Source organism: Psammomys obesus, unplaced genomic scaffold (assembly GCF_907164565.1).
Source record: "Psammomys obesus unplaced genomic scaffold, mPsaObe1.curated_primary_1811, whole genome shotgun sequence".
In the NCBI taxonomy this organism is placed as follows: Eukaryota; Metazoa; Chordata; class Mammalia; order Rodentia; family Muridae; genus Psammomys; species Psammomys obesus.
In genome coordinates this window covers 12,265,478-12,337,566 of record NW_026596073.1, presented here as the reverse complement: position 1 = coordinate 12,337,566, position 72,089 = coordinate 12,265,478, and the positions used below count along the sequence as shown (strand labels likewise).

General features: G+C 43.6%; 1 protein-coding gene across 2 annotated transcripts; it reads right to left on the bottom strand.

Annotated features, from left to right (window-relative positions):
• Window positions 1–27,522: 27,522 nt before the first annotated feature.
• Mdm1 (Mdm1 nuclear protein) lies at window positions 27,523–57,405 on the bottom strand. 2 transcript variants are annotated; one of them, XM_055626218.1, is made up of 15 exons: window positions 57,354–57,405; window positions 56,059–56,173; window positions 52,821–53,191; window positions 51,665–51,799; window positions 49,421–49,579; window positions 48,226–48,317; window positions 48,048–48,147; window positions 43,048–43,077; window positions 42,542–42,717; window positions 41,309–41,614; window positions 40,264–40,373; window positions 40,082–40,176; window positions 31,799–32,048; window positions 29,878–29,937; window positions 27,523–28,513 (listed from the first exon to the last, which is right to left on the bottom strand). In XM_055626218.1, the coding sequence occupies exons 1-15, from the start codon at window positions 57,357–57,359 to the stop codon at window positions 28,401–28,403; spliced, it is 2,118 nt and encodes a 705-aa protein (XP_055482193.1). In that variant the 5' UTR covers window positions 57,360–57,405; the 3' UTR covers window positions 27,523–28,400. The 2 variants fall into 2 exon arrangements, with proteins under 2 accessions (XP_055482193.1, XP_055482192.1); XM_055626217.1 differs by lacking the exon at window positions 57,354–57,405 and adding an exon at window positions 57,129–57,246.
• Between the last annotated feature and the right edge of the window lie 14,684 nt (window positions 57,406–72,089).

Here is a 72,089-nt window from a genome sequence, read left to right as displayed (position 1 = left end):
AGAGGACGTTTTTTTTTTTTTTTTCCTCCTTGGTTAAATTTATTCCTTGGTCTTGCTTGAAACTATTGTAAATGGAAATGTTTTTCTCATTTATTCCATATCATATTCATTATTCTTATGCAGATTGATTTCATATTTTATTATTATGAAGAACCATTTATCAGAATGAGTAGTTTACTGATGGAGTCTTTAGGGTTTTTGTTTTTGTTTTTTGTTGTTTTTTTTTTTTAGTGTAGAATTATATCATCTGCAAATGGAAATAATTTAATTTCTTCCTTCTTACTTTTCTTCCTTTTATTTCTTTTATTGTTCTCATGAAACATTTGAGTAGAATGTTGACTAAGAAAGTTAAGGGTGAATGACCTTTTCCAGTTCCTACTTCTATTTATGACATTCACTGCACTATGGCTGACAACCAGTGAACTTTTAACAATGGACTTCTTCTTGAGGGGACAATTGGTATTTATTGAAAATGTAGCTCTGATCCCCTTTATCTTATCATTGCAAATAGTCTGTGTTAAAGACAGATATTTTGTCCCTCTTTATAATGATAGCAAGTTAAATTTGTTTGTAACTTGCCCAGCACTGCAAAGCTGTCATGAAAAAAAGCCTGAATTAAATTTAGATCTTGGAACTATGCATTTTCTAACCACACACTGAACAAAAATAAGTTTACATACCAAGAGCATTTATGACGTATTCACATCAGCTTCATTAATAACTGAAGCCATTAAAATGGATAAAGCATCATGTGATTGCACATTCGAATATTGTACAGCAAGGAAAAGGCATTTATTTCTACATGCAAGTATAGAGATGGGTTTCCTAAATAAATGTTGAACAAAGATGTCAAACAAGAAAATGAAAGCCTTGAAATGAAGTTCAATATAACAGTAAAAAATGCAGGCAAAACTGATTTATCACACTGGGAGTCAAAAGTCATGGCTAACTTTAGGTTAAGTAGAGCCAAGACCAGGAGAAGAGGGGGCTTCTGGGATTTTTCCCCACTGGCTGATTGTATGGGCATGTGTATCTAGTACTCTTGCTATGCTTCATCAGACTGCGAGTTTGGAATTTCCTTACTCTTCTCTGTGCTTCGCGCTTGAATGTCTTCAGGGTGATCCTCAGAATCAGTTGAATGTTTTCAGCTGGCCCCATAGCCCCCTTGTCTTTAAATTAAGCCCACTGCTCCCTTCTGTACCTCCCAGGAAGTAGACTGAGTAGATTGTCCCTGTGTGTTCAAGATTCTCCATTTAGGTCATGGCTATGCCATGGGGCCAGGGGGGTCTAGACGGCCTTCCCCATGTTAGGTTTCATCTTACCAAGCTAATTCTAACTTTTATCATATGCAGTGTGTGGTAGTAACAGGCATCCACCAAGTTCTTACAGCTGTCTTCAGGTTTGCATGGAAAATGACTACATAGTTCTTGGAAGACAAGGGGTAGTGAGGGGAAAACAAAGGAGGAAAGGCAAGTGTGAGAAGCCTAAGCATGGATGGGCCAGGCAGCCACTGGCACCATGACAACAGCTACAGTGTCCTTAATACCCTGAGTCAAGGGAGAGCTTGGCAATGCTCTCTGCCCCACCAAATACCTGAGCCATTGGCATATAAAATTTAGAGGATCACACCTGTAATCCCAGCACTCAGGGAGACAGAGGCAGATGGATATCTGTGAGTTTGAGACCAGCCTCGTTTACAAAGTGAGTCCAGTACAGCCAAGGCTACACAGAGAAATCCTACTGAAAAAACAAAAACAAACAAACAGAAAATTTAGAGGTAACCCTAGCTTATGACCTATGACACAAAATACTATTTCCTTAGCCTTAGTTTGGGCAATTTGGTAGGAGGAAAAAGAAATTTGGCACATGTGGCCCACAGAGATCCCTGAGAAAGGAAAGAACTTAGACAAAGTCTCACGGGATAAAATCTGCTGGCTCTAAGGGGCATTTGGATCAATCTAAACACTGAATCACCAGACTGACCACAGCTACATTAGTCTGGATGATTTGCATGGACTTCTTTCTTCCTGGACTCATTGTGCCCAGGAGGAATAGTATTCTCTGCTTGCCCCTTCTTGCTTCCACTAAGATGACAGGTGGGGAGCTAGCCAAAGCAGAGGAAAGCCTGTACTGTCTTCCCCACAGAACAGGTGGAGGGGCAAAGAATGGAAACAAGAATATGGGTTCTGCATAGGCAGCTCAGTCTCCACGTGGGCTCCCTAGTAAGGGGAACAAGGACTGTCTCTGGCATGAACTTGGTTGCCTGCTCTTTGATCACCTCCCTCTGGTGGAGTGGCCTTATGAGGCCACAGAGGAAGAGGATGCAGCCAACCCTGATGAGACCTGAGAGACTAGGGTCAGATAGTAGGGGAAGAGGATTTCCCTTATCAGTGGACTAGGGGAAGGGGATAAGGGAGAAATAAGGAGGGAGGGTGGGACCGAAGGACATGAGCGAGGGGGCTACAACTGGGATACAAAGTGAATAAATTGTAATCCTACAACACTACTACTAATAATAATAAAGAAAAAGAACATGGGGGCTGCTGAGCCACAGGGTTTGAGGAAGGAAACACAAGGCTTGCCTCTGTGATAGCCCCCGTGGACTTGGGCTGCACGTCTAAGCTGGAGATTATTTTTGTTTGTTTCCAGCAATCTGTCTTGACAACTTCTTGACAGAGCTGAGCAAGATCACACACAGAGTAAAACCAAAATTCCTCTGTTTCTCACCAGGGGCGGACAAGAGACAAGTGAGTCACAGACACTGATTTCTGCCACTTCAGGGCCAGCCTCTCCAGCTGCCCACACTGCCAACAGAAATAAACACATGGGGAGGAGATTTGTAGTCAATTTCACCTTAAGGTAGGACTACTTATCTACCAAGGAAGGCACAAGGGATGTGCTCACTTGAAGACAGCCTTTGGCCTGACATGTTTTTCTGTCTCACGAAAACATCAGAGCCACAGCCCTTGGTCAGGCTCTTCCCCACAGCCAGCCCTCAGGAACAATGAAATGTTTATGTTCAGGTACCCTACGGACTGCTTCAAAGTTCTCTTTGAACTTTGAAGAGAACTTTTGCTGCCATGATTTTGCTTTCTGTGCCTGGTTTCCTCCTCGCTGCTTGGAAATGCTCACGCTGTTCCCTGACACCCATGACCGTGCTCTCCTGGGGAATTGGGAGAGTGTCAGGAACCACACCCATTCTTTGCACCTGAGCCACACGTGTCCGTGTGGTGACTACACGCACTAGGCCGTCGTCTGTTGGAAGGAAAATGGTGTGTCTATAGGCAGGCCGTGACACTGACTAAGCCACACACCTTCTGGTCTTTCTTTCCATTCTCCCGTGAACATTAAAAGTGAGTGTCTGAATTTCTGAATGACTATTATCTTCCATTAGGATTTCTGGAAGCAAAGCCACAGAATAGCCCAGGACTGCTGTGGGGGCGGGAGACTTTGTGTCTCTTCCTCACTCTGTTTCAATCACAAAGGGCTCCTAACTTTGTCACTCGAAGCTCCCGCACTCTCTGTTTCATAGTCAGACTGTCACAAATCACAGAATGTATATGACCCATAATTGTCAAGCAGCCCGCTAGATTTCATCTCATTTGATCTTTATAATAACCTGTCAAGTCATGTACCTCCACTTCTACATGTAAGAAATATGAGGCTCAGAAGAGTGACATGGCTCCCCTACCCTACCCTCCGGACAATGGGAAAAGCGTCACTTTGTGGGTGGTGTTGTTCCTCAGTCAAGGGCAGAGCAGATGGCATTCCTTTGTTTATCCTAGCTTAATGCCTGACTTGGTAGCCAAAGCTATCTTATGCCCAGAACTCATAAAAATAAAATAAAATCCAGGCAGCATGAGGAGGAAGACAGACAGAAACCTGCAGACTGCTGTGCCATCCACGGCCGCCAGGGACCACGTGGATGTCCAGGAGCCATGAATGTGTAAACTGGCCCAGCCCCTCACTGGCTGCTGTACTTTGAATCGCTGGCCTTGTTTCTCACTGCCAGCAGCATATCCCCAGACCCACCCAGGCAGCCCAGTGAAGCTGGTCCTGGTGGCAGGGGTGCTGATGAGCCAGCTCTGAGGGTAGGAGTGTGGGATTGCTGACCATGCCATTCATCTGCCATGGGGTGGTATGGGCAAAGAGGTGATCCCCACTCCCTCACCCCTCACCACCTCCAGCAGTCAGGAAAGCTACGTACAGGTCATGAGCTCAGGAGAGCTATCCCTGCCCTTCTCCCATGGCAGCACTTGGGAGAGCTGGCCCCGCACCCCACCCGGACAGCACAGCAGAGCTGACTTTGGTGGTGGAGGACACAGGTGAACCATTCCCAAAGAGAGAGTTTGGGAAATCTGGCCCCACCACTCATCTGCTGTGAGGTGGTGTGGATGTGGGGTGATATCCTCCAACCCTCCTCCCTCACCACCTGCTGCAGTCGGGTCATGAGAGCAGGAGAGCTGGCCCTGCCCCTCACTGGCTGCAGCACTTGGGAGAGCAGTCCCTGCACCTCACCTGCGTAGCACAGCCCCTCCTCTGCCATAGGTAGCCTGGGCTGAGGGCTGGCGGATGCCCTTTGTCTCCTCACTCCTTGCCACCTGAGGCAGTCAGGAGAGATGAACCCAGGGGTCATGAGAGCAGGTGAGCTGTCTCTGCCCCTTGCCAGCTGTAGGTCAGGAGAGCAGGCAGGCCCTGCACCTCACCTAGGCAGCATAGTAGGACTGGCCCTGATGGCAAAGGCACAGGTGAGCCAACGCCAAGGATGTAAGAAGAGGAGAGCTATCCCAGTCCTTCACAGGCTGCAGCATTTGGGAAGAGTGATCCCAGAACCTTGACTGGGCAGCACAGTGGTGCTGTCTCTGGAGCATGGGGTCAGGTGAACTGACCTGAGAACATGAGAGTAGGAGAACTGACCCTGCCTCCTGCCAATGGTGGCATCAGGATGGCCTAGCCAGAGCAGTATTGGAGAGCATGCCGTAGTGGTGCAGATAAGGAAGAGCTGGTTAGCTGGCCAATTCATCTACCTTCCAAGCTCAGATATAGGGCTCTAAACTGACCCATCCCAAAATCTATGTCATCTGGGAATGTTTGGGATACATGCAAGGGCCACTGTTGTGAATCCTACTATTCCAAAACTGAAGGATCTCCATGACACAGGGCAACAACAGGATAAGCAGGAGGACTACCAATGAGGATCCAATATCGATGGTGTCTCAGAAGCCAGAGACCTTGACCCATACCAATGACTCACTGCAGTGAACATTTGCAGAGGGATAGATACTTTGAGGCACACTGACATACTACAGTTATAACAATGAGATGTTTTCTGTGCTTTCTGTTGTTGATCATGATGATGATGATGATGGTTGGTTGGTTGGTTGGTTGGTTGGTTGGTTGGTTGGTTGGTTGGCTGGTTTATTTGGGGGAGTTGCAAGAGTGAAGAGTGAATGTTGAGAGGGAGATGAACAGGACTGGAGTGCATGATGTGAAACTCACAAAGAATCAGTAAAAAGGTTTTAAAGGAAAAAAATAAGGCAACATGATTTTCTCCAGGTCACATTGCTACACAGTGATGGATCCAGAATCAACGAAGGGCTTTTCCACTCAGAAGTCAGCTCACCATTCTCTCTTCCAGGTTTGGTCAAGGTGCATACTTGTTCTACAAGGGAGACTGGTTGGAATTCATGAAAATATACCACCCCAATGTGCATAGTACCCTGTAGCACAGAACAATGGAATTAAAATACTCTGATTCCTCTGTCTATCAGGGTAGGAGGCATGGACAGGTCAGTCTGTAATTGCTTCTTTCTGTAATTCCAGGAAATTATTATTATTATTATTATTATTATTATATCATTATTATTTTTCCTTCTCCCTCTCTTTTTCTTTTATTTTTTTCTCTCCCACATTTTATGTTTTGCCTGAGATGGCTTGAAAACAAATAAAGAGAACAGAAAATGTCATATGACCACTCTGTCAAACTTCCAATAAATTAAATGACTACTCAAATAATCATGGGTTGGTTTTTCTGTTTTTGTTTTTTGCATAAGAAACAGAGATGAGGAGGATGCCAAGAAAGATAAAAGGGGAATGCCACATGTTACCTAGGACACCAGGAAGAGCCAGCTTCCCACTTCCCCATTTAATGAGGGAGCAACCCTGTAACCACATGAGTGAGACAGCCTCCCTGTACCATATCCATTGGGGTATGGCTGGGGCTGGGAGACCCACTCCTGGCTGAGGAAAGATGAAGCCTCTACCTTAAGAGGCTTTTCCATTTCTTCCTTATGCAAACAGGCATGTTGGCCCCCAAGGACGACCCAAGTTCCCCACTGCTGTCCGTGAATGTCACAGGCCTTCCCCAGGGCACTGTAGTGACAAAGTGACAACCCACAGCTCTCCACTAGGAAACCTCTTCTCCTTCAGTTGTTCTTCCAGCCCTGGGGCCCATCCCTGACCCTCAAGACTATTCCTAGTGTCCCCCAACTGCAGCATACTCACAGAGAGGGCACCCTATGCTATAGAGCCGTGATTCTCAACCTTCCTAAGGCTGCCACCCTTTAATACAGTTCCCCAAGGTGTGGTGACCCCCAATCATAAAATCATTTCTTGCTGCTATTATGAATTGTAATGAAATTCTACTGCTGTTGTGAATTGTAATGAAAACATCTGTGTTTTCCAATGGTCTTAGGTGATCCCTGTGAAAGGGTCTTTTGATCCACACACACAAAATGATCATGACCCACAGGTTAAGAACCACTGCTTTAGAGTAGGCCCTATGTCCTGTCAAAAACTGCACATGACACCAGGCGCCCGAGACTGTAATGGCCAACAAAGCCATGCCTGGTCACAATAGCCTAGAAAAATCAGGTGTGTGTAGTTTTGCAAGATTCATCAGCATCACAGCTCAAAGGAGCAATAGACAGAAATGTGGAGGAAAATGACAAGACTAGGATAAAACTTAGAAAAGTACTTCAGAACTACTTTCTTCATCTCTTATGCTGCGCCTTAGGCTAGGCCCTAATTCTCTAAGCTTCTCATGGCATTTCCATGACCTCTTTGGAAAGAGTTGTGGTTAGTTATACTGATTGACAATGAAAAAAAAAAAAAGTAGATATTTTTGATATCCCAGAAAGGATGCTTATGTTTGACACACCAGACTGATTTTGGAGACATCACTATGAACTTGCTACTAGGTCATCATTAACTCCTCTACAACATCCAGAAAATCTCTTCCAGGGTCAACTCCAAGAATATGAGCTAATGTCATGGTCACCTGCGGGATTCCCCTGTCTCACCCTGGTGGTTTAGTATTCTCGACAATGACTTTAAACTGAGGAGGGCTGAGGGAAAGAACTGGAAACTAGCATCACTTCACCTCAAGAGCCACAACTGCTTCCTTCTTTCATATTTTTGTACCCACAGACAGAACCCAAACTGCCTTGATCTTCGGAGGTAACCCACCTTTCTTAAGGTCTGTATTTGTCATGTGAGCGCTGCCCGAGGTGATTTATTTCATAAATTAATGGAAGAACAGTCAGAACTGACCAAAGAGCATTCATTGTAAGGAATTAGACATTATGCCAGGCTGAATGGCCTTCTGCTCGGAAATCCTGGTCTATCCGAAAAAGACCTTACCATGTGTTTGCCAAAAGCCACACAAGCCAATCTCTCAAGGGCATTTACCGAGTGGCTACTGGGTAGCCAGTCCTAATCTAGTCCCCATCATATAGGAGGGAAAATTAAATTCTGTGTGTGAATGTGTGTGTGTGGTGTATGTGTTCTGTGCACGTGTGTGCAGCATATAGAGGTAGGAAAGGTATGTGCCCATCCTGGGGAGGCTAGAAGCATCTTCTGAAATCCTTTCTCCATCTTCTTTTTTGAGACAAGCTCTCTCAGTAAACCCCGAGCCCAGTGTGCTGGTCCTAGAGCACATGGGCCTCCTTGTCTCCACTTCCTTCATGCTGGGATTATAGTCACACATGATCTGGCTTTTCATGTATGTGCTGGTGACCTACAGTGAGGCTCTCCTGCTTGTGTGGCAAGCAGTTAACCAACCACAACATCTCCCCAGTGCTCCATCTCCCCGGGAATTTTAACTTAAAATTCCTCAAATCGGAATCAGTTTCAATAGTATCTTAATGCTGTCTTGCTAATGTCTAGTTAAGCTTTGGAATAATTTGAATAATAATCTTCCAGGACGGAAAGACTCAGACATGCCCCCCCCCCCACCGCCCAAAAAAGAAGCTCAATCCCAGAGTGTTGAAGCCTTGGACCTCAAATTATTTGAAATGAAAGCTTCCCATTTTGTCAGGAAAAAAAAATGTAAGGATTGCTTTGAGTTATTACCAACAAAAAATTCACAGAAACCTTTCGATAAAAATAACAAGATTGCATGTATTTGAAAAAGAAGAGGAAAAAGCTACTAGTGAAAGGATGCAATTTATGTGAACTTTATCTCATTAGACTTAATGAAAGGAAGGGTTTAACTAGTGTGTCTTACAATATCCATCCAACTGTGATTGAAAAACTAAAATGTGTCCTACTCTCAGAGGGCACTTATCTTTTCAGTTTTGCCAGCTACAAGACAAGAGTTTTCTCTTGAACAGAATTGCTCAAGGATATAAGAGAACAAGCCATCTGACAAGGAAGTGGCCTTCATTGCTTTGACAGAGCTTGCTCTGCAGAGTGATGCACAAAGCCTGTTTGTAGTTTCTCCCCCCATAATCCTCCAGGGGTGGTATTTCCAAGATGAGGAACCAGGACTCAGAAGGTGTACGATAGTGCTATTTGAAGGAGTTTGGTTCAAGCAGAAGCAGAATAGCTTGATGCATTTAGACAAGTTCGCTGAGTCCCTGCCAAGTGTCAGTTGTCTTCTAGAGCTGGCAATTACAGTCTTCACAGGCATGGTCCTGTCCCCACAGAGAGATCCATGCTCAGAACTTTTACAAAGGCCCGCAGTGCACATGGTGTCATGTGTCATGACACGGAGCCTCATGCAAAAACATGTAGGTGTTCTTACCCTGACAGGCAGAGATCAGCTTTCTGTAAGAAGTGTATTAAGCAAGAACCCGAGAGATAAAAGAGGAACCAACGAGGTGGCCACTGTTAGGAGCACAGCATGGTAAGATGAAAAGGTAAGGAGGTGTGAGTTTTGGCCGTAGAAATTATCATGAGGGAAGGCCTGAGCTGAAAAGGAAAATGTCATGTCTTCATAACCAGAGCTGTAATAGGAAAAACAGCAAGGAATCTTCACCTCCTTCGGGCACATCCCAAGGCTCCTTCTCAGATAGACTTTCCGTAACCTCCCTGGCATCTGCCAATATTATCCACCGTATGCATGCCTTGTTTGCTCTCGTACTAATTCTATAGCACAACTTTGGTGCTCCATAACAAAGTGACCCCCAAACCAGCCACTTAAAATAGCAAATGTTTGTCCTCTTCTTACACATCTAAGGTTTTTTTTTTTTTTTCTCAAGGTTGTGATATCATAGTTAAGATGTTGGCCATAGTCACAGTTATGCGAAGGCTTGAATGACAAGAGTTTCACATGTATGACCACTGTTTAGGGCCTAGAATCCTCCTCATATAGCACTCTCTGTAGAGCTGCTTGAAACATGGTGGTTAACCCTTCCCGGAGGGAGAAATGTAAGCGAGAGCAAAGAGCATAACATCTCTTGTGACCTCAGCCCAAAAGTCATACACCATCACTATGATCAGCTTTGAACATCCGAAACGAGTAACCACATCCAGCTCAGGCCAGAGGAAAATCAGCGTCAAGGTTGGCCTCTTAAAGAAAAGACAACCAGAGGGTTTGCATACATTGAAAATCACTCGGTCTTCCCTACTCTGTCTTCCTCCGTGGCATTCACTGCCTCAGCATCCATGATCGCCTAACACAGACAATTTCATTAATTGTTTCCTGCTCTAATGACATCATTGGAACGTAAGAACCGCCAGAATTTAATTGATGTTATTTGCTACTGAACAATCCTGACTCTGAACAGAGTGCCTGGGACATAGTGAAAGCACAGTGTTCAGTGACTGGGGTGTAAAGAATGACTAGGTGGATTCATGAATAAATGAAACCAAACTGGAGAGTCTGGTTCAGCCAAACTGAGGAAGGTCCCTGAACCATGACCAGGAATGTGGACTTGGCCCAAAGGGCATGGGAAGCCATCATGAATTTTAAACAGTCTGGTGGCTTGTCACCATGCTACAAGTGCAGCATGGAGAGTCTTCCACAGATTAGGGTATCTGAGCTACTTTCTGAGCCCCAAGAGTGGCTCATATCACAGTGACAAGAGACCCCATCCATGGCACAACCTCACCCAGGAGCTGAACTAGCCTCACAACTTACAAATCCTTTTTAAGTACTTAACACATTTTAGCTTATTAAAAATAACTTTTATTATTATTAATTACAATTTATTCACTTTGTATCCCCCCCAATAGCTCCCTCCCTCCTCCCTCCCAATCCCTACCTTCCTCCTACTTCTCACCCATGCCCCTCCCCCAGTCCACTGATAGGGGAGGTCTTCCTTCCCTTCCTTCTGATCCTAGTCTATCAGGTCTCATCAGGAGTGACTGCATTGTCTTCCTCTGTGGCCTGGTAAGGCTGCTCCCCCCTCAGGGGGAGGTGATCAAAGAGCAGGCCAATCAGTTCCTGTCAGAGACAGTCCCTGTTCCCATTAATATGGAACCCACTTGGACACTGAACTGCCATGGGCTACATCTGTGCAGGGGTTCTAGGCTATCTCTATGAATGGCCCTTGGTTAGACTATCAGTCTCAGAAAAGACCCCTGTGCCCAGATATTTTGGTTCTATTGCTCTCGTTGTGGAGCTCCTGTCCTGCCCAGGTCTTACTATCTCCCACTTCTTTCATAAGATTCCCTGCACTCTGCCCAAAGGTTGGCCATAAGTCTCAGCATCTGCTTTGATACCCTGCAGGGTAAAGCTTTTCTGAGGCCCTCTGTGGTAGGCTCCTGTCCTGTTCCCTGTTTTCCCCTCTTCTGATGTCCATCCTCTTTGCCTTTCTGAATGGGGATTGAGCATCTTAGCCAAAGTCCTCCTTCTTGATTGGTTTCTTTAGGTGTACAGATTTTAGTATGTTTATCCTATAGTATATGCCTAATATCCACTTATGAGTGAGTATATATCCTGTGTGTCTTTCTGCTTCTGGGCTACCTCACTCAGGATGATCTTTTCCAGATCCGATCATTTACCTTCAAATTCCATCATTTCCTTGTTTTTTATTGCTGAGTAATACTCCATTGTATAGATGTACCACAATTTCTGTAACCATTCCTCGGTTGAGGGGCATCTGGGTTATTCCCAGATTCTGGCTATTACAAATAAAGCTGCTGCAAACATGGTTGAGCAAATGTCCTTGCTGTATACTTGAGCATCTTTTGGATATATGCCTAGGAGTGGTATAGCTGGATCTTGAGGAAGCGCTATTCCTAGTTGTCTGAGAAAGCACCAGATTGATTTCCAGAGTGGTTGCACAAGTTTACATTCCTACCAGCAGTGGAGGAGGGTTCCCCTTTCTCCACATCCTCTCCAGTATGTGTTGTCACTTGAGTTTTTGATCTTAGCCATTCTTCTGGGTGTGAGGTGAAATCTCAGGGTTGTTTTGATTTGCATTTCCCTGATGACTAAGGACGTTGATCATTTCTTTAAGTGTTTTTCAGCCATTCGATATTCCTCTATTGAGAATTCTTTGTTTAGCTGTGTACCTTATTTTTTAATTGGATTACTGGATTTGTTGTTGTTTAACTTCTTGAGTTCTTTATATATTCTAGATATTAGCCCTCTGAAATAAGCCCACACACTGTGGACACCTGATCTTTGACAAAGATGCCAAAACCATACAGTGGAAAAAAGATACCACCTTCAACAAATGGTGCTAGTCTAACTGAATGTATACTTGTAGAAAAATGCAAATAGATCCGTACTTATCACCCTGCATAAAACTAAAATCCATGTGGATCAAAGACCTCAATATAAAACCAGACACACTAAACTTGTTAGAAGGAAAAGTGGGGAAGACCCTAAACTCATTGGTAAAAGAGACAACTTCCTGAACAGAACGCCAACAGCACAGGCTCTAAGAGCAACAATCAATAAATGGGACCTCGAGAAACTGAAAAGCTTCTGTAAAACAAAGGACATTGTCATCAAAACAAAACGACAGCCTACAGACTGGGCTAAAGAATCTTCACCAACCATATATCTGACATTTTAGCTTTTTAAGAAAATCATTACTGATTGAATTTCAAAGAGCTGAAACTGTCATGTTATTATCATATTGTTCATGAATTTCATATTCCCAGATATTTAAGCAAATGTTGAAGTGACACTCTGGGCTCCAGTATGAGGCTGGCCAATGGTCCCTTTTTATGAATAAAAGTCATTCACTTAGTTGTTAATTGGTTGTTTCAGATAACACTTCCACTCAATGGATGAAGACAATTAAAGGAGCCCCCAAGACCTGAGCTATAAATAAAAATTATTCCAAAACTTTCTGAAGATTTTTTTGGGTTTTGGCATCAAAAACCCAGAAATAAGTAATGCGAATTGTGAGGGCTTCCTGTCATCTTACACACCTCCAAAAGTTTTCCAAAGTATGCTGATGAGATTATTCTCATTTAACAAAATTAAATTCATGCTGTGAACATGATTTTACTATTTTCTTATTTGCTTGATTTTTTTAAGTTCTGTTTTGATTAATATATGTGTTTTTGAAAAAAGCTTAAACCTAATCATAACCATTTTTAACACCCCACAGGGAATAAATATTTTTGTTAGTCAAATGACACTGTGTGTCCAAGTCTCCTGACCCTATGCTTAACTTCTCCAGGGAAAGAATCAATAGAAACTAAAACAACATCCAAACAATGAAGCAGGCAGTGAACTCACTGTTTTTCCAGGAAAAACAAAGTGACTTAGAAATATTTTGTATTATTCAAATAATGCAAAAGGCAGTTGATTGCCTGCTTTATGCTGTTTGGAATATCTTTGACGTTAGTGAAACAGAGAGTGAGAGTGTGGCTGAGCTTACAAGTGTGGCCCCAGAGAGGAAGAAGATCTACATTCCAGGAATATGTTTTCCCATAAGCTGCAGGCCCCAGTGTGGTCAGAAGGGCTGGTTACTGGCATGACTTGCCTACTGGTCAGTCAGATATGTACTGCGTCAACAGTATCTATGACCAACACCTTCAAACTCTTCAGCTAATTTCTTCATTCAGCAAATTGCTATACCTTATCTCCACCATGCTGGCCACTAGGCGACACATGGCCCTTCCCTTCAGGTATCTGAAGTACATAATGTGAAATATCAGAGAAGGGGTTTTCTCAAGTTTGATACCCAGGGCTAAAGATCTTAATGTAACCCAGGGTTACATTAAGGCCAAGCCCTAAATTCTCTCAGCCCAGGAAGAAATCAATAGGCACAGATCCAGCTTGGTGAGCCATGAGTAGGTAAGCAAGGCTGAAAGGCCTGTGCTGCAGCAGAGGGTCAAGCAGAGAAAGATGAGGCTTAAGAGAAAAAACACAAGGGATCCAGTCACTCTCAGGGCTTACACTTCATCCTCCAGGGACTAGCCAGACGACAAAGCAGGACAATGAAGTGAACCACGGAAGTCCGTTATGCCTCTTTGAGACAGCACTGTGATGAGATTGAGGATGAGATCTCTGGCAAAAGAAGAGGCAGAAAAACATGTCAACAGACTGGTATGATGATGAGAAGAGAGTGGCCTGGGAAGTATCAATGGGATGGAAAGAATGCAAAAGGTGAAGAGGGTCGGACTGAGCTAAACAGATTGAAAGACAGGTGGGACATGAGGAGAGCGGTAGGGGAAAGTTGACAGATCCGAATCTCCTGGCTTGAACATTAGGCAGATGGGGTTTTCTTCCCTGGGCATCTGGTGGAAGAACAGAGTAAGAAGGAAAGAAATTTACTAAGATGTTTAGATCATTCTGGAAAAAAAAGGGACAAGAACAGGGGTGAGGCAGGGGCCAGGAAGCCACAGCACTGAATCAGGGACTTGTCATACTGATGATCAGAGAGTCATGATTGAGGATGAGCTCATGTTGCGTGTAAACAGAAGGTCTAGAGAAAAAGGCAGATATTCACAGAGCAAACATGGTAAAATAGTGCTTTGATAGACACCTCTAGATGGAATAGAGAGGGCTTCACTTGGACAGTTCTGTAAGTGTTCTTCCAGGAGATGATGTGTAAGCCAATTGTGGTCAGTTGAGTAAGTGCCCACCAGGCAGACAAAGGAAACAAGATCACAAGCAGAGAGAAGAGCAGAGAGTGGCATGAAAGTGAGCAGAAACATAAGATGTTTAGAAATCAAGACATGAAGCTGGCAGGGTAGCCAGGAACCGGATCACAAAGGGTCTGGTGTCCCAGTGTGTAGGAGCTAGGACTTTATTACCCATGAGTCTCCATCTCCTTTGAGTCTCCTTTTTAATGGGTATAACTGTGCATAGTGTGTTACAGAATGTACTGATCTACAACAGAAGATCTGGGCCGTAGAGGAATGAAGTTCATCTTTCCTAATGTGTTACTGAAATGCCTTCTCGGACCTCATTGTAGAAAACAGTAGAGGTGTAAGGATAAGCAAAACCAAAACAAATAAAACAAGCAAATCAAAATATGAAAAACGTCCACAAAACATAATGCAATTTTGAGAAAAAAAGAGAGAGAGAGAGAGAAAACTCGTTTATAGTTTGAGAGTTGAAACAAGAAGCCAGAAGATGAGTATGGTGGTGGGTATTGACAATTTGACAGAATTTAGAATAACTGGGTCATGGACCTCTGGGTATGCCTGTGGGCGCAGCCACTCCCTGGCTGGGTTACTCAATTGTGTAAGAGGAGGATGGACACAGAGCAGCCTGAATGCATTCAATACTCTCAGCTTCCTGACTGTGGACAAGGATAGCTGCTTCAGGCTCCTGCTGCTTTGTCTTTCCTTCCAAGGAGCCTTGAATGGTGAGCCAAAGTAAACCCTTCCTCCTTTAAGTTGCCTCCCTCCAAGTATTTAATGGCAACAGAGAAACAAATACAGCCTCAGCTGCAAACGTCAGTTTTCTGTACTCTACCCACGTCTACAAATAACCCAAAAAGTCCCATCAGTGTTGACTTTAGAGCTACAAATAAATGTTAGCAGAGGTGAGTTCGTATGCAGAATCATAAATAATGAGTTGACTATACGTACGTTCAAAGGAAAGAGTAGGCAATCTCAAGACACATCGATTCCAGGGAGACTCTCAGTAAAAGGACAAAACAAATAGCAACGGTACATTTCACAGAACACTTAAGGAAAATGAGGACTGGGTGGAATCCAGTGGGTGGCACCAACCAAAGGCCTTTGTCAGCATGTTAGCTATCCGTCATGGAAATGGAACAAGAGCTTTGTTGCTATGGTTGGAGACTAATGCAGAGACAGAGAAATGGGGGTAGACAAGATTGCTTGAGGAAGTTCAGCTGTATTCATGGGTAAATACACTCAGCATTGTATGCAGACTCTGAGGAACTTGAAGGGTTCTTCTCTTGTGCTGGTTGCATGGCTGCTAGATCAGTGCCTGGAACATGTCCTAATCGGTACCTGGCCTCAGTCAGCCTGGTAGAACTGGGAGGGACTTTCGCAGTCATGAGCCTGTGCTTTAAATGACAAGGAAAACTTGAGGCCAAGAAGGTTGAGTACTGGGTCTCAATCACAGGGCCAGCTAGTGGCAGGATTATGCCAGAAACTCAGGGCTCTTTGTTCGTACTTCAGTGCCCCTTCTTCTGTATCATGTGGTAAACGCTGATAACTGGAAGTAATGTGGCCCCCAAACATTTTCTACACCATTGCAATGGGGATTTCGGTAAGGAGGGGCTGGGTAGATATCCCAAGTAAAGAAAGCAACATTGAGAGAGAGAGAGAGAGAGCACATAACCCCATTTTTAAAGAATAAAAAGAGTTAACTAGAATTAAAAATATTGAGAGCCACTCTATAGTTAAAGTGTTTTTCTCTACAGGCGATCTTCACTTCACTAGCATGTTTTGTTTCGTTTTATTGTATATATGTATGTATGTATGCATGTATGTATTACCTTTGTGAAGAGGAAAATGAACACTTTTAGGGGAGATTCCATTGCTGTTAAAGGTGGATTTAACAGCATATCTGATGAGGAAATTAAAGGGCCTCCAAACACCGGACACATGTAGGAAGATGAAGAGAGGTTAGCTATGGCTGGGAGAGGGAATGGGGAGACAGTGAGGAAAAGCAGGGAAGCATTCCCACTGTGGGGGCGAGCGGGTGCTACAAACCAACCACAGGTAATCTGGTGATTAATAAGCCAAGTCTCTACTGAGAAAGTGACTCTGAGATTTGTAATATCAAGAACGGAGGGTTTCCTGCCCCTCCACCTCCCGGCCCAGCTCACGCTCCCTCAGGCACGCACCGACTGCGCCGGGCTCCTGCTGCATGCTCAGTTTGGAAATCACTAAGCTTCTCCGTGCTAACTTCACCAGGGCTTCTGAGGAGTCGATGCAGAGAAGAATCGAACACAGCAGCAGGCTCCTGAAGCCACTGCAATCGTCCCTTGTAAAGGCAACCTCGGGCTGCATACACCTTTGGGAAGCTCCCAAATTCATTTTATGCTACTTGTATATTTGGGGTTTTTTTTTTAAGATTTATTCATTTCATTTCATGCATATGAGTGTTTTGCTTGCATGCTTATGGGCACCACCTGTGTGCTTGGTACCCAGTAAAGTCACAAGAGAAGTGGAGTTACAGATGGCTGGGAACCACCATTTGGTTACTGGAAATTGAACCCGGGTCCTCTGCAAGAGCAACCTCTTAACCTCTGAGCCATCTCTCCATCCCACATGTATGTGTCGCTTAGGTAAGCTTCTTCCACAGCCATGTCTAGAAATGGGAATCATTGCTTCCACATGTGTTCTGTCCATGCTGCTGAGGACAGCAAACCCCACACACAGCGGCCGTTTCTAGAGAACTTAGTAGACAAGAAGAAACAATTTGGGGAGCTCCTGAGGCAAATTTCAGGGGCAAAGTTCACTTTTCTTTCCCAGACGTACATTTTGAAGAATCAGTGAGGAGTTTTAGACTGCAAAGTGGCAGCCATGAAGCATGAGACTTCCAGCCTGGACATCGTTTGGCAATAGAGAATCTTAGAGTTACCAATGTCCCCACCCCACCCCGACAAGGCTCCTTTCTAGGAACTGTTCCAAATATCCTCAGAAAGCAAAGACCACCCCTCCTCATATGCGCCCTGCCACTCCTCACTCTGCCTAGCAAGGGAACAAAGGGCTGTCATCCATCACATCCAGCCTTAGACACCTAACAGCCATTGCTATTTCCCTAACTGAGGGCATTGATGATAGTGAAACCCTGGTACAACCGCCTCACCAGGCCGCAGGGGAAGAGGATGCGCTCTGTCCTGATGCGACCTGATGTGCTGGGGTGGGTTGGTGAGGGAGCGGGCTCCCCTTTTCTGAGGAGTAGGGGAGGGGGTTAGAGGGAAGAGGAAGGGAGGGTGGGACTGGGAGGAGAGGAAGAAGGAGCTTATGAAGGGGATGTAAAGTGAATAAACAAATTAATTTTTTTAAAAGGTGTGGGCTTTACAGGTAAGATGATTGACAGAACAAACTTCTTTCTCCCTGGAAGCCCAAAGAGAAGGGCTTCTTTTCTTCCCTATACAAAATACCATACATTTGACAAGCACGATGGCTCACGCCTGTAACTCTAGCACTCGTGAGACTAAGGTACGGCTGTTGTGTGAGTTACAGACCAGCCTGGACAACAGTCAATTCCAGGCCAGTCTCAGATACAATATGAGACACTGTCTCAAAACAAAACCCTCATAAAGCATTAAATAAGGCTGTTTCGATGATTAAAACATTGTGGTACAACTAGATGCACGCACAAGTAGGTCGACGGAAAAGAAAAGAAAGTCAGAATTAGAACTAAATGCCTACGGGGATTTGGTACGTAATAAAGACAGTGTCTAAATCAGTTGGTGTCAAGGTAGACTTTTCAATGAACCTACGTGGGGTTAATTGAGGGATCCATTTCAAAAACGGAAAAATGGAATCCACATCTAAAGCACTTCACACACAAGAATATTCCAAATAAGTAAAAGGCTTCATCATGGAGACGAACTTATAAAAAATGTGGTAGAACATTTCCACACTGATGTGGGGGAGGCCTTTCTAACTATGGCTCAAAGAATAAAGGTCACGAGAGATTATTATGCACCAACCTCATAAAAAAAAAATAAGTTCTCTGGTTGATGACTGCATAGCATGCAGATCAGTCAGTAAGCCAGGCCTTAGTCTTGTCTTAGTCTTCCTTGGTCAACTGATCATAGCACATGAGTCTATACGTGCAAGCTTGGAAGCAGAAGGAACTGTGACAAGAGTAGAAACCATAGGAACTTGGGCAACTTCATGTAATTTTTTTGTGCCTTCAGTATCTGCTTGGGCCCAATCATATATATACCACTTCCATTTGATAATGAATTGCTGCTATGCACATCATTTTATGACTTGGTGGGTCAAATAACACCCAGCTCATGATGGACAGTTCAAGTCACATGGTAATGTGGTGGTCCATTGTCAAATGTTTAGTTTCCACTAAGGCCCAATAGCAAGCCAAGAGCTGTCTTTAAAAGAGAGAACAGTTGTCTGCAGAAGATGGTAGAGCTTTGTTCCAAAATCCCAAAGGTCTCTTCTGGTGATTCACCTATAGGGCCTGCCAAATGCTCCAGACAGGATCACTACCTGCCACTGACAACTCAAGTACCACTGGGTCTGATGGGTCATATGGTCCAAGTGGTAGAGCATCCTTCCCAGCAAGCCTGGCCCTGTTGCAGAGCCTTCTGTTCCATGCCCCACACAAAGCTAGCAGCTTTCCAGACTGTTATATAGTTCAGGGTAACACACTCAAAAGAGGAATGTCCTATATCCAGAATTCAAATAGGCCCACGAAGCAATGTTTCTCTTTTTGGCAGTAGGAGGGGCCAGATCCAATAACATACCCTTCACCTTTGAAGGAATGTCTCAGAGCACTGGACTCCTAAGAATTTCACTGAGGTAGAAGGCCTTTGAGTTTTGATTGAATGTGTTTCCCATCCTCTGATACACTTATGTGTGTTACCAACAAGCCCAAAGTGGTTGCTGCTTCTTGCTCAATTGATCTAGTCAAAATGTCATCAATAGAGTGGGCCAGTATATTTTGTGGAATAGACAAATGATCAAGATCCCTTTGAACTCAGTTCAGGGATGGAGAGCTAGCATACCCTTGAGGTAAAACTGTAAAGGTATACTGCTGCCCTTCCCAACTGAAAGCAAATTTCTTCCAGTGAATCTTGTGGACTAGTATGGAGAAAAGAACATTTGCTAGGTCAATCGCTGTATATGATATGCCAGGAGATGTGTTAATCTGCTCAGGTAAGGGCAAGACATCTGTTAGAGCAGCTGCCACCCGAGTCACTGCTTAAGTTCCCAATGGTCAACTGTCATTCTTCCACAAAATATACTGTCACAGTATCCTGAAATGTTAGAAGCTAGTTAATTTTATCACAGAGCTCATTCTTTTCCATTGTCAGTTTGTCCAGAAATGTTAGAAGTACTCAGCCAGCATTGTTATTTTCCTTAAATTTCCTCAAAAGCTTTATCTACAGAGTCACTAAATTCCCTCTTCTCTGCAGCAAGCCCTTAAATGCTTTCAGCGTTCTTCGACTACCGAAGTAGTAACTGTGTTGGTGAATTGCAAAACCTACTCCAGATCCTTAACCAATTCACCCTTAAAATTTTGGTTCTCTATAACCATTCCTGGAACAACTACTTATATACTAGTCAGAGTTCTCGAAAGGAACAGAACTCCTAAAATGACAACATATAAAGAATATCAAAGGGAATTTATTGACATGGCTTACATACAAGTTGTGGTGTGAGTAGTTCAACATGGCTATCTCCCGACAGAGGATAAGGCCAAGGATGTGGTAATTGTTCAGCCCATGAGGCTGGAGAGCTAACCAATCTCAATCTGATGCTAGAGTCCCAGGGAAGTCCCAGAGAGCTGCTAGCTTTCATTGTACATGAGATTGGAACCCCGAAGAAGTAGGTTCCAATACTAGTGGAAGAATGACTCAGGAACAGGATAAATGAACTTGCCAAGGAGAGTGAAGACAAACACACTCTCACACACAAGTGCAAAGGCTTTCTTCTTCCAGGTCTTTTCATATAGGGTGCCAGCAGAAGGTGTGGCCTAGATTTAGGATGGGTCATGTCACCTCAGATGATCCAATCGAGCAAATCCTTCACAGGTGTGCCACGGGTTTAGTAAGTTCCAGATGTGGTCAAAGTGACAACCAAGATTAGCCGTCATGTTTACTGATCACATTCTCTGAGATAACGTGCAATTACTAAACCTATATTTAGCACACTCAGCTACAAGAGCCCAGAGAAGCCAAGGAACTTGCCAAGGATGATCACACATCTAACAAGCAGCGGAATCAAGATTCACATACGACAGTTGTTTGTTTCCCTCCCCACCCCACCCCGTGCCTCCACTTTCTTGTGCTCTGCTCAGATCGTTGAAGAAAACCTGCTATAGCAATGGTTCTCAAACAACCTGATGATGTGGCCCTTTAACACAGTTCCCCATACTGTGGTGACCCCCAAACATAAAATTATTTTAGTTGTTACTTCATAGCTGTAATTTTGCTACTGTTATGAATCATAATGTAAATATGATATGCAGGATATATGTTATGTGACCCCTCCAAAGGGGTCATGGCCCACAGGCTGAAACACTGTGCTATACAAAGACTGGGGAAACTGGATCATTTGTCCAGAAGAGGGGATGGCAGGTCAATACATTTGTAATGTGTGCCATCGCCATACCTGGCTTTTAGGGTCCTTCAGAAGTCAAGAAAGGGTCCTAAAGAGTTCTAAAGCAACTGATTGGGACCTTGAGACTCAGAAGAAAACATGTCCCTGGATTACCATAGAAAACGGAAGGACAAAGGCCAGACACGTGTTCCTTAAAGCAGGTGCACTGCCAGAGAAAAATGAATGTAAAGTTTATTGTATTTTTATCTGACTTCTGTATGTCTATCTTAGGCAAAGCAATCGCGATTGCGGTGAATGACAAAAGGAAAGTATCGTGAGTCACTGATACACATGAAAATGCATTCTCTCACACATACTCAAACCATGCATGACTATGGCTTAGATGGACTTTTCGTCATCAGCAGGTAGAAAACCATCTAACAAAAGGAATGTGACACATAGAGAAAGTAAGACTTTCTGGTGTTGCTGTCCTTCAGGGACAAGGAGGAAATGGAAACTTCCTGTCACAAAAATCCATGAAGTAAGCCAGGCCTGGTGGCTCTTTCCGGTAATCCCAGCACTCAGGGAGGCAGTGGCAGGCAGATCGCTATGAGTTCAAGGCCAGTCTGGTCTACAAAGCGAGTCCAGGACAGCCAAGGCTACATAGAGAGAGCCTGTCTCAAAAAAAAAAAAAAAAGAAAAAAGAAAAGAAAAAAATCTATGACATATAGGTAGAAAGTGGTCTTTCTTCTTAGACAGAATGGACAAAGAATTAGAACCTGATATCTAATAACTTTTCAACTTGCCACTGTGGTTTAACTGTTGTGCACATTGGAAATGATCTACGGAATTTTTGCATGCAGTTTGAGTGAGTGAATGAATAAAAACTGTCACTAACTCTGCTTAAGAAAAATGAACATGGACAGATTTTTCCCCTTGGTCTCTACACTTGGACTGTGACTAATCATAGAAACTGACATGTTCTTAGAACATGGATTCACAGTTTCCATCAAGTCTCAGCCACAACTCACAGAAGTCAAACTGGATGTTAAGACTGAGCATAGATTCTCTACTGCTAACGCACTTTGGAGGTTCCATCTTTGTAAAATTACACGGCAAACTCTACCATGATGGGCCCTTTCCAGAACCAGACTAAGCATTGTTGCACAACCTATTTTCAAAGTTGTGTTGTTTTTCCCATCGTCTGTTTTGACCCAAATACATTTCTAGTGGGAACATCACACACTAAGGTAAGTCATTGTGGGCAATTTTGCTGAGTGCCGAAAGGCTCTGAACCCAGCCTCTCCCTGAAGTGAGAGAGTCATCTGCATTTTCCCATAATACATGGCATTGAGGTTAGCTTTTATTTTCTTCTTGGAATTACAATGCCTGGTTTTGTTTCATTCATCTTAGAAATAACTTGCAGCACACATAGGAAGCCTTTGATACTGGACACACACTCATTCATGGACTAAGCTTGCCAATCTTTCCTTTCATCAGTAATCACCAGGGCTCCCGTATCTTGCATCTCTTGACTCAGGCCTGATAGCATCTCAACTCATGGTTACGCTAAGCTGGTTTGCATACATCAGGTAACTGGTTCTACCTTTTACAATCGCTGAGTCACAACACTGTAGTCAGAATCTTTTTTTTTTTCTTTACCACATAACGGAAATAGACAAATTATTTCAACGTCTCTAGCCAAAACTGACTCTGTGTGAGCTGAATGTAGGTCATAAAAGATAGATCTGTGCTGAGATGTGCCACAGTTTTGTTTTAGAGCACTGTGCCTCCTGCTTACTAGCCTCATCCTGAGTGCTACGGAAATGAGCCCTTTCCTTCTGCTGTTTTAATAAAAATTTGCCAATAAAGTATTTTGAATATCTGAACATTTGAACAGCATATGTGAATTGCCTTTACATGCATTCCACCATTTAACCTTCAGACTAAATGAGCTCATTGGCAGGATGAACAATGCAGGCTCAAAGCTGAATAGACTTGTTCAAGGAGAAATTGTGATTAGAATACAGGCTATTTTAAACCCAAAGCCAGTGGGTCCCAAAATATCTTAGCCATCTAGAAGGTTATACATACAGAATCTTAGGCCCATCTCTGGGCTGGCCCACAGGTCTAACATGGATGGTCCTTTGGCAGTCTACTGATTTGCCACCTGTGGCTTGTTCTATTTTCTAGCTGGATTTCACCAAAGAAAGAAAACCAAAGCAAGGATTTTTTTTTTTTTACATGCCAAAGGATGTATGGTATAACAAACATTCCGGCTGCTGCTTATCTCCTGGAATGAGTCTTCTCTCCCTCAGGCAAATGGCATGGATAAAACAGCAGTGATCAATAGAATACACTGGGGTTCATATACTACCTCTCTGGGAGATCAGAAATGCTCTGATTTACATGGCTTGCTGATGTGGGCAGTTTCAAACTATGGATAGTTTCTCAACCCACTCAGAGATTTACTAAATACTTAACAAGGGGCCTGTAAGCTTGCCCTAACATACTTTCAGACATAGAATATATGGAGAAATTCCACAGCATAATCTGAATAGTCATGGCTTTGGCTTGATGTAAATCTCCTCAACATCAGAACTTGACTGTCAAAGGTAGTTCAGTGTCCCCCCCAAGTCCTCATTTCTCACTGTTTCCAAGCATATGGTCTGACAGAGTTTGTGATGTCACAAAGCCATGAATTATACTGGTGGATGAGCCATTGGCAGGGAGAAACTGGACGTCAAAGAGCAGCTCCTTGCTTTCACAGGGCTAAGAGGACTAGGGAGCTGCCCCTTGCTTGGGAGCGCCAGAGTGGGAAGAAATGAGACTACTAAGAAAGCTTCGTTCTGAAAGGGTGAGGAGAGGATGGGTCTTTCTGTGCCTATACTCACCATCGGAAATAGGTATTTATAGCTTTAGTCAGGGTCAGCACTACCGTGAAAGCCCAGCAGCATAAAGCTGAAGAGCCCATTGGCCTGCTTTTAATCTGCAAGGTGAGCTGGAGGGGCGAGCTACGATGTGGCATCAGAGGTGTGGCTTGAGATGTACAATAGCTGGGGCCGTGCTGTTTGTGGGAAACAATGATTATTATGGCAGCCTGACAAATACTGAGCCCTAAAAACACCTTTAGACTACAGCCCAGCACACAAGAACCCTAAGCGTGTTCCCAAATCCATTGCGAACCACTCTGTGTTCATCTACCATTTTAGACTATCTGCTCCTGTGTTAAACATACAGAAAGAACAATACTTTTGAAACTATGCCATATCTACCATATGTGTACTCAAGCACTGCAAAGGTGCCCCATGCATCCTTTAGCCTCCTGGGAAGGCTAGCTTTGATACTGTTCTATAGAAGGACAAACTGACTTTGTATATTAACCCACCTTCATTTTGGTTGAGTCCATTTGTATGCTAACCAGTGCCCACATTCTCTTGTTTTCCTGACTCAAAAAAAGATATTTTCTCTTCCAAGAAGCCAGAGAAAAATTAACTCCAAAATGAATCAACTAGAAATACCTGATTCATAGTAGATATTAAATTGGAGCACAAATACTTCAGAGAAGGAAGTGTAGGTGGAATTCAAGTGAGAAGACCTAGATTTAACTCACTAGCCAACGGGGTCTTGAGCCAAGTCATTAAATTTGTTTTATTTATAAAGTGAACATGATTCTGCTTAAATTGCATGATGTTTCCCACCAAAAGACCAAACATATTTATCCTGTTCTTCAAATGTTCTTAACTTGGAATTCAGACTCCCAAAGGGATCCAGAAATGAGACCAAAAATTAACATACAAACTTTGTCAAATACGCATACACACGTATGCATCTGTACTGAGAACACGGAGAATGTCAGCTCCTGGAGTGAATGCAGGGCCAGAGAGAAGAGAGGAGAGGTGTGCTCATTTGGGAAAAACCTTTTATAGTGATTTACATTCAAATATTCACTCCTGAGTCTGGCTTATGAAATGCTAATTTAGACAAAAACACACCACCAGGTTATGATACCCATCTGGCTATGTTGTACCTATATTGTACCTTTAACACATATGCTCAAAAAAAAAAAAAAAAGATACCAAATCAAGACATGGTGGCACATATGTAATCCAAGGCAGAGGCAGGTACATGTCTGAGTTCCAGGCCAGCCAAGACTACACAGAGAGACCCTTGTCTCATAGTGGGGCAAAAAGAAAATTATACTAAAGATAAATAAAGGCAGGAGTGTTTCTGAAAAAGAGCAAAAAACATAGCTCCCCACAAGGACTCACAATGCAAACAGCAAATACATTGTTTACAGCCTCAGACTGTAAGCAATCCAAAAGTTTGCAGCAAGCAAATAACTTAAAAAGGAAATGTGCACACCAAAACATGAATGAATTCAAAAATATAAATGAAACCCAGACAAACATTTTCTAAACTCAGGGTCATGGCTGCTTTGAGGACCAGCAGTGGAAGCAACATGATCACAAAAGGAAATCGGGAAACATGGGACTGAAATACACAGACTTCCTTTTTTGATGCACTCGTTTCAGATGCGTTTATCTGTTCAAACTCGTCAAGATCTAACTGTAATAATATCAGTTAACATATGCCCAGATAAAATTGATTTAAAATGAATTCACATTCACAGCTCTTTCTAAATACTAGGAACTTCATGGCCTGTTCTAACATAACATAACTCATCAGTTCAAACTCACGCCCTTCAAGGAGCTATTTCTATTACTGAAACAATGATGATTCCTAAAACTATTATCTCCCTGGAGCTACTGATTGAGTTTTTAAGGGTAGTTTTTTAGGGGTAGTCTTTAATATACTGAAGATATAAAGCATCACCCAAAGAGAATAGTGTCATGAAAACCATACCTAAAGCAATTGATAGCTGGTAGATCTAGTTCTTATGGCCTGATTCATTGTAATGGGTGTACCCAAACATTATAGTCTGTGCTGTACTACAGATCTACTGTCAGTCACTGAAAATTTTCTGAACCAACAAAATGAGTCAACCTTTGAGGAAGAAAATTAACACCTCAGAACTCCTAGGGACAGTGAGTTTCAAAAAGAAACTCAAGCCTCAGAGAACATCTGTACAGACAGACACTAATCTATGCACTGAAAGCTGGGTGGTGCCCGAATCCAAGCTCTTTTTTTTCTGTATTTAGAGGCTCAGTAAATTTTCATGAGCAAATTCTTTGAAAAGTCACTGGAATTCAGGCAAATATCCATAAGCAAATATCCATTATATTTCTTCACAATTTCATAACAATATAAAGTATTTGACAATATATTGTAAACCAATGATCTACAAAAGTAGTTTTCATCAAATCAAGTGCTTCAGAACTTGTTTCCTAAACCAAGGGCACTGATAGTCTGAATATTTTGTCTTCACTACTCTATTGTCTACTTTGTCACTGCAACAAAATACCTGAAAAAAGAAAAAAAGAAAGAGTAAAAACTGGTTTTGGCTCACAGTCACAGTCCGTGGTAGTCCGTGGTAGTCCGTGGTACTCCTGTGCTTTGGGCCCACGGCAAGGCAGAACATCATGGAGGTGATGGAGGTGCAGGCATGATGAAGAAAGAACTTACCTCATGGCAGCCAGGACACACAGAATATGAAGGCCAGGGCCTGTGTGTCAGAACATGGTCAAAAGAATGACACATGGGGAGCAATGCCTTGGGGAACAGTGAGAGACTCCAGGAAAAAAGGCAGAGGGCCTTCCACCTCAGGTGCATTTTGTTCCCATACTTGTTCTTGGACGTGATTTCATGCCTCCTCTATTACACATTTACAATCAACTTATAAGACATGCTTATGCTTGTTAGACATCAAAACAAAGCTACAGCACCCAATCTGGTGGAGTGAGTGCTGTCCTCAGTGTGCCTTTAATCTGGATACAGCCTTCTGCCTTGCTTTCATGCTTTCCCAGATATAACCTATCATACGAGCCAGACAATTACGTTTTGAATTGGTCTGTCCTGCGAAGGTTCTGGGAAAGGGCCGCTTTGTTAATAGTATGCGCTTACCAGTGTTTACTTACATGTTTCTCCGATCATGTATTTTCTGAACTCAAACCACCTTCCTTGGATCATCACTTTCCTTATTACATTCGCGTGAAAAAGTACCCTGAACCTGAAGCTGTCTGCAGCATCAGACTGTAATTGGCCTCACTCTTTAAGGTCAAGTCCCAGGTCTCACATATCTGCATAGATTGGCAAAGTTCAACACTTGGAGACAAAATATACCCCTCAAAGGCACCCTCCAGCAAGCTGACTCCTCCAACTAGGCCCCGCCTTCGGGAGTCCCCTACATCTCCCCATAGTGCTATCAAATGGGCTTTCGACACACGATATCTGAGGGATGTCACTGACCATCCAAACCTTTTCAGGCAAGATGGCACATGCCTGTAATTCCAATACTCAGGAGGCTAATACAGAAGTATTGTAAGTTTGAGGCCAGCCTTAGAACATACGGAGATTCTCTCTTGACTAAAAAAGAAGAAAAACCCAAACCATAACAAGCAGTTTACATGTAGTATTTTACACTGTATGTAATATGTTTACAAAAGCCCATTCTTAGTAGAAACTTAACTTTATTCTGATCTGTAAGCAACAGTTAACTATGTCCTAGAAATGAAAAAATAGAATCACAAAGTTGATGTGAAATTTTTAATGAATCTACTTTTAAAACCCTATATGTGTACAGAAAAAAATACTGTAGACCCAGTTTCACTGCTTTTGCCAGCTACAAAAGTAGTATGCTTGATTACCAGTTCTAGGCGACGGCTTCTAGAAAGTATTTCTTCCACATGATAACTTTCTGGAGAAGCCAAGAATACTTAATTTTCATTTTTAAATGTCTACAAAATTCTAATTCTCCATTACACAAATAATTTCTCAAAATTAGACATTATTCAAACATACACCAGTCATTATACAAATACATAAAAAGATCAAAAATATACATATTCTCTCAGCAAATTCTGTTACATAAATAAGAAAAATATATACAGCCAGATTTTCAAAGTACAATTATTTTAACACTGCAACTGTGTACAGAAGGTGCTAATAAAAACACTAAAGTAAAAGTCAAAAGAATGACAGATTCATCAGATGAGATAGGGCGTGTTCAGGGTGGTATGGCCGCAGACGACAGATTCCTTTCATAACATCTATGCCTGTTAAAATGCCTAGAACCAACCTGAGAGGGAATATAATTTGGGAGTTCTTAATTTTAACTTCATTTTATCCCTTTAGATTATTCTCTGGACAGATGACATTCAGACTTCTACCCCCAACACCTGATACAAAAGGAATGTGTGAAAAACTACATAATCTACACGTTTGTGTTCAGACAAGTGCAAAGGAATTCCCAAAGAGTTAAATTTAGATACAGCTGTGTTAAAATTTTCTGGGTAAGATGAGCCAACTGAAAAATCAAATAATTTAAGTTGGAAGTGTCAGAAAGAAACCCAAACACTCTGAAAATCTTAACGCAGTAAGAAATGATGATACCAGTCTTTCTCTAGATAAGAAGAGCGGGTTTATGTTTTGCCCCAGAAATTCTCCTTCCTCTTCTGAGCACGTGCTAAAGTCTGGAATGCCCGGAGCCCGGAAGCAGCAGAGCGAGTAGAGATATCAGACAGTCTGTCTACATCTGAAATGAGAGAATTCCAGGATTACATCCTTGTGAAAATATCTACAGAACAATACTATGCTTAATGTACTATTACCAGGAAATTGAAACCATCAAGTCAATAGCAATGTTGGGTCTATCAGGAAAAAGAAAGCTGGTAAATGGAGTTTAACTCATCATAGCTCATGGCTGCTTTTCAAGTTTATCAGAGGCCAAACATGCCCATGTACAGGGAACCTTTTTCACATCACTGAAATCCCATAACGTCATTAAATTCAGCACAGCTTATGATTTCAGCATTTTCAGGGAACACGCCATCCTACTTTCAGAAGTGCAGCTACTTGGAGCAAAAGGTTTTCAATTTAAAGCAAAATGCTGAGGCTGGAGAGGTGTCTCAGAAGCTAAGAGCACATAACTGCTGTTCCAGAGGACATGAGTTCAAGTCCCAGCATCCACAGCAGGGACTCACAACCATTAGCAACTCCGACTCCAGGGCATTCCCAGGCCTCTGGCCCCAAGGGTACCTGCATGCATGTGCACATGCCCACACACATGTTATCAAAAATAATAAAAATAAATCTCTAAAATGCTGTAATTTAACACGGTTTATTATATCACTTTGAAGGTCTCACTAATGTCAGGGGAAAATGTCTGGCAATATGCTACTCTTTCTTGGTAGAGAAGTCCACATTATGAGTGAGCAAATCCATCACCTGCTTATAAAAACTGTTATCCCAGCAAGACAAAAGGCAGAAGTAGATTCAAAGTGGCCAGATTTGTATTTCAAAACACAACTTGCTTTCTAGTTTGAACTAGAGTTAAAAACTTGCTAAAAAAGAAAAATGTTCTAATGTACTTAGTGTCCACTGTAAAGAGCACTAAGTTCAAATTTATTTCCCTACTCAAAGTCAATAAATTCATAAATTAATGCCACTTTACTGATTCCAGCCATGCTTCCCAGGATAGGACAAGTCATTTTGATTATTCAAAACTCCTCTTGCCTTTATTAATATCAAAACATTTGACAGAATGTAGATTATACAGAAGAAAAAAAGGGTCCATTTTCATTAATTACACATTTTTAAAGATAAAAAAGGATAAGATTATTCAGGCATTTGAAAAAACAGAGATGTAACATCAGACCAAATTTCTGAGACAGACAGGTGGAAGCAGGCCGACCTGGCCTCTGCTGACAGAAGGCAAGGTTTGCTGGGGAAAGACTCCTCAGTACACAACTCCAGTGTAAGATGGGAGAAACTGCATCCAGACCTCAGGTCTCGAGGACCTACCATAGGAACCTCTGCGGAACTACTCATATCTGTGAAATGCTAGACAAATGTAAGCAAACTAGAGAGGAGCTGACGCGGATCTTGACCACCACGTACCTTTATTGTTAACGACTTCGTATTGAGGGAACTGCCAACTGCCCATCCGTGGTTTTCTCACTTAAAGAAGAAGACACAAGACATTATCCTTTAGCTAACCACCATCACATATTAATGGAATGGTCTGTCCCCTCCAAAATCCATGGTGAAACTGAATCGCTGTTGAAATTGCATGAGGAGATTAGATCTTAGATATACGGCCTGCCACCCAAGGCCACAGCAGGGAGGCTCCACCAGGGGATGGTGCAGCGAGGGCACCGCCCCTAGGTGCTGCCCCTCTACCGTGCACCTTCCAGCCTTTGAGCCACAAGACCTCATTTCTGTGCGTTATAAGTTGCCCAACTCAGCTGACCGGAGATAGCAAATGAGTAAATCAGTCATGAAACGACTGATCAAAGGGCCACTGGGTGATTTTAATGTGTGAAGTGAGAACATAAACTATGACTAGGCGCCTAGAATTCTTTCCAGTGATAACACTGACATAACTTCATTACTTCAAAGAGACATAGTAGGGTTCCTTTGAGATGAAAACTCAATGTACATATTGAGAGAGCCAGCAGAAGCCCACAGAACAAAGAAAATTAAAGGAAAAAAAAAGTACCTAAGTTTGGGGAATGAAAAGCAAATGGAGAGATAAGCATATAATGTGCTTAAGGGGCCAGGAGTCTAAAGTCGGCAGAGCAGAGAAGAAGCAGTGACCCGAGTCTGTCCCCGCCCCACCCTGAGGAGCGGGTGTTGGGGAGGGTACAAATGCTCAGACTCCCTGCAAGCTGTAGTGAAGGCAAGATGAAGCAGAGGCTCTGAAAACTTTTTTAAGCAACAGCCAGGGAACAAAAATCTTCTTTAAATTTACACAGCTGGATAATTGCCTCTTCTCAGGAATGGGATAAAATTGTGTCTCTAAAGGTTTATAGAGCTACTGTGACCTTATATCCTACACATTGGGACAGGAGCAGCACAAAGAAAACAGAAAAGGAAGAAATTACTATTTAAGAAAACTTCCAGCCAGGTGGAGTGGTGCAACATTCAAGGAGGCAGAAGGAGGCAGTCAGACAGATCTCTGTGAGTTCAAGGCCAGCCTGGTCTGCAAAGCAAGTCTAGACCAGCCAAGGCTACACAGAGAAGCCCTGTCTCGAAAACAAACAAGCAAACAACCTCCCCCCCAAAACAAAACAAAAAACCCACAATGAACCAGGAAGAAGGTCTATGGGGTAACAGTGAAATGAACGGGTAGACACCCAGCTCAAGATGCATCATTGTAAACGTAAGTGTAAATCAGTGGGTATGAACAGACAACCCCAAAACCAGCAGAAAGAAAATAGCACATCCAAAAGCTACAGAATAAAAACTGCAGAATTCCCAGTGTGATGGAGGAAGGGCACAAATAGCACAGCAATGTCTAACAAAAATGAAGGAAACCAGATCTTGAATTCCACATCCGAGCAACAGCAGGCAAATTTCCAGGGGCATTTTTTGTCCTGCCTAAGTAAGAGACACTACTGGCACCTAGTAGGTCTCCTATGAGCCTTGGTAAGATGTAGTAGGTCTCCTGGATATGCCTCGGTAAGGCCCTGAGATACACCTTTTAGTTTATAAGGTGAAATATGGACTGGGATGCAGCAGCACAATTCAGTATCCAAAAGAGAGATCTGTCCCGTTTACAGAAATCCATCACCCTAGACTACCTAATGAGACCCTGTTGAAAGGAAGAAAATTAAACAAGGAAGGAAGGAAGGAGGACAGATAGAGAGGCAGAGAGGAAGAGAGGAAGGGAAAGAGAGGGAAGGAATAGGGAAAGGTGGATCCATTATCAACTAAAAAAAAAAAAAAAGAAGAAGAAAAATGCCTAAATAATAGAACTTCTCAATATACAGTACCTTTTTATAACACTTGTCTATCAGTGTAAAACCAAAACACTTACAATTATGCTGAAATTCAGGATCTCGTAGGCAGCCCTGGATCCTTCTAGAAGGATACCAGTGAGGCAGGGTACACTGAACAGGCTGTCCAGAGGTGTTTGTCTGATGATCTGGAGTTTTCAAAGCTGGAGGAGTAGCCTCAGCAAATCTGAGACCATCAGCTTCACAATCTTCACGCAAAGGCAAGGGGTCAACTGTTTTGATGCCAGCAGCAGGAGAAGTCACGAGACCTACAGCACAGTGGTTTCCTCTCTAGATGACAAAAAAAGATGCACACGTGTGTGCAAAAGGAAAGAACCAACATTCAAATGTAGAAGCCACAAGTCACAGACAATATGGAGGAAAGTGACAAAGTGTCCATGCAGAGAAGGCTATGTGCGTAACAACCAACATAGAAAAACAGACCTGCCGATAGAACAATAAATGTACATTTAAAATGATTTGAAAAGGCAAAATTTGGAAAGACAGGATCAACAATGGACTGTTATTATGCTAATAAATATCCCCTTAGAAGCAATAAAAGGTAAGTTTCATTATGAAGCAGGAAAAGGCCTACAATGATTCAGACAGATAAAAGTGCAGCGAACACCCGACCTCACTAGAATTTTTTTAATCACAAAATGAAAGCACTGAAGTACTAACTGTTCACTTACCAAACTGCAGAAATTAAGTACAATTTACAGAGGTGACAAAGATGTACAAACACAGGAGCCTTCCACAGAATTACCAGGAGCCCAGCAAAACATCAACTTTACAACTGTGTCTGCTTAACTCTAGTAATGCTTAGGGAATATTTACAGAAGATAATACTAATATGAACCAAAATGTAGCCTGCAGATGGCTTTCTTCATAATGTTTTTAAATAAATATGAAATGGTACAAATCTGAAAATTGTATTTGAACAATAGTATCAGGTTAAAAATTTTAAACTAGAGCCAGCATCCATATTGCCATTAAAATAAATGATGTCTAATGATGCAAAAATAAGTTCATAGTAGAGCTAAGTAAGGAAAAAAAAAAACACTAAACAGAGAAAGATGTATGCAATCTGAAAGAAAGCTAGTATATAAAAAAGGAAAAAAAATCAGATGATGAAGCCTTGCCTGGGGGATACCAGTTACTTATACACTGATGTAACTAAGAACGTCAGACTAACAATGACCCTCAGCAGAGTGTGGGCTTGAAGCAGTCCTTTCTTATTCGCCAATATTTTCCGCTTTCCACAGTGACAGCGCAGCTTGACTCTCAGAGTTCCTGATAACTGGTTTTCTTTCTTCTTTCTTTCTTTCTTTCTTTCTTTCTTTCTTTCTTTCTTTCTTTCTTTCTCTCTCTCTCTCTCTCTCTTTCTTTCCCTCCCTCCCTCCCTCCCTCCCTCCCTCCCTCCCTCCCTTCCTTCCTTCCTTCCTTCCTTCTCTCTTGGTATTTCAAAACAGGGTTTCTCTGTGTAGCCCTGGATATACTGGAATGCGCTCTGTAGACCAGGGTGGCCTGGAACTCAGTGATTCACCACCCTATCCAGTGCTGGGATTAAAGGCGTGTGCCACCACCACCCAGCCAATTGTGCTTAATAGATTGCAAAATAGCAAAGCCAGACACAGGCACAACAGACCTTCCATTGTCATCTCATTTGAACCCATGGATATGACATTAACAGCTTGCAACCTAAGGTATCTGTGACTGAAGAGCTGACGGCTATCTCCCAAGAGGATCCAGTAGAAGAACACAAGTCTCCCACTTGCTTCCCCTTGCTCCTACAGTCAGTCAGTTGCAGACCACACTAAGACTTGTCTTCTCTTTTTCTTCCTATATAACTTAGAGGTTTTGTTCTCTCAGTTTTACAACTGCTAAAAGGAGTGAAATGAAACAAAATATTTTAATTGAAGGGATCCTCAGGCTTACTAAAACCAACTGATCTGGTTGTGAGCCTCAAGCCTCTTTACTGGCACTGTGCCAACTCTTGAAGAAAAAAGCTCCCCACGGCAGCCAGTGATTTGATTTACCCTGTGAGTCAGAGCCCCAAGGCCTCCCAGTGCCAGTAGGATAACATCCAAACTCCTCAACGACCGCTTTGCCAACCTTATTTCCTACTTTCTCTTCCCTCTAAATCCACCTCACACCTTTCTCCCCTCTCGCTAAGGACTAATAGGTACATAATGGTAGCTATGGGGAGGGGTGAGCCCCTCCTTGAGTATCTTTAGGTAGTTATGGTCTTGGGAAGGGAAACATTTCTCCTCAGTAGCGTGACCACTCACTGGCTACTCATGAAGGATTCTGTAAGAAACCCTAATGAAACATAGTGAGGATCACACAACAAAAGCAAGTGGGGATAAGGAGGGAAGGAGAAGGAAGGAAGGGCTAGAAGGGGAATTCACTGGGGAGTTAGTAGAAGGGGGACAAGAGAAGGTAATGAGGGTCAAATACAGAATATCATAATAAACCATTATTATATTATTATGTATAACTACTGTGAATAAAAACAAATAAAAGGAGCAATCATCGCTGAGAGAGACTGTCTGTCCTGCTTGGAAGACACCCCGCCTGGTTCCCTGCCAGGGCCCTTCCCTCCTTTGGTCTCCCCTGAAGTGTTACCCACTGCAGCCACAGAGCCTCAGCCCTCACTCAGATGTCACTTGAGCTTGAATTCATAGTACTTCTTCCTACCTGAAATTATCTTTTAAGAAAAAAAAATACTCTATTTTTTCCCAAGATTAGGGAAGTTCCACAAAGTCAGAAAGTTGTGTCCCCAACTCTTTTGTGTGTGTGTGTGTGTGTGTGTGTGTGTCCCCAACTCTTAGGACAGTGCCTAGCACCGGCACACAGGAGAAGCCACCAAATATGAAAGGGAGTGGATAAAAATCAAATTCCCTACGTTCCTCTCCAAAATAAGCCTATGACTTTAACTCAGTATATACCATTCCCTCAATTCCTGTTGGAAAGCTAGAAAACCACAAATCAGTGTTCCAGTTTTCCTCTCCGTTATCTAACCTATCACCTTACAGAGTCCTTCTGTATCACCCACTTCCACTTTTGCTCCCCACCCCCTTCCTTAGTTCGTGATATCATGTCTCCTCTCTGGACTGGGACATTGTCCCTTTGAGGCGGTCACAGTCTACTTTTGCTTCTACTATAAGACAACTGAAACTATTTCAAGGCTAAGCATACCCCTCGGTGGCAGAGTTCCCTCCTAAATCATTCAGTGGCTCCCCGTGCTTCTGAGATGATGGGAAATTTCCACTTACTATCTTTGCTGGCTTGGTGCCATGCCATGACCCCTGCCACACCCTGTGCTGGTAGGAAGAAGTGCTGTGAATTAAATCCAACTACAAATGACCTCCAAGGGATGGGTGAGGCTTTGTGGTTAGGACCATGTGGATGGGGGCATGGAAGCTGCCCTGGCAGAGAACCCGGAAGGGTGTTTTCCAAGCAGAGCAGAAGCTGTTGCTTCTTAAAACCCTATGTTCTTTTCTGCATGGAAATTTTGTATAAGGCAGGTGCATGCTCCTCTCTCCCATCCTTCTAATCAGGTGAATTGTGACTGGTAAGAACGTCCTCGACTTCAAACAAGTTTCTTTGTGCTAAGCTAGATCTTACCACTGAGCTTTGCTCCGGCCCCAAGAAGTACTCAAATGTCATAACTAGGCCATTCCTTAAAGAAAAGCACTAAATAATAACACAGCTTTGAAGCCTTGTTCATTTTCATTGTTGTGTTGTACTCTTTGTGTGACTAACGTGAGTCTCCCCCAAGGTCTACTCTTGCTCACAGCCAGAGCCACAGCATCTAGCAGGTGCACCCATGGCTAAGACACCTGCGCAGGATGAGCTGATGCGCACTGGCTTCTTAAGATCATCTGCAAGATCTGAGGCAAGTGTAATGCACATCTCTAATGCCCACAACTCAGGAGGCTCAGAGGGAGGGACGGTCAGTGTGCACTGAAGAAACAGGAAATAGGTGCTGGAGAGATGCCTCAGCCGTTTAAAGCTCTGGCTGCTCCTGCAGAGAACACTGGTTTTGTTCCCACCACCCTCATGACGGCTTGCAGCCATCTCCAACTGCGTATATGGGAGAGATAACGCCTTCATCTGGACCCCAGGGGCACTAGGCATGCCTGTAGTATTCAGACATACATGTGGTAAAATCAACCGTACAAGTAAAAAATAAAAATTTAAAAATAATTTTTACAAAAAGAAAAGAGGAAATGGGTTACATATTCAGCCACTCTTGTAAGAGTTCAGGGCCAGCCTGGGCTATGTAGCGAGACTTTGTCTCAAAAAGCAAATACAAAACAAGTAAGAAAATGTTTCTTAATGACCAAACCAATACCATGAAAAAAGTAAAGTTTTGTATGAGACAGTGCTGTCTAGGAGTCAAAATTGTGGGATGAATCAACAGAAGTCAAATTCTGCTCAGGAGAGAGACAGTCAGGCGACACTGCTGTCGTCACCTAACTAAACTCAATACTTTGCTCCGACACCATTCTGAAGATTCAACAAGTCAACTCCCATGCCGTGGGAGTTACTCAGGTCACTGCCCCTATATGTCCACAGTGCAAGGCATACAACGTGAAGTCAAGAGTGAAAAAGTCCACGGTGTTATAATACATTCTCCCTCATGCCTAGAGCAAAAATCAAGTTTTCATCAAGGATAACCAAACTACGAAAGGCTAAGACTGTAACTTCATTTGTAACAACAGCTCTTACGGGAAACCAAGACAACGTGCCCAGCTCAAAGACTCCTCTCCTCAGCCAACAGAAGTAACCAAATCCAGCTCCCAGGCAGCCCTGCAACGTAAGTGGCAGGAAACTCACACAGCAGCATCTATCTACTCGGTGGTAGAAATATGCTTTTTCAGAGAAGTTTGTAACTAAAATGTTACAATTGTATTGAAGTCCTTGTGAAGCAGAGATTGGCTTTAAAGTGTTAAGATTTAGTACTACTCTAGGATGTTATTCAAGAAACTAATTCCACAGCAAATTAAGATAACACACATAAATACAGTGGCAAATAGGACCCCACTGAGGCCGAGTCAGGCTTGTGTGCATAGCTGCCTTGGCCTTACGCCAGCCTGGACGTCCAAAGGGGCAGAGAGCACATGGGGCAAATGATTACCAACATTTATTCTCATCGGCCCGAGGAAATGTCTACTGTCATATATCCTTTCATAAGCCAACATGTGAATGTGCAACAGGAAACGGCCTAGGTTTTGTCACTCCAACAGCATTCATGTAACACATATCTAATGATGTCAACTATGAGCTGAGCTGGGGTCCAAGCAGTGAAACCTAAGCTCTGATCCCATCTTGGACCTCTCCTCCAGCCCTGCAAACTCCACCATGCCCGGAGAATTGACCAACATCTCCTCTGAATGACTTCTATTACACATCAGCCATTATCAACTCCTCACCACACTCCCTACTTTTCAGTGTGCGCTTGCACGTGTGCCCCACACTGAGGAGCAAGAGCTCCAAGTCCCACTAATCCTCAGTGTACTTGCGACAGCTAGTCTCTACATCTGAGGAGACCTTCCCCCCCAATGCCCCCATCCCGTCCACACCGAGCAGGGTTCCTCCCAGCATCTTCAACTTCCACAGCCAGTCACTGCCGTCAATATAACATAATTTTCTCACCTTCTTTCTCACTCTGTCATGCTATTGGCAAATCATATCACAAAGGCCAGTTAAATCAACTCACTACAGCTCTGGCCCTAAAGACATCAAATTTGTAACCACTAACCCAAATGGCCCCTAAGAGCCCTGCAACATGCATTTCCCTGCTCCCTCTTTCGCTCTAACTAGACCCTGTAAAGCTTCCTCCTCTATGCTCTAAAAGGTCAATATGTTCTTTCTCAAACTCATTCTAGACAAGGATATTTTTCCCACGTCCCCAGGACATGGTCAGAAAACTGTCCAAACACTTCGCTCACACCTTTTTCGTGCTCAGCAGCACTTCTCAGGGCTGTTTCTCCCTCTTGTAAGAGTAGAGGGACCAGGAGTGTGCCTGATAGCACCTCCGCTGCTCCCCAGGGCACCTACAGCCTTTCTTTCTAATCAATAACAATTATTATGTAAGCCCTGTGTCTTGACTTTTTTTTTTCTTTAAAATTATCTTCCTCACCAAATGGGCATGCTCTTGTCGTGTCCATTTTTGGTCCCCCTGTATACCCACTACTCTTTCTTTGCTTACTTTCTTGGAAAAGGCTCTGGAAAGACTTGTCTCTGGAGGCTGGGAATGTAGCCAATGGTACAGCATTTGCCACCCATGCTCACAGCCTTAGGCTCAATTCTTGCCACTACCAGCAACAAACACACAATGTGCAGTTATCTTTAACTCTCCCTTCCTGTTCCCTTGAATCGCTTACATTTCGGCTTTTACAAGATTCTAACTGACTTTAAGTCTCATCCCTACTGACCGAGCAGCGTAAACGCTCATATTTCTTCTCTCTTCTCTTCTATCTCTCTCTCTCCATGGTGTGTGTGTGTGTGTGTGTGTGTGTGTGTGTGTGTGTGTGTGTATGTATACACAGGTGCCCACTTGAATGCACCTGTGAATGCCATTTGTGGGAGTAATATCACTGGCCAGAAGAGGGCACTGGATTCCCAGGGGCTGGAGTTACCAGGACTATTAGCCACTTGATATGGGTGCCAGCAACCAAATTCAGGAGCTCTGGAAGAGCACCAAGCACTCTTAGTCACTGAGCCATGTCTCCAGGCCAGAATAAAAAATGTTTTATATTTTTATTTATTTGTTTGCTTATTCATTTGTTTATTCATTTCCTGGCAGTACTAGGGATTGAACACAGGGCCCTATACATGATAGACAAATATTCTACTACTGAGTTACAGCTCAGCCCTTTTTGATATTCCTTTTCTTTGAGCCCCACATCATCTCTGTTTCCTATCACTACCTTACTGGCAGTTTTCTTTTTTCTGACTACTTCTCGACTTCCTAATATAAAAAACCCGAGACTCACACATGCCTACACCTACTCTTCCCTGTCAACACCTATTGCCTAAGTCTTCAAATACCTGTAGCTTTATACATACACACACACACACACACACACACACACACACACACACACACACACGTATATGAGCATCCACTATCTCTCTGCAGACAAGCTTTTCAAATGCATATAGTCAGCTCCCATCAGCATGTCTACTCATAGACCTTTTAAACTTCTCAAATTTAACATGTCCTAAAGAGAACTCTTGCTATTTTCTAACACATATTTTCCTATCCATCTTTCCTATCTCAGTTAAAAAGCAACTCCATTCCTCTTGCTCAGGCCAAAAATGTTTCAGTCGTCCTTAATTCTACTCTTCCTCCCATGCCACAACCCATCTTTCAGCACCTCTTGGCACATACATCTTCAGTGTACCTCCAGAATTGGGGTTCATCAGAAGACCTTCGCCACCTCCCACCAAATCCAAATTCCTGGATCCGATACTGACTGCCCGCTGCTTTCACACGTGTGCTCTCGCTCCCTGTTGTCCAGTCTCAGGGCAATGACTACAGTAAATTTGGAAAAGCCTGGGTCAAATCAAGTCACTCCTTTCCGTTCCCACACTTCCTATCTCGCTAAAAATAACGTGTATGCCTTTTCTGTGATCTACAAAGCCCTACACAGTTTAGCACAGCACCAGGTCTCAAAACCATTACCCAAACTATTCTCTGTTCCCGCCACAAGAACACATGACTGGACCTGAATGAATCGGGGGTCCTCTCACCTCAGAGACTTTGCCTCTGTCCTCTTGGTCTAGAGCATCTCCTCACATGCCCAGATCAGTCCCCCACCTTCTTCATATTCTGCTTCAATACCACCTTGTCAGTGAGGACCTCCTTGACCACTTCCCACTCATTTCCCATCTTAGTTTTCTCAGAGCACTGAGACCTATCTGTGCGTTATACCTTTGCTATGATGGCTGTGACCCCCACCCTCCAGCAGGATGTAAGCTCAGTGAGCCCTGAGTCTTTAGTTTTTAATCTCCCATGCTTAACTGTGCCTGAAACATGGTTGGAACACAACTATCAAACAACAGATTGTATTTTTTTTCCTTTCTGATGAGTCACTACTAAGAATAAGTGAAAGCATATCAGCAACAATAAAATGTCAAGAGCAAATAAGTAAATTCCAGTGCCTTTGCCTTGCCTTACTGAAAGCTAACAGTGGTGTTTCTACATACAGTAGGCAGGATTTTCTAAAGACTGAGCCTACAATTCATTTATTACATGAGACTATTTGAACCCAAGAAGAGAAATTTTCCTCCGAAATGCAAATATGTACCTTTAGAGTTTCTAAGCCATCTGGAGAGGGCGCTCTCTTCCTCTGCTCGGGGGATGAAAGCTTCGCTTTACTCGGAGACACTAAGACGGCCCCACCTTGAAAATCCCATGGAAACCACGTGTCAATCATACCAAGCTACATTCTAGAAGGGCAGACTATAGGCTGCAGAATGTGACTCTTACCAACAGCTGGAGTCGTGAGATCATGGTGAGTCCGCTGGATACCGAGTTCTCTCAGCTGTGGAGTAGGAAGCCTGCCTCCCTTCCCTGAGGAAAGAGAAAATGACTCCAACCTAAAGAGTAATACAATCTATTAAGAAGCCTTTCTTCCAGAAAAAAAAAATATATATATATCAAACCTCAACATCACCACTATTTAGCATAGTAATAAAGCATAAACTAAGAGTCTACTTTGTTTTTGAAAAACAAATCAGATTCATATGCAGGGAGCCTGTAACAGCTGCCTATAACCCTAGTGTTTATAGGAAGGAGACACAGGAGAATCCTGAGTTCCAAGCCAGCCTTGGCTATGCAGGAAGTCCCTACTTAAAAACAATCTTTTTAAAATGCCTAATCTGTATGTAGTTAAGAGGAACTAGGTCTAGAAAGGAGGGAAGAGAAGGAAGCTCACTTTAAGTCAGCAATCCGTAACTAAGAAGTCTTCCATTTAGTCAGCACCCAACTTCCACATTCGCTACAACACCCATGAACAAATGAAGGGCTTGGCTGCAGACAAAATACACCAGCGGCAGCAGCAAACAACCATGCCCCTGTAGCTGCCTGCACATAGAACCAGCATCATTAGCTATTTTCAGAAACCATTTTAAAACTATTACCAAACAGCAGCCTTTCTTCCTGACAGAACCATTGAATAATTGAATATCAATTAATATCATTAATTGATATTAATGAATACCAGTTTTCCCCATGAAGTCATCCTTCCAGATACATTACAAATCTGGCGGATCCTTACCACATATGTGAGAACAATCTAATTCCTCCTCAAAGAGCACGGTGCTCCCCCAGCAATCAGTGGTGATGAGACTGACGAAACATGTGAATAAATCTTAGCACATGGCATGCGACAGCACCTACCTCGCCACATTAAAGTACAACCCAGTTCTTTACCAGTCATAAATTGCCAGTGTAACCCCCACACCTAGTGACATGGTAGATGCACTTTTGTCATGCCCAAGAACATTGTATATGCTGAAGAATTTAATCTCACCCTTCCTTCATTCCGTCTGCCTTAGACCTCTCCTGTGTGTCCAGTGTCTCTAGCTCTCGCACACAGGTCTGCTTGTCCTTTCCCCTTCTCTCCTCCCTATCCTCCTCCCATCTGGGCTGCTGCTGGGTGTCTTCCTTGGTGCTGTCAGCACCCCAAGCCAGGTTCCTCCTGACCGGCATGGTGGCGGCCTCTGGCAGGTCCAGTTTCCTGGTACTATTTTTTGGGAGGTGATCTCCTGAGGCAACTTCCTTTTCTTCTCGTTTGGTAGGAGGATGTTTCTGGGGAGTCTTGTGGCTTGGAAGATCTCTGCATATCAAAAAAAGTTTCATTGTAAATCTGTTTGGGTGTTCTAGTGCTTTAGTAAGTTCATCACTTTTCCACTTGTTTCCACACTGATGGCCTTGACACCTTGTCAAGGTCCTTAAGTTATTGAGGGACCACAATATACGAGAGCTATGCCTGGGTTACAAACAAACAAACAAACAAAAAACACCTCCAAAAAGCAACACACTTACCTACTTTCACACACACATGCTTGCACTTCACCAACCCCAAATAGGCTAATTTGTTGTCACTAAATTCATATTCATGCACAATTCAATTATACATGTGAGCAAGTATGCACATTCAAATTTTTATATTTTAGATTCATCTTTCCAAAATATTATTGAAGAGTATTTTGTGAACTTTTAAAGCAAGGTCACATAATAGAATTTCTAGATGAGTTTGGTATAACAGTGCTATTTTAGTTGCTACAAATCAATGGGCAACTTCTCTCACAAACAGGTAAATTGTGTTTGCTTTAAAATTTAAAACAGCAGAGAATTCTCTACAACTAGAGGTCCAGTTCCATATTAGCCACAAAAATTCATTCCTGAATGATAACGGATATACACTACTAGCTTCTATTCTTGTATGTTTTTGTGGTTGTTTCTTTTTCAACTTCTTAAAGTCCTTTTACATCTACCCTATAGCCATTCTAGCTCTATGGTTGTTACAAAGAATATTGTAAAATATAAGCCATCCAGAATTATTTATTATTCATACAGAAACACACAGAGCAAGTACAACAGGGCTGCATTTGTCATAGAGAGTAAGTTTTAAATAATGAAATAAAGAGACCCATCTGACTAGAAGGCAGATTATGAGAAGTCGGGTCACTTTCCCTATGTCATTCTGTGATGAACATAAGCTACAACTCACTCTTCTCACCATCCACAAACAACACCTTACCCAGCAAGATCTAATGCTTGGATGTTGCCGCTAATGGTTCCTTCTGAGCTTGTGGTTGAGGAGGCATCCCAACAGCTGTTGCTATCGGACAGAATCTGGTTCAGATGGTCCCGAGAAAAATGTGTTCCCTGAACTCGCTTCCTGTAAGACTCAGCCTTTTCTCGGAGTTCCTTAACCTACAGTAAAGAGTTCAGAAGTCACCCACCACTGTCAGTGCTCTCTACAAATATCAACGTGAACATAACAAAGCCTGTGCATGCCTACAGCCAGTCCAATGAGGAAGGCAGGCAAAAACAACAGCCACATACACTCACCAGACTATACATTTAAGCAGAAATTAAAACAATTAGGCAAAGCACAATGCAGTTATTTTATTTTGGACTAGCAGGCAAGGAGACATTTATAGTAGCTAAGAAAAATATTGACACATTCTTTTTTACTTCAACTGAAATCACACAAGTATTCTATGCATTACTATAGTGTTTAAGAACTCAAAAGCAACCAACCTCTGCATACCACATGGCACTTAGAGAATCCTAGGGGAGGAATACAGAGACACACTTAATGACAGGTTAATGCCATAAATGACTACTAATGGGAATCAATGAGATGCTGTATCTTATTACCAATTTGTCAATCAATATTTCTTGTATTCTTAGTAATATTTAACTCACTAACCAAGGTATCTTAATAGTGTGTTCAAGGATCAGGCATGTTCTTGCTTGATTGTAATGGTGTTGGTGATGGGTGATTGATTGTTATCCCCAGTTCCCCATCTCTGACTGTGACGGTGCCAGTGATAGGTGATTGATTGGCAATACTAGCTCCCCATCTCTGGAAGAGTGGTCACGTGCCAGTAACTCCCAGTCTGGCTTAATTTCCCAGCTGTTCCTATTACAGAAATCCCAGTGACAGTTGTGAGATTCCCTCTCCAAAACCTGCAGGTTCCCCCACAATCAGCACATCCTCAACTTCAAAAACAAACCAACAACTACTAAATAACTGAAAAGAAATCCCTACCAAAATAATGGTGAGATGTTCAACAAGCTTTTTAAAAATTATGATAAACTATATAATATTTTGTATTCTCTAATTTGCAAATATACTTTCATATGAAAAGGAACCTAACTACCATTTGAAACACTTTTATTTCACACCACACTGCCACCTGCTGGCTGCTCTAAATATAAATATACAATAAAAAAAACACAACAAAAAACAGAACTGTGAACATTCTGCTTTAAAATATTTTGCTTATTATTCTTAGCAACTTTTATTGATACTAACAATTCTGTATTTTTAAAAACAGAGGGTTCCCACAGTTTTGTAAAATCTTTTATCCCTTGACAATTTATTTTAGGTATAATTGTTAATCGTTTCATCTTTTACCCTTCACAATAAGAGATGTTTTATGCTTTATAGTCACTACCTCATCCTTTAGTAGTGGTTGTAATAGTGCGTGTGTGTGTGTGTGTGTGTGTGCGTGCGCGTATGCGTGCATATGCATGCGTATGCGTGCGTGTGCATGCCTGCGTGCATGCGTGTACCATGTGGGACTCAGGTTGTCAGGGCTGGCAGCAGGCACTTCACCTGCTGAGTCATCTCTCCAGCCTTCAACTCCTTGTCTTTTTCTACCATATAGGCAAGACTCCTCCCCTATCAGAATGCTGTGCACTAGAACTGCACTCTTCCCTTGAAGCCAAAAAAGAAAAGCAGACAAGGAAACCTGCGATGCAAAAGCAACTAGGGAACCGATCCAGAACTCCTAACAAGGCCACTGTTAACACGAAGGGAGGGAGAGCATTACACTTCTAGGGAAATAGCCATCACAGAGAGAGCACCTACTCTAGCATGAGAAGCCATACAACTCCAGCAGACAGCTTTACCCAACACTTGAAAATATCCCAAGGAATAATCTGATATCCTACTTTCTTCACTGCCAACATGAGCTATGTGCACTCATCAGTGCTATAAACTCAATATACTTCAAAGAAAAGCAGCAGCAGTTTTTGCAGAAACAGCAGAACCAAGACATTTGGTGTCGATGTGCTGAGTGACTGGGGGGGGCACTCTGCATGGCTAGGAGACCTGGTCGGCTGGTGTAACAAACGGTTCATCACCTACATAAAGCTGCAAGCCTTAGAATCACTTCCTCTGTGTTCTCTCCACGAACCTACCACCCTGCAGCAGCGAGGGGCAATCAGCACTCAAACACTGATTCTATACCTGTCTAGAGTACAGACTGAGCAGCAGAGAGAAACGACAACCAGAGCTTCAAAACACTCATACTCAACGGGCTTACAATGGCAAAGGAAGCCAACCTGTACCATCCTAGCACTGGCACAATCTGTGCCCTACTCAACAAATGAGACCTTGAGTGCTGAGCAGTGGAAATAAACAGTCAAGGAGGCCACGTCCTGTTCACATGGGAGTATTATCCACATTGCTTAATGAATAAGAGAATGGTGAAGAGCCCTCTGTATACAGTGATCCACTTGATACCAATTACTTAGAAAGGATGAGGAACAGACACTTTAGACATTCAGTATAACTATTCAGTTCTATTTATTAATGAGATATAAAACCCAATGCTTTCACAGTTCCTTATCAGCCATCCTTCCTAAAGAATGTCAGTGCTAACATTTCAGTTTTACATTTAAATGTGTATAATCCTATTCTAAGATGAAACTGAAGAAGGCTGACATCTCTCAAAGTAAGGTATTCTATGGGCAAGAGGGGAAAATTGAGTGTGGACTCCAGAAATAGCCCCTAAGACCAATGACTGAAGGTCACTACAAAGGATGGGAATAAAGTATTCCCAACTAAACTACCCACACAGTAATGCCACCCAACGGCAGGATATATATATATATATATGAGACGGCTCAGAGGCTAAAAGCATTTGCTGCTCTTATACAGTACAAGAGTTTGGGTCCCAGCACCCACATTAAGTGGCCACAACTACTATAACTCCAGTTCCTAGAGATACAAATACAACGCCCTCTTCTGGCCTCCACAGGTACAGGCACACACACAATCTAAACACTGAAAGTTGAATGTTTTCATTACTGAATTATTTTTCCCAATTTGAACTAAATCATTTAAAATTTACATGCAGAAAAATCAAATTCAGAAAACTGAAGGGAAAAAAATTTTTTTTCTCAAAACTCATGACCCCCAAATGAGAAGTAATTCTATACCTGGTTCTCACAACGTCTGTCAGATTACAGGATGTCTCTCAAATGTGGCTCTTCATCTAGAATCAAAGTCCTAATTGTCCTCTAGTCACAACAACAACCAAGCCAAAAAGATATACATGCCAACTAGCCATCATGACACATGCCTGTAATACCTACATGGGAGAGGCTAAGGCAGGAGGATTGCTATGAAGCTAATGCCAGACCCTTTTACAAAAAACAAAAATTAATTTAAGAGTGAATTAATTTACAACAGATTCGGTTATTGAAGGAAATCGTTTAAGAATGTTATAGAGCAGTGCTGCAGTAATGGACAGATGTGGAATACGCATCCACGCTCAAGGCCGACTACACAGACACCAAGTGAGTAAGTATGTGGGACTTCGGAGAGAATACCCAATAGTTATCGCTAAAAATAGATCCCAAAAGCGCAGCATCTAGACAGCTGAACAGGAAGTGAAGTCAGTATCTGACCATGAGCCAACAGCTGAGCTACTATTAGGAGGATGGGCTGGAGAGATGGCTCTGTGGGTGAAGCGCTTGCCCACTTATCCCAGTCTAGTTCCAGCACTAGAAGGTAAAGGAGGAGGAACCGGGGATCTCAATGGCTGGCCAATCTAAGCCATCAGTGAGCTTTGAGGTCAGTGAGAGATGCTGTCACAAAAAAGGTAGTGAGGGACACCAACCTCTGGCCTCTAGGTGCCCAGCCATGTGTGCATAATGCATACACAACATACACAACAATAAAAAAATGCTGGGGGGGGGGGAATGATGCTCAGACACCTTGTTATCAACCACATATCACAAATAATGGTCCAGGGGGAAAAATCTAGTATTTTGACAAAATATGTCCCATATTAAATGTCTATACCTTGGTTAATATTAAAGAGTTATTCTTCTTTTCTATTGCCAGTCTAGGTTTTACTTTTCATAAAAGGTTGATGCAAACTTCACTTTCCAGTAGCAATGAACACAACTCACAAAAGGTTACGGCATCAAGATAGCATATAAGGGAAAACTGAGAAATCAGGCAACACAGCACTCTCCTCCATTGAGGCAATATGCAGAATCTCATCTGACTTCAGCATCCCTACAGTCCTCTAAACCAATGAAATGTTTAGAGCTGATGCTTAAATACCAACTCACCTTAAACGAGTCATACACTAGCTCAGAATCTTTCCAAAACAACTTTCTCATGACCTCAAGCCCTGCCCACTGGCTGTCATCAGCGGCACTGTTCAGTGTTCCCCAGTTTTCTCCTACCCTGTCCAAGTCCCCAAATACACTCTCTTTGCCAAGACCTAGAATAGTAAGAAACTGTCCAAGAACTTAGGGAATTCAGTCCTTTCCCTATCATCACTGCTTTTGATGCTCATATTTTTCATTTGATTTAACCAGACTGAATAGACAAATGGTCCAGATGTAATGGGAGCTGTTCCTGTCCCATGTAGCCTGAGTTAGATCCAGGTAGACAGTACTGAAAGTAGCTGCAATAGGAAAAAAAAAAAAAAAAATCCAAAAGCTTCCAGAAATAGAATGCTGGGGTAGGAGTGTCAGGACATTTGTCTGGGAGAGATCAGCTCAAGAAACCAGCAGCTCAAACAGGCCCAATCCTGTCTTTGAAAAAAACGAACGGAAAAGAATGTCTATTATTATACAATCCAACACCCCCCCCCCAAAAAAATGTTTTAATTTAGCTTCTGCATGTGGGAAAGGTTGAAAACTGTCAGGATACAGTTTTAAGATACTAATTATATAATAATCTAAATGTCCCACCATTTATCCTTTGACTAGAAGTCCCACTTCTCAGCACTAGGACATAACTGCCCTTTCCTCTTGCCCATCTTTAGGTACCCGTTTTGCCCCCTATGCCTGGGCACCCCGAAAGTAGAACATGATCCTGAATGAACTCAGTCTACCTGCACTCACCCTTTTCCTACATACTGCAATGGTGGAAACTGTCAGCAGCCTTATTAGCACACTTTATCGATTGACCTTCAGTTCAAAGACAGAAGCTATGGATGTCATGAGAACCAAATCAATAAAGCTACAGTCCTGTAAACTAAACTCATTAGAACTATCAGATACTTGATGGCTTTAAAAAATTACTTTAATAATAAATGTCAATCTCTAAAGAGGTCATTGGTATAAAAACTGTGAACATGTTGCTAAGCTGACAGCTACTACATTCAATCGTAAGATGGTGGGATTTGGAGTGCTATTATTGTATCATCCATTTCTAAGTTGTAATGAAACTCACTGTGGAATTTTTGGATAGGCTGGAAGAAAATGTAAAATCACAGACTCACCTGGTTTGGCATGTTCTCTTTCACACGCATCCAAGCTCCAGCTTTATAGTAATACTGGGCTGGGCTCAGAAACTTTGCTCTATATTCAGAATTCACCTTTCTACAAGAGACAGAATAGAAGTAAGTATTCTCGCGTGGTGACCACCCAAAAATGAGCATATCCTGATAAGATACATACCCAAGCCTTTGGTGTCTCCAGGGAACAGGCTTTTGAGGCTGGTCTGAGTCTTCCGATGCCATCTCTACTTCTAATTCTAAAGCCTCGTCTGCCTTATTATTTGAAATGGAAATAATTTAAGCTTTAATGCTTACAGATGTCATATATTAAAATAAAAACACAGATGTTAGAAAGGTAGGTCTGGAGATTCTATTATATTTTTTCTTTTAGATGTTTTAGCTACTAAAGAAAAAACAAAAAAAAAAATCAACAAGTTTTGAAACCAAGTTTAGATCCTTATGTTTTTTTTAAGAAATTAACAAATGCCACCTAAATATTAAAAAAATAACCACACTAGGTTTTGATTTAGTCCTTATGTTTATGTCCAAGTGTTACAGTTAAAGTTTCGCTAATTAAGTTATCACAATGTTCCACCCCAAGATTATAGGTCAAAAGCAAGTGTGTGTGTGTGCTGTGTGCACACCCATGCATGTGTGTGTGCATGCACATGTACATGTGTACACACAAGCACATACGTGTATGTGTGCATGGGCATGGCTGTGAGGATGTGTTCGAACACACGCACACAGGTGTATAATCTTACTTTTAGTCATATACTTCGTATTTTAAAAGGCCACGAAGTTCCAGGTAACTTACTACAGGAGACTATTTCATTTTCCTATAATCTCCAATGATTCTAGCCTAATGTCATAACTTAGACTATCTGCAAATTCACACACAAATGCAAGTGTTTATATCCAGGGCAGTAAATTATATGAATTATACTATAATTTAGCATAAAAATTTAGCATAAAAATTCTGCCTTAAGGTAAATGTGTGGTATGCTTCACGGCTACTACTTTAAGATAACGTTTCTATCATTCCTGCTGTCCTACAGCGGATGTTACTGCAAGGCCAGTCATTTGACGTTAGACAGGGGAGACTTAGCTGCTGCATTGCTAAGCATGGCCAAGGAGTACTAACTTCATGTGTCTGTCTCCCAGCAGTCTTAAGCACTGCTGAGCCCTGCCATGTCTGCACCCTGTACCCTCAGGCCCTGCAGAGGACCTGGCTCACGTAAGTAGTCAATGAGCACCTGGCATTTAGCGAACAAATGAGCTAATGCTAGCAATGAATTCAGGGAGCTTCAGGAGGTAACAAAAGAAAATATGCAAAGTCTGAAACCGTCTGCAAGAGGTTGGAAGCTGGAGGATACCTTCTTCTCTGGAGCTGGCGTCTCAAGACGGCCGCTGTGCTCTCTTAGCTTTAGTTCCTTCGAGGGAGATAAGCCCTTGAAATTTCGCTTGTATTCAGTTTCGGGGATGACAGTATTGCCCCTAACTTGTGGAATAACTTGGCTTTTATTACGGAAAGCCTTAAGACAAACAAACAACAACAACAAAAAAAAGTTCAGTTGAGTTTTTGGCTGGTTATTAAGTGATACAGAACCTTAGGTGTTTGTTTTTAAAAACTCATAAAAAGTTGAATTATAGTATACAAAAAGGCAAAATTGTGTATTACTGCGATTTCATGTGTGTCATTAGTAGTCAAAGTTCAAATTTCTATACTTGTTACTATGTTTTGAAGAGTCCAATTATGATCAAAATGTCACTTAAGCAAAAATAATAGACCATGCCCCTTACCTGATTTTCCCTATGCAAAGTTCCCCCACTTCCTCCCACCAGTTTAGTAATAAAATAAATGAAATAAGCATTTTCACAATATGAACTGACATTAGTTTTATTAAAGTATTTTGTCGGCTCCACAATTACATTTTTCCTTGTCAGAATTTCCCTTTTTCTGAAAGAATGTAAGATGATGCCTGATATGTTCAATCTGGTTGGGGTTTGTTTGTTTTTCTTGCCTCTTGCTTGCTTGTTTAGCATTTTCATTAAGGCAAGAGAGGACATCCAGGAATTACTATATTTCTCTTTTAAATACTTTCTTTCACCCATAATATTCAATATGGTTTCCACATGCTGGTACACTACCACTGACAATTAAATCCCATGGAGGAGAGGGTGCTGGGTAAGCCATACATTAGCCCTGCTTCGCACCACTGACTAGCACAGTTGTGCAGACCCGATCCAAACAGTTCATCCTCTCAGTACAGCACAAGCTCAAGGGCTTTCCAGCCAAAACGATTCCAACTCCTTTAAACATTAATGTGACAACCTTACAAGAAAAGGTACCTGATCGAAAGCAGATGGCTCCTTAGAGGAGAGCTGACAGCTTACCAGTGAGCTCCTCCACAGACCTCAAAGCCAATGTGCTTTGAACTTTCAAAGAGCATTTGCTTCCCAAAGAAGCCCTTTGAAAGCCTCACTAATGAAAGCAATAGGCTTGCTGGTAAAGACACTGCTAGTAGTTTGTTGTTGTTGTTTTCATTATGCTTCTGATCCTACGAAAAAAATTTTTCTGAAAAATGCTTTGGCATGTAAAATTTGTCAAGCAGGGTTTGACTGAATCAGCCCTAGCTTATAGGTCAAATGCCATACAATAAATGATGAAACACAATTTTCAAGGCACAAATACTTTTAGGAGGACTTACTACCTGAGAATGCCTGCAAGCAAGCAGAAAAGGCACTGACCCCAATTAGTAGGTCACAGAAAGAGAACACATCACTTTGTGCTATAGCTCACGTGATCCTGAAACGCATTTTGATAATAAGTAAACAAAGCTGCCACAAGGTACATGACCCTTAGTGAGTGTGTCGGTGGGAGAGCACAGATGTTACTGCCCCGCTGTATCTAGTCATCCTTAGATTTCAGAGTATAAATGATACTCAAGAACAGGCAGAATGATTTCACAGCATGTAAAGGTACGTGTAGACTTATTAAAAAATACTAAGATCAGGAAAAAGATGAAGCTGTCGCAAGTTTCTGGAGTTATTAAACATGGAGCTGAAAGTATAGTCAAGAACATAAAGTATTTAGAGTCTAAACGCTCTCCAGACAATAGCAGCCTTTAGCAGAGTATTTATTAGCAAGGTAATAAAATATTAAAATTGCACAAGAATATAATGTCAAAAATTAGTCCTTTGTGCCTTTTGAACTGATTCAAGGGAACAATTACATCTGGTGCTACTTTCAGTATGTAAACATCCAAAGCAATTGTCTTTCTTAAAAATATATATACATCATGCCAAAACATTAGTCAAATAAACAGTTTAAAATAGAACCAATTTAACGATTAAAAATAAACTAAAGAGGCCTTTTGGCGTGTGAACACTTACCACTCCCCCACGTTTTCACTGTCCTACCTCTCACTTAGTGGACCTGGCAACAGTGACTGTCAACAGCACAGGACAGTATAAGGTTACCACTATAAATCATGAGAGAGAGTGAGAATCTCGCAAAACTCTTGTTCTGTCTTCCAGGCCTAGGTCAGCTCTCCGTCCACATAAATCTGCGTTACTAAACCAGTACACCCAGAAACACATCACATCTGTTAAACTACCTGATTGGCTGCAAACACTGGAGCAGTTTCTCTACAGGTCTTCCAGACAAACTGCCTCTGATATTCAGAATTTCTCAAGGCATTATGCGAGGGATCCACAGTCAATCCAGCCTTCTTGCGAAGATGCCTATCCAACTGTTGGGGGAAAAAAAACCACTCAAAGCTATCAAAATCTGCTACACAAACTCTGCTTAAGTCTAAATTGTAAAGCATGCAACATGAAATTTATCCCTTTAAGTTTTAAGTGTGCCTTACAGTGTTGTTAACTATATGCATACAGTAGTATGGCAAACTTTTAACTTCTAAATAATTACTTTTAAACGGTCAAAATTTTAAATTCCTTTCTTAATAATAGTGTCAAGGAACTATTATGTATTGCTCAGTTCCTTCCTACCATCATTCATAACAAAACTACTATCAAAAAATAAACCATAGCCCTCTGCCCTACCCACACACTTCTGTGGTCACCCTTCCCTCTGCCAAACAAGCTCACACATCACCTTCCATGGTTCCCTACATCCCCTGGCTTTCTCAACAAGTCAGAGATGCTCCTTCAGCACTCCTAAATGGCTGCAGGGTTCCAGTCAATGGTTGAAGTACACTAGGAAAAGAGCAACAGCCTGGAGAATGAAATGTGGGAACCGGTCAGATTCCCACACACAGCCCTACAGCCTCTGCTTATGTGCTTGCGGGGACCTGCTGCAGGCCAGCTATGACCTAAGAGGACAGAATGTGCAAGGTCTTTGAGACCCAGCCAGGACTCTCTTCCCTTTTCCTGTTGTCAACTGAGATTGTTTGTTTTCTTACACAATGAGAAAGTGAAATGAGGATAGGTAAAGTCCTCTGGGCACAGCAGCCAGAGAAACGGCCTACTGCCTTTCTGTCTGGGCTTGACCTCTTCCTCAGGGCTTGGCTGCTAGTCTCTGATGAATAAAATCCAGAGGCAGGCTGCCCATACAGGGAAGGCACGTCTTAGTACAGCCAGTACACTGTAAGAATAGAGCATTCTCAGTAACGTTCTACTAGCATCTATAGCAGAGACACGAGACAAGGAAAATAACACTTAACAAGAAAAACCTTAAATACACAATGTGGTAGCAATGAAACCAATCAGGGCTGTCACACTTTTGAATAAAAGTGTGGTGGCTATTCCTACCCTGGGATCTATACTCTGTGAAAGAGGTTGGGTAGAAGGTGCCTGCTCCACAGCTTCATTAGCCAGTGCGTGGTTTCCTGTTACATCCTGGTGCTTTTCCATGCCATCTGAAGCCCCTTCAGCTCTGGAGTCCGTAGAATGTGATCGAGTTCTCTTGGGAACCCTGGAGGCCTCTACTGAGAGAACTCCTTGGTTAGCACCTTCTTTTTGCTCTGCCTCTTGTGGTTTTGGAGTCTGGAGGGTCTTGGGTTCTGGTGGGACAACCATCCCATTCTCTGTGATGGCTCCATTCCACGCCAGGGATTTTGAAATCTGAGGGTCATGGTAGTAAACTCTTCTTTTTGAAATAAAACTTGGTTCTTTCGTGATCCCTATAAAACATACAACGTAAAATTAGCTACTACCAAAGTTTACAGTTAAGAAGAGCTTTTAATAAAACCTGAGATGGAGTTTAAAATTCAGTTGAGAGCAAGATGGTGCCTGCCACCAAGCCTGACAACCAGAGTTCAGTCCTCAGGAACCTCATGGTAGAAAGAAAAACCAACTCCCACAGATTGTTCTGTGACTTCCACACATGCCCTATGATATGCACAGACGCTTGTGTGTGTGCACGCGCACGCGCGCACACACACACACACACACAAATTCCTCCAGATTTCAGGATTTTTAAAACCTAACTAGGCATAGTTTTCAACATCAAATATTTATTTTGCTTTAAAGCAGTATTAAAATTGAGCACTGAGGTCACAAGGTCCAAGCTATTCTCACACAAGTCACAGGGATCACAAGGTGAGAGACCTGCCTGGCCCGAGCCTCAGTTTCTGGTTACTTTCCTGTGCTACTTAGCAGAACAATAAGCCCTGGCCGGTCCAAACGGGGAACGTTGCACAAAGCTTCTCTTATGCAGAACAGACCAAGATGAAAGGGGTGAGATGTCACCGTGCTGGATCCTGGGTCTCCCTCGGCCTTGATTTCCCGAGCATTAAAAAGAATGGCTCCTTTAACAAGAGCTAAGATACAATTTCTCTACATCTCTGTCCAGCAGGAGTACATAGGACCTCAGCCTTCTCCTGAGGTAAGTGGAACTCTGCAACAGTGTGGGGCTTATGCCCTAGTTCAGGCCATTCCTTAAATAGAAAGAGGACTGCTCCCACCTGAGGAGGAGGAAGACAGAGCAGAAGAGAGGGGAAGACAACAGAAAAGCTGACATGAGGTAAAGCCACCACTCCCAAATCTCCCTCTGAGCCTCCTGCCATGGACGCAAGGGTCCATGCTTATGGGATTCCTAGACTAATAGACTTCAGTGGACAGGCACACAGTGCCATCTCGGGGGTGGGTGAGCGAAAGGAGTATTTTCAAGATCCTGAATTCCATGTGTGTTCTTGCTTGACACTGACCTATCTGTCCTCTGTACATCTATTCACTTCAGCCTACCGCAGTCCCGCTTCGACTTTACAAAAGACAGGCCCACAGCTCAGACAGCCGCTGGCTGGGTTGGATCACTATGGCATAGTACAAGAACTCAGGGAAGGGGGAAGAAGGTACAAGCCACTCCTAAGGGACACTGTGCCCCAGGAAAACAAAGGCATAGACTGAAGATGAGAAAGGAACAGCAGCACATTTCATGCTTTTCCATCTACCCATAAAGTTCAGGTATGGAGAGCTGGCATGGGCCTTGCATCTATGCACCTTACCTTGGAATCAAAACAAAGTTACACTTTTTTCATAGAAAGTCGCTCCAATTTGGCAAGCCAGAGTGCTGATGTGGGTGGCTTTGCAAAGTGTACAACCAACATTTTCTATACACTGGCTGAGCCAAGGTGGCAGTTCAAAAGCTGGAACAAATAAGACATCACACTCTACCAAAATACGCACCCACTGAAACTATTTGTAAGAGCTTAGAAAAAAAACGGAAGATTAATTTTAACATGGGAAGGGTTAACAACATTTTCCTAACTTCGGGGGTGAGCACTGGGGATCAAACCCAGGGCCTCACATAAGTCAGGCACATGCTCTACCTCTCAATCCCTTTTTTTAATTCTTATTTTATGTGCATGAGTGTTTTGCCTGCATGTGTGTAGGCATACTGCATGCATGACTGGTATCCCCGGGGATCAGAAGAGGGAGTCAGAGCCTCTGGAACTTCAGACACAGATGTTGTGAGCTCCTATGTGGGTGCCAGAAGCTAAACCTGGGTCCCCTACAAGAGCACCAGTGCTGTTAACTGCAGAGCCATCTCTCCAGCCCCCCTGAATTACTATAGGAAGTATGAAAATGAAACAAAAGAAAACTGGAAAACCACAGTTTTAGACTTCTGCCTTGGCATAGGGTTGAGATTTTGGTAAGGAGCAAAATCAAAGAATAAGATTCTCTGCTCAGTGGGCCCTCTGTACTCCCAGCTCCAGCAAATGCCCCCAGTAATGGGGTTGCATGGTACTGAGAGAATGGACAGACAGACGGTCCTATATAAGCCTGCTGCTGTTCTGTATAAACCTCCTACTCCCACTGAACAGCCTGAAATCTTGTACCGTTCCTTATGCTTACCTAAAATCCCTATTAACCTCCCCCCCCCCCCCGCCCAAACCATTACTTCCTTCAAAATGTACCCTGCTCCAAAAGTCTCAAGAAGACGGAGGCTGCTACTGTAGATCTTATAATCTAGTGGGCGAGAAACAGAGCAGGGACAATAAAGCCAGTCCATTCTTTTCAATGTGCTCTAGAAAACCTCAGCCCAGGGCTCAGATGCTCTGAGGTCTGGGAAGAAGCACATGCAACAGGAAGAACATAATCTCTGAACGCATGGGCTCTGACTAAAAGAGACAAGGGAGCTCAAGTCATGCCTCTGCACTAATTCTGAACCCGGACAAGCTGTTTTACCTTCACTTCCACTCTTCAAGACCCTGGGGGTCCTCTTCCCCAGGCCCGGCCCTCTCAGGTCCCAGATCAAACATCCCCACGAGGACCTTTTCCAGAACCACCAGTCTCAAGTGTATCCCCCCCGCCCCCCTCTTCAACCTGTTTGCTATCGTGCAATTTTATATGCTACCTGAAATGCCTTATTAATGGAGTTTCTTTTTTTTTTTTCCTGTACATAAGGGAGTCTGAGATCACAGGATAGCATCAATACACATTTGCCAACTGCACGATGGCGTCAGCCAGACCAGTGGATTTTAATTGTTTTGTAACCATAACCCAAGGTTTATTCAAGCTGTAATGGCCATTGGTTTGCTCAACTTACCTAACTGATCCGACCTAAGTCCTGCCCATGAGTACTTTTGCGCCACTGAGGGATTATAGGACTCTGACAAATAAGACTTTTTCCACAGAAAGTTCCTCTGGTATTCAGTCAGCCCCTGAAATGCAAAGTACAATTTGAGCACAGTGTGATGAACAGTGTTTTAAAATCCGGCATCAGAAAGAAAAAAAAAAAAAAAGAAAAGAAAAGGGGAAAAAAAAAAATCTTCTCAGCCTCCAAAGAGTGTTGAAAGGCCTAAGAATGAGAATTAAACGCAGACAATCTCCTTAATAATGGTTAATATTTACCCAGCCCTGGGCTAAGTAGCCCTTTAATCCTCACAACCAGCTGAGGCCCATAGAAGCAGGAGTCTGACACTCAAGGAGGCTCCACTTTAGCTGGTTCCCTAATTCCAAAGCTCGTCTGATGAAGTGTAGTGGCAAATGAAAAGCCCTCATCACTGCAGTTTTAACCTAGCTCCCTATCAAAAGCATAATATTATAGAGTACTCCTAGTTCCTTTTAATAAAGGGCAATTAGACAAAGACAAGTTCCCTTCCCACTCTGTCCCTTAAGAATTAACGGGGCGGGGGGGGGGGGGGTGACTGCAACATTATGGCCACCTGTTGCGCAAAAGGATGCTAGATGCAGACAGCTACCTGAAGTGTCAACAAACCCTAAAACAGATGCACTGCTAGGAATGCAAGCTGCATACCTACTCGCGCTCTCCTCGTACCGAGGGCCGATTCCCAAGCCTTTAGACGACAGGCGTACTTTTAAAAGTTTTGCGGGGAAAGGGGGCCTGAATGCTAAACGTCAGAGGGACCACAGGTGCCCTACACAGAAAGCAGCCTTTCGTCCCACTGTCCAGCGCCCTCCCTCCGCCTCCGCACCAGATTGCTGCCGTCAGGTCCCCGTCGAACTCTCCCACGCCCACACCGCCGCGCCGGGCCACGGGCCGGAGCATCCTCGGCCCCGCACAGGCTCCAGCCAGGAGGCTCGGCGCTGCAGCGGCGCGCCACGCACCCACCCCAGAGGGGTCCCCTCCACCCGCCGCCGAGCGCCGGGCCTCACCTTGAAGCGCACCGGCATGTCGTCCTGCGCTGCGGACCCAGCCCCGCCGACGGTTAACGGGACTAAAAGCCCCGAGGGGGCGGGGCGACAACACTGGTTCCCTAGCAGGATCCCGGACTCGGCGTCCCCGACTACGCGCCGGCGCACTCCGCGCCGCCCTCCCGCCACGCCCTCCTGGCTCGCTCCGCCCATTTTCGAGACCTGAAGACGAATGGCAGCCCTTACCGTCATTACGATTAGACCAACCAGCGCTCGGAAGGGCAGCGCCCCGCTCCCTGAGGGCGGGCGGAGAGCCGGCCAATGAGGGCCCGGGAGCTGCGGTGGGCGGGGCCCGCGGGAGCTTTGTCCTGGAGGCGGCTGCGGGGCGAGTGCGGGTGGCCGAAAGCCGACGGAGCCCGCCTCGCCGGTTCCAGGTCCCTGACGTCACACAAAGCGAAGTCGTGCCTGGCATTCCAGAATGCACGACGGAACCCAGAGTGTCTTTTTCCTAAAGGAAATGGTCCAGGAGTACCTGGCTGAATGCCTGCTTGACGGAAGCGTCATCCTAGCCTCGGCTCCAAAAGAAGAGGTCCAAAAGCTCATCCGATGTAGACAGATTGAAATAAAGTTCCAGGAAGACCGCAAAGGCAGCTGCTGTCTTCTTTTAATGATGTTCTTCTTTCACCCTCTGACCCCCTTCAGAGAAGAAAAAAAATAAAATAAAAGCTCATACCGGGGGCGTGAGAGAGGAAAAAGAAAAACATGTTTGTGAATCGCAGCTGCCAGTCCTTGGACCTTTTTTCTCCTCTCATCCTTTTTTAAAAAATAAAATTTCCTTCGTAGACCAGGCTGGCCCTGAACTCACAGAGATCCTCCTGGCTCTGCCTAACCCAGTGCTGGGATTAAAGGTGAGTGCCACCAATCCCCAGCTCTGAGGAGGCAAAGGCAAGGGGATCTCTGTGAGTTCTGGGGCAGCCTGGTCTACAGAGTTAGTTCCAGGGTGGTCAAGGCTACACAGAGAAACCCAGTCTTGGAGAGAAAAAAAAAAATACATTAAAATTTTGTTTGATTTTGATGGGCTATTGCCCATCATCATAAATACTTCTTAACAAAACTAAAACTCAGGGAAGAAACTGCCCAGACATACTTGAAAAGGAGGTACATATATTTAGTCAATGATAGTATACTGCGTCCAGGGCTCACTTTCCAAATGAGAAGCATGAATGAAAAGTTAGAATCAGAGAGTTGACCCTGAGGGTAGAGATGATTAGAACAGGTAGGTTCAGGAGGAATTTTCAGACTTGGCTTTGAAAACTACAACTGCAAGAAGAGGAAAAGATGATCAAGGCAGACAGATGTCTGGAGAGAAGGCTGTCAGGGTTCTTCCAGGAGTAATGAATTTACTTGTTACTTTTGTCATTTTTTTTCTGACTGAAAAAAAAAATACACCTCTTTAAAACATTAGGATGTTCACATCAACCTTTCATACCTTCCTTCAAGCCTCTCCTGCAGGCTTGTCTTCCTGGCCCCTAATTGATGTCTCCATTCTTCATCACCGAGATACTTAAAAATTCATTTGAAGAAGCCACCTGATATCTAAAACAAAGAGAATATTAAATAAGTGTCTTATGCAGCCATGCATCTGGGAGGCCTTTCATTAACATTAATTGGTGATGTCAGAATCACAGCCGTGTGAATTCAGAATGGCACAAGCAAGACACAGTGGAACCTGAAACAAAACTCCCCTGCAGGAAGCCAGCCCAGACCTTACAAGGTAAAGAAGACCCAACTCTGATTATACACAAGGCTTTGTCACCACACAATGCAAAGGGGAAGCAACGGTGAAGAACAAAGCCTGTCTGCTTAAACAAGGACAATGATGACTGTGACAGCACTCTGCTGGGCAGGGAATAAATGACAGGAAAACCAAATGGCAGGTGGCAAAAAATGATGACCTCCCAGGTTTGCTAGAGATGGGTTACATGGACTCAAAGAAGAAAATTGTATTTTGGCACTGTTAAGCAAAACTCAACCCCCAGGAAATGAATCAAAGAGGTGGAAAAAAAAAAAAAAAGGTAAGAACCCTGTGAATGAATTGGGTACTCTCTGGGTTACCAATTCTTGCCTTCTCTGCTACTACAAACAAACAAACACACCACACACACACACACACACACACACACACACACACACACACACACACATACACACAAGGATGGAGTGACTTCTAAAAATTCCACACGTTTTTCAAGGCTTGATTGGAACTGCCCTGCAGGTACTTACAGCTGTGCATGGTACAACCAGCCACACTGCCTCTGTCTCTAATAGCCACACTCCCACAGATGTACAGTTACTGCTGGCTACAACCACAATAGCTGCTACTAAGTCTCCACTAGTCAGAGCTACTCCTTAGACCGTCCATCCTGCTATGTTACAGATGACCTCTCTTCTCTTTCTCTCTAAGGAGTGAGGGATGAAGCATCTCAGAGAGCTGTTTTGTTTGGGCCTCTCTTGGCTCCAAAGGTCTCAGGACAAAGTCCACGGAAAAACAATCCAGAAAGCAATTTCTCTTAAGACAGATTTCATGTTGTGCTTCTCTCTTCCTCAGTAACCTCTCACGATCGAACGAGGATATGATGCCTGCTTCCTGCCTCCCTCTGTAAGATTCTCTGTTTCTCCTACAAGCAGAATTCCTATAATCCCAAACAAGTACAGTTTGACAATCTTTTTGATACATTAATTCCTCTTCTACAAATTTATCTTATAGAAAGACTCATCCATCTGTGGGTGTAAACACAACTTTTATTTACTTGTTTCAATTGTTGTCTCCGAGGCTTACTGCCTCCTTCTAGGCCTAGTCCTGGAAACGTCTAGCCTCCATACAATCCAACATAGGCCTATGTTTTCAGTTTTCAGCCTCAGACTTACTGCTTAATAAGCTCACCCTTTCTTGTTCTTTCTGAGCTCATAGCTGGCTGGTTCAACTCAGCTGTTCTGGCTCAAACTCCTCTCCCAGCTAAATAATTCAACCTGGCTTTTCTCTCAGCCTCTGAATTGCTCGGCTTGGCCTCCAACTAACTCCAGCAATCTGCTCTAATCTCCTGACTCCTTCTCATTCTCTGGTTCATTCGGTCTTCACCTGAGTTCTCTTTTTGCAATCTGTCTATTACTGTTCTGGTAAAATCTACCTCCTCTCTTTTCTTGACATTGACCCTTAAGTAGCTTCCCATTCCTCTCTCTTCTCCAGAGAGTTGGGTGTATCTTATTCTATCAACTCTTTCTCTGATTTGTCACTTTTTCCTGCCACTCAAGTAGACTTCACTTTCAAACACTGGTGTTTCCATCTACAAACTAATTTTATTTTCATTGTTTAGGATTAAAGGCATGTACCACCATGCTTGGACCTAAGCTTTTCTTTACCTAAAACTTGCTCTATACCAGGCTAGTCTTGGAACTCAAGATCTGCTTGCCTCTATCTCTTGGATGAAAGACGTGTTCATATTCCAGCTGAATCACACAGACCTGGAAGGTCTTTGGATGTAATCTCTTGCCAGAATAGCCATGTTCTGAATTAACATTCCTCTACATATGGGGAAAAATATTAAGTTAAGATTGTTTGATGTTGGCCCTGACCCTCACCTGGGCAGTGCAGGAGAGCTAGCCTTGGTGGCACGGGCATGGGAGAACTGGTAGGTTGACCAACTCAGTTACATCCCAGTCAAGATCCAGGGCTTTGAGCTGGCTCACCCTAACATCGACCCCATCTATGAGCTTCTGGAGTGCTTGAAGGGGACAGTCCTGCAGAACCAAAGCTGCAGGATCGCCATGACTCAGTGCAACAACAGGATATCCATGAGGAGTTTCAGTGAGGGGCTAATATTAATGGTATAGCAGAAGCCAGAAGCCTTGGATTAGACCAGTGATTCATTGCAATGAACATTTGCAAGTAATGATGTGTGAACCAAAAGCGGACACGTTTTTTGACATAGTTTCCAAGGGTTTTTGTTGCTGTTTTGTTTTTTCTTTTGGGGGAGGTTACAAGGGTGGAGGGTGGAAATGGAAAGACTGGGAAATCTGTGGAATTGGGTTGCATGATGTGAAATTCACTAATAATCAATAAAAGAATTACCAAAAAAAGAGGGGGGGGATGTCCGATGTGTTGCCCATAGTGAAAGGTTGGTGTGATGGTCACACTGTCAACTCCACTGGGTTGGAAACCACCTAAAAAGAGGCACCTCTGAGTGTGTCTCTGAACTTGTTTCCAGAGAAAGGAAGAACATGGGCGGCGGGAGCCCATGGCTGGGATTTCAGGAAAACAGTGAGGAGTAGGAAACCAGCATGACATCAGCAACCACCTCCCTTTGCTTCCTGCACGTGGATACAGTGAGACCAGCTGCCTCGTGTTCGCACGACCACGTCTCCTCGCCAATAGCCGACACCCTTTATTAAATGATGCACCAGGACAAGCCCTCCCTCCTTTAACTTGCTTCCGTCAACGGCAACGAGGCTCGCACAGTGGAGCACTGTCTGCTCATAGCAACTCATAGACGAGACCGTCTAACTGCCCATCAAAGAGGACAAGCTAAATCCATGACGGTTCATCTGAGGCACGGAGGAAGCACAGGCTTTCCCAGTGGGGAAATGACGCTGAAGGTCTCTGCCACAGCATCGCTGTGCGTGTTGGAGCTCCGTTTTCCACCCGTCCTGGTGAGGACACGGCTGGTGGATCCCCATGGCCTGACGGGAGAAAAGCTGGAGACCGGAACTTCCGGGGGTGAGAAGATCCCAGGCATCGGTGAGCATGGCGAGCGTTCAAGAAGCAGGCTTCGGTGAGGCGGCTGGCTTAACTAGAACAAAGGCTGTTTAAACCTTTGCGGTGTGGGTAGAGGCTTTTTGGGCTGAGCGTGCTGGGAATGCCTTATTTGCGGGAAGAGGAACTCCAGGTGCTTGCTGGACTTGACCGTATGAGGAGAGAGGAAAGCTTAACCTGTAACCTGGCGGCCACGGTGTGTGACCACCTCAAGGGTGGCAGAGGTCAGGGGTCGTGAGGCTAACTAAGTGCACTAGGACATACAGGGAGGAAATGGTCCTATTCCTGTCGGTCCCAAGAGAAGATTTTCAGGGTTTGGACACACCTTGCCCTCACTCTTGCTCTAGGCTGGCTCCCCCTGGTCACGTGGCTTCCCAGCCCCAGGGAACACTGTATCTGCTAGAGTCCAGCAAGGAAAACAGAAACTGTCTAGGCATTCTGCAAAGAGAAATTCCTGGGCTTTAGTTTCTCCGTTACTGGAGAGCTTTTAATGCAAAAGCTTTTAGCGTTTAAAAAAAAAAAAAAAGTTAGAAAAAAAACTGAACTTTTACCACAGAGGGACTAGTCCCTCTAGGCAGCAGCTTCGAGCTGTGGCCTCGAGCATTAAAGGGAGAATGTCGAGATTCCAGAAGGGCAGACCTGTGGAACAGGTCTCTGAGAAAGCGTCACTGCCGAGGTGGTGCCAATGCCCCGAGGCAACAGCATGAGGCTGCCAAGGCGAGCGAATAAGGCACAAAGGAAAAGGGAAGCTGCAGTGGACTGCCGCCGCAGGGTCCATCCGGAGCATCCCAGTCTGTCTCCCGGGTTTGTTCTTAGCAAATCTAACAGGATCCTGGCCTTGTGGTTTGCAGAGTCTGAAACCAGAGGACAGAAACTGACCATTGACTTGCGCACACCTGTATGGTCCTTAAAGAGAAAGAGGCATCCAGGTGGTGATACACGCCTTTAATCCCGGCACTTGGGAGGGAGGCAGAAGCAGGCGGATCTCCGTGAAATCGAGGCCAGTCTGGTCTCCGGAGCCAGGAGAGCCAGGACTACACAGAAGAACCTTGTCTTGAAAAAACAAAAGGTGCAGGACGGGGGGAGGGAGGGTGTAGAGGGGGTGGTCTCCATGAGTTAGCATGTAAGACTCGCGGAGATAAAAGCAAGACTCAGAGTATGGGTATGATCTGCCGACAACTGAGATACAGGAAGAACACAGGAAAAAGATGTGGCATAGACTATGGTACAGCGACATTCACAGGGTGAACCTAACCCCATTAGCTGCAGCTGGAGAGACCTTTTCTTTTTTTTATTTAGCTCACTTATAAAGATATGCAAATTATTTTTACAGAGGGAGCACACATGTGCCGAGGTGTATTTGCAGAGGTCAGAGGACAGCTTTTGGAGTCAGTATTAACAGTTACCTTTAGGGCTATTTTCCTTATATAAATTAGCTCCCTCCCCTGGTCCTTCCTAGGGTCATTCTAATTTACATACACTACCACAACATTGCCAGTTTTCTTAAACACTAAAACAATAACAAGAATCCTTTCAGGCACCCTTTTATTTGCTCTTGAAAGATAGATACACTTGTGTGTCATCCAGTTAAACACGGGAGCTAATCGCCTTGCAAATGCATCCTTCATCTCTTCTCCTAGCAGCAGCACAAACATTGGCGTGCCTGTAGTTGCTTCCAAATATATTTGTTTTTATTTAAACAACACAAAATTATACAGGAGTAAAGCACCCGGAGACAAGGGGTGGGAAACGGCGTTCCAGAGATGAATAAGACACAGCCCTGCTGTCAAAGCCTCACTGGGAGAGGGATACTTACACAAAGGATGCAGGAAATCACACACAAAAGGAGAGAACACAGCAGGGGCCGCATTTGAGCACCTGGATACGCTGAGGATGCTTTTAAATCTACTGCCAAAAGTTCCATGGAGAGGAGACTAAAGAGTAGGCAGGACAAAGGAGCTGCTTTTGAATGCCATTCTCAGACACACCTGATCTAGGGCCTTCCACTTTATCTTTCTTCCGCCCTGGGTAGCGCATCGGGACCCGACCTTCCTTGGGAAGGTGTAACGAACATTCGAACATTCGCTCCCCAAAATGCAAATTGCTGTCTGTATCTCAGTGTCCCTGTGCCCCTTTCTTGCTGCTTCAGAGATCAGAGTGAAGCTGGTTTAGAAACCCAAGGTCATTGTCACAGTGATCGTCCTCTGCTTTTTGAATACACACTGCCCTCTTCTATAAAATACTTTATAAAGAGACTGAAGCTCCAGGTGGCTGGGCTCCCAGTTCGCAGCTTCCTGGGATTTCCGTCGTAACTGCTGAGCTCCATATCTTCCAAAAAGGAACAGCTCTGACTCATGCGCTCTTCAGCATCTTTCTGTAGGCACTGACTGATTTTTTTTTTTTTATTTTTTTTTTTCAGTTTCCTCACACCAGTGAATCTCTGATTGTACAGGTGGGAATGAAACTGAACAAAGAAATCAGTACTCTCTGTCTGGAGGCAAAGCTGCTGACACTTCACATTAATGTCTGTTAGAACTGATAAGCAGATCTGTGATTAAGACTTGCTAATGGGTCAAGTTTAATTTGCCCTCTAGGTTTTGAACTGTAGGACACCATTGTTGACAGGTGTGTGTGTGGCAGCCTTGGGGACCTTTGGAGAAACTCCAGGTTCTCTTGACAAGGACTTTTTCCTTTCAGTGAGGCTGAGGTACGCCTCACCATACAAGGCTGTGGCCGAGAAAAGTAATTCTTAATCAAGCAGAAATTACCATAAGCCTCCCAGACTGAAACAAAAATGTGCCTTGGCTGAACAGACACGGAAACAAAATTGGGCTGGGGGTGGGGGGGGATTCCTTTCATCTTAACACCTACACTGTCGGTGATTTTTGCTCTCTAAAAATCAGCTTCCTTTTTCTTTCCTAATTACTCATTGTCTTAAATCACCATCCCTTCACAGGAGCATTTCCTCCAAAATTGCAAACTGTAGATTTGGAAGCATTCATTCTCTGGCCACATAAAACCATATGCCACTTTATAAAATGGCATCTGGCTGAGTGTGTGTGTGTGTGTGTGTGTGTGTGTGTGTGTGTGCGCATATAATGTTTTTATTAATCATTTGAGAATTTCATACAATGCATTTTGATTATATACACCACCTGCCTCTCACTCCTCCCCACAATTCCTCCCAGATCCACTCCCACCTCCTCACCCCCTGTTTTAGTTTAATAACCCATGAATCCAGTCGTTTTCCCATATACTCTGGGTGTAGGGCCCAGATGCCATATTTCCTCATTAATTTGTTTCTAAAGATTGATTTATGTATCTCTAAGTATTTATATGTAACAAGTTTTGCTGACTTGTATGCCAGTGCAAAATGTGCATGGATCTTCTGGAGGTAAAATTACAGGTGGTCATTAGCTAGCACATAGGTGTTGGGAACCAAAATCCAGGTCCTCTGCAAGTAAGTAAACCACTGAGCCATCACTCCACCTCTAGATGCTATTCCTTAAGGCATTATCAGAGGGTCTGATCCAAAACCCCCTAAGAACCTTGAAAATTTCTGCCCTTGAGCCAACATGAACTTTGAACTGTTTCTTTGCCTCGTAGTTAATGTATGTGCACTTCATAACTGTGGGTCAGGGCCGAATTTTTCTTGCCCTTCCTGAGATCATCCCTCTTCCCGTTGGTAATGCTCCAGCGAGTGTCAATAAGTGATTGAGATTTTTTTTTTTTCAGAATATAAAAGAAGCTTCTTCTGCTTTGTTTTTTCATTGTTGATGATTCTAACAGATATTCTGAAAAACAGCTTTTATGCTCATTACTATCCGGGGAAGCAATGGCTCCTCATCCTCAGACCGTTGGTGCTGTATCAGAATTGTGGCTTCATACATAAATCCAAGCTTACACTGGTGTGTGGGGGATGTTTTAGGAGTGAAAGTCTGGAAGGTGGGACAATGGAAGACAAGAGGAAAGGCCATGGAAGACTTCTGCCTGAATCTGGACTGTGAGTGGAGAAAGCAGATCCTGGAGTCTTGGAATCCTCCCCTTAGCACTCAGTGAGTGAATAGAAAGGGCTGTGAGCTCCCAGGTCCATGGAAACCGTAGCTAATGTCAGCCTCAGCAATGGGCATCCCAAGAAGAGCAGCTGCCTTTACTTCTGTCTTCCAAGTCTTGCATGAGTCACAGACTCAATGTTTTCATCACAAACACAAACCCAGAACCAAACGTAAAGAGGATTCTGGGAACAGTAGTTCCAGCCTCAGACTGGAACTGTTCCTGAAGGCAATGAGCCAACCAGCACAGAGACCTCTCTACTATATAGAGGGTAGGCATTCACAATAACTATTTTGGGGTTTTTTGTTGTTTTTTTGTTTGGTTGGTTGGTTTTTGAAAAAGAAAAATCTCATATATTAAATAAATTGCCTAAGATTATTACAGGCTGGTGGTCGCAGAGCTAAACATCAAACCCAAACCTATCCAATGCCCAGGGTCATACTTTGGACAACTTTTCAAAATCGATATAAATACTGACTGCCTGTTGTTAATGCTGCTTTTAGCATAATGACGCTGTCTCTGTGAGCATCAGGGGCATACATTTCTACACTTATAGAACATTTCTTTTTAAAGATTTATTTTTATTTCATGTGCATTGGTGTTTTGCCTGCATGTATGTCTATGTGAGAAATACAGGCCCCTTAAAGTGTAGTTACAAACGGCCATGTCAGTGCTGGTAAATGAACTCAGGTGCTCTGGAAGAACAGCCAGTGCTCTAAACCGCTGAGCCATCTCTCCAGTCCCCCTTAGAACATATAAGAGATACAGATCTATCTGCAGACTAAAATGTGTTAGGGACACATGCCTCCCTTGACACACTCCCAACCCGGACATTTCCACTTCCCTTCATAGGAAGAGAATTATCAGACAGCTCACGGGGATCTATTATCAGAAAATTGTCCATCTTCCTCTGATTAGAGAAAAACAGTACCTTCAGTTCTCAATTCACTAGGTTTGCCAGAGGCTGTGTCCCACATGGCACTCCCTTCAACCTCCTTTGGAGAGAATAGGGGATACGCTTTCCATTACCACAAGCTGAGTGTGAAGTCTACCAAGGAAACCCTTAGGAAAGCTTGATCAGTGTCCTCCGGACTTTTGAAACGAAGTAGTCATCATGGAGTTGCTCCGCAGTACGGAAAGGCTGTGGCTGAGGTAGCGGGCTTACCCACAGAAAGTGGAGAGGCAATGTGTTAGGAATGGATACTCTTTAGCCCAAAAAACGGGGGTGGGGGGTGGGGGCCAGGATGTGTTTCTCTGTGTGCCAAAATGGACAGCAGGAGAAAGCCTGGAGTTGCATTTGAACCTGGCTAATAGTGTTGCCAGGTGGGGAACTCTGACACAGAGTGCACTGCCAGAGGTCCAGACTTGAGAGCAGGGTACAGACCTAAGGTACGGTCCCACCCACACCGAAGTCGCTGCGGTGGGGGGTGCTCACTGGGCAGACTTCCAAAGCATGCCGCCAGGGAAAAGGCCAGCAAATTGTACACCTGCCGCCTCAAAGGAAATCATCAGGTTACTAGCAGCGGGAGTCACAAAAGGCCCCTTTCTTACTAACCCCTCTGGCTCTGCAAGAAGGGGCATCAACTCAGCTCCTTAAGCTGTGTGGGAAGAGGGGCATGGAGAGCCAGCTTCCTGAACTGTGGACATCCGACTGAATGTGGAGATCAGGAAAATTTTGACAACGATAAAAGATTTGTGAACAAGCAATGATTAAAACAAGCAAGCAAGCAAACAAACAAACAAAGGTAATTCAAAATCAAAGCATGATGACCCCCAGAGTGTTCCTGACAGGGCTGGCTCAGCTGTACCCCAGGACTTCACTGAGGCCTCTGTTCTGAATACACAGAGCCTTCAGCATTCTACAAATTGTCATACTGTGTGTGTTGGTGCTCTGAGAAACCTCAGCTCAAAATCAAGGCTATTCTATGTCATGAACTGCAGGCATGCTATGTATGTTTCCCAGCTTCCAGAACCAGAGCCCCGAGTGGGCATGACTGTCAGGACTGAGTCAAGGGAAGGAAAGAAGGAACTGGATTTGAGCTTCATGTCATCTGGGAATGTTAAAGATCACTGCCTTGTCCCTAAAATGACCAGAGGACTGATATGTCTGAGATCTACATGAGAGGAGGAGGTTCTCAGCCAGGAATAGGTTTAACAGGGAGCCATGGGAAAGAAGAAAGAGGATCCTGAGTCTGTTTCACCCTACTCAGTCTAGCTTGTGAAATGAATATAGCCACGTAAGACAGATAGCAGGAAAGCACAAAAGAACTCTTAGAAACTGAACATATGTTAGTGGAATTTAAAATTAGTGGGTGAGAGTTTTCAAAATAGCCAGGGGCACTGGAATTATTGCCTCAGTCCCACCTCCTTGGGTGCCTGAGGCAGGAGGATTGTTTGAGCCCAGGAGTTTGGGGACAGCCCAGGAAAACATGGCAAGAGTTTACTTGAAAAAACAAAACAAAACAATATGAACTTACTAAAAGTCTGGACACTTGATAATGTCCAGAATCTGATATAATGATAGGAGTTTCGAAAGAAAACAGGATATGGGGGAAATGACTAAAGAAACAATACAAACAATCATCCTAGAATAAAGACACGAGTTTCCAAATTTCAAATGTCCACTGAATACATGCATTAATTCATTCCTTCAGTATTTGCAGTCACCTATCATATGCAGAGTCCTGTTCTGGAACGGTGGTAGGGACTAAAACAAACTATTATAGAGCTTGGATTGTATTGGGACTAGAGAAGTGACAGACAGAAGGAAATAAGACTTGTCAGATGGTTCTACTAGGCATTCTCAACCTTCCTAATGCTGTGACCCTTTAATACAGTTCCTCATGTTGTAGAATTTATTTTTTGTTGCTACTTCATAACTGCAACTTTGCTAGTGTTATGAATCGTAAAGTAAATATCTGTGTTTTCTGATGGTCTTGGGCGACCCCTGTGAATGGGTCGGTCAGCCCCCAGGATGAGAACCTCTGCTCTACTACATATAATGACCCAAGTGAAACAAATACAGGATGGTGAGGTGAGCGGCAAGGATCAGTGTTTTAAGTGAGGGTGTCACCATAGGTGTCTCTATAATAAAGAGAGGAGTGAGAGACGCTGATCAGATGAGATTCTAAAAACCAAAAAGCCACATAGCTCTGTCCCTTTTGTTTGCTAGCATGTAGAAACTGCCTACAGCGATCGCAGCCGCATTATAAGCACTCAGAAAATGCTTATTGGAGGAGTGAATCAAGATGAAGAAGAACAGCATCTGAGAGGGGTCTTGAGATGAGAGCAAGCTTGGCTTACTGGGGAATAAGAACACATGCTGGGGACGGAGTGCAATTGGTAGTGTGCTTGCCTAGAGTGCAGGAAGCTCTGGGTTCAGTCCTGAACACCAGCATGGCCCCCACACCGTGATGGCACAGACTGTAATCCCAGCACTTGGGAAGCTGAGGCAGGAGACAGAAGAGTTCAGTCATCCTCAATTACATTGTAAGTTCAAGTCAGGCCCATCCCTGGTGCCATGCTGGACTCAGCACTAAGCTCGGTGTTGGGAGAGATTGTGAAAGCAACCCTCATTTGGCCACCCAGTTGTTTCTTCTTGGATTTGGTGACTAAAGAGTCACTGACCCTTTCTGGCCTGGAGGAAGCTTTTCCTCCTCGGCACTGACTTCCCTCTCTATGCTTAACAAGCTGGTCAAATCAAGCTTTTGGCCTTTTACCTCCTTCAGCTTCCTGGGGCTCTGCACCATTCCCAATGTTTGACTTCTCACAGTGTCTCTCCTTTCTGTACCTTCTTCCTACAAAATGCCCCTTCATTCTAATCCCTACCATGAACCCTGCGGGCTCCAAGGTTACCTCATGTAACCTTCCATGTCACTTCTGGCCAGAGTGTGGCAAGCAAAGCCTAGGACTACCATAAGGTCTGGATTCGGGTGGCTCAAGTTTTAACCCATCTAACCGTGTGATCCTGGGGTTGTGTTGAACTTAGGTTTCGCAAAATAAGGGTAATTGTAGTACCTGTTGTCATGGGTTCCAAGAGGAAGAAATGAGCTGATGAGAACAGTGCTTGGGACACAGTAACGATGACAGTTCACTGTTGTTAGAGGAGATAGTGATAGTGTCACAAACTTCTACAAAAGCAAGGTCTCAGTCACTTCTTTGCCCCGAGTCAGTGCTCAGCCTGTTTCCCATTTTTCTCAAATTTCCAAGCCCACAGCACTGAACACTGGCAGTAATCCTTGACCTGGCTTCTACTTCAAGTCTATTATCCAATCAGTTAGCCGGTAGGCCTTGGTCTTCCTACTGTATTTTCCCCCTTTGAACTGTCACTCATTCTTCACCCTGCTGTGGTGGAGTGGGCCCACATCTCCTAGGATAGCTAGAACAATAACATGTGAGGGAGTTAGAGAGTGAGACAGACAGACAGGCAGTCTCCACAGGCTCAGAGCTCCACTCCCAACCCGGGAAATCCTTAGGTCCCGATAACTGCCCTTTCATTCCCTCAAATTCTTCAGTGTTCCTGTTTTATTGTATCAGGTAAGGAACCCCCGCCCCCAGACAAGGCCTGTATTCCCAGTTGATCCAAACAAAGGCTTCAGCAGGAGCATCTCAAGTTCTAGGCTAGCGAATTTGACGCTGTCTCAGAATAAAACGTAAAATATTTTTAAAGACTTAGAGATATATCTCAGTAGTAATGTGCTTGCTGAGCATGTGTGAAGGCCAGTGTTTAATCCCCAGTATTGAGTAATAACAACAACAACAAGAATAGGCCCCACTTTACCACCCTGTCTGCCCCCTCACCAACGTCATTCTCACTTTCTGACCTGCCTGTTTCTTATATGTTCATATCTGAATCACCCTCCTCACCATCTTCCTCCTATCTCAGTCTGCCTGGTCTTCAAGCCCACCTCAGCCCCTGTTTGCCCCTGAAGTGCAGAAACCCACTTGACCTCATTCTTTCTACTACTGTATTACCTTAAACCAGCCTCTGCCCTGCTTACATGTCACTGCTCAGAGTTTGGCTATGGAGTTGCTGTTGTGCATAGCATACGATGCTAGAAATGTCCGATGCTTCCTACCCTTCACAGCCCCTCTTCAACTTCCGCTGCACTGCACCCGCAAAAGCCGTGAATATCAGGAAAGGCGGGCTAGAGAGGTGGCACAGTGGTTAAGAGCACTGGCTTCTCTTTGAATGGACCCAGACTCAATTCCCAGTACCCACATGGTGGTTCACCATCATCTGTGAACTCCAGTTTCACGGGATCTAACATCCTCTTCTGGCTTTCTGGGGGACCAGGCACCGAACTGGTGCACAGAAAACATTGATGGTACTAATGATGATGTTACAGTATTCTACACGCTGCATTCTATTCTAACTTTTACTTCTATAACTTGCTTTGTTCTTACAATAATTCCAGGAAGTAGAAATACTACTAGCCACATTTTACAACCGAGAAAACTGAGGCCCGGTAAGGTCAAGTAAATTGCCCCGATTAACCACCAACCACAAGTGATCCTCACAGGCTGAGATATGGAAGGCAAAGCCAGATAGAAACCAGGAAGGCTTCCGCGTAACCACACCGGAAAGAAGTCCAGAGACTCACTCTCTCCCCAGCACCACAAAATGACTATGTTTCTCTGTTGTAAACTGAAGGAAATAAGGTGGGATTCTATTGTTTTACGATGCATTTTGTCCTTCCTTTGTATCTCTGATTCTAAATAAAGGGGGGACCCTCTCCCTGCTTTGCAGGTGACATTCACTCACTGGGAGTCACCCTCAACTAGGAAGTATGCCATGAAGTAAGTTAACCCTTTTAATTGGCAACTGACCTGCCCTAGAGGAAGACACACATGAGATGTGGTGTGCTGTACAGTGTTCGAGCATACCCTGAGTGTTGTCATCAGGAACAGTTTTGAAGATGTACAAATAGTGACTCTCTGTGTTACCCTGTGTCCTTATGAAGTGAATCAAATGTCGCCCAAGTGGCAGCCTGTCCACACCTACCGGAACCGCAGGGCCTCACTCCTTTGGAGTGAGTGTGGGGAGCTAAGTGAGCCCTGAATACTGCCAGAGCTGCCTGTTTTCTGACACCCAAAGCTGGGCTCCCCACCCTGGGCGC

Excerpts from the sequence above, each read along its gene's own strand:
- Mdm1 (XM_055626217.1), bottom strand. Across the intron at positions 48,318-49,420 it reads CGCCAGCTCCAGAGAAGAAG|GCAGACGAGGCTTTAGAATT; the intron begins GTATCCTCCAGC and ends TCAAATAATAAG. Across the intron at positions 48,148-48,225 it reads TGGAGACACCAAAGGCTTGG|AAAGGTGAATTCTGAATATA; the intron begins GTATGTATCTTA and ends TGTCTCTTGTAG.